This window comes from Misgurnus anguillicaudatus, unplaced genomic scaffold (assembly GCF_027580225.2).
Source record: "Misgurnus anguillicaudatus unplaced genomic scaffold, ASM2758022v2 HiC_scaffold_29, whole genome shotgun sequence".
NCBI lineage: Eukaryota > Metazoa > Chordata > Actinopteri > Cypriniformes > Cobitidae > Misgurnus > Misgurnus anguillicaudatus.
This window is the reverse complement of record NW_027395279.1, coordinates 3,875,173-3,947,261: the sequence shown is the minus strand read 5'-3', so window position 1 is coordinate 3,947,261 and position 72,089 is coordinate 3,875,173. Positions and strand designations below refer to the sequence as shown.

General features: G+C 39.7%; 4 protein-coding genes across 4 annotated transcripts in view; all 4 read left to right on the top strand.

The window, feature by feature from the left end:
- The window catches only part of LOC141362864 (cytochrome P450 2K1-like), a 21,396-nt gene extending 9,224 nt beyond the window's left edge, over positions 1-12,172 (top strand). The window contains exons 3-9 of the mRNA XM_073865124.1: positions 9,082-9,231; positions 9,308-9,468; positions 10,022-10,201; positions 10,310-10,451; positions 10,535-10,719; positions 10,887-11,028; positions 11,135-12,172. Of these exons, the coding sequence (XP_073721225.1) occupies positions 9,082-9,231; positions 9,308-9,468; positions 10,022-10,201; positions 10,310-10,451; positions 10,535-10,719; positions 10,887-11,028; positions 11,135-11,340 (1,166 nt within the window). The 3' untranslated portion in view covers positions 11,341-12,172. The remainder of the gene's footprint in view (positions 1-9,081; positions 9,232-9,307; positions 9,469-10,021; positions 10,202-10,309; positions 10,452-10,534; positions 10,720-10,886; positions 11,029-11,134) is intronic.
- Positions 12,173-19,319: 7,147 nt separating this feature from the next.
- Positions 19,320-48,348, top strand: LOC141362747 (uncharacterized). The gene is made up of 18 exons (XM_073864957.1): positions 19,320-19,683; positions 23,212-23,374; positions 31,407-31,556; positions 31,646-31,806; positions 33,789-33,968; positions 34,075-34,216; positions 34,301-34,485; positions 34,663-34,804; positions 34,911-35,083; positions 41,247-41,453; positions 42,436-42,598; positions 43,261-43,410; positions 43,499-43,659; positions 46,259-46,438; positions 46,555-46,696; positions 46,774-46,958; positions 47,135-47,276; positions 47,374-48,348. The coding sequence occupies exons 1-18, from the start codon at positions 19,486-19,488 to the stop codon at positions 47,577-47,579; spliced, it is 3,030 nt and encodes a 1,009-aa protein (XP_073721058.1). The 5' UTR covers positions 19,320-19,485; the 3' UTR covers positions 47,580-48,348.
- A 10,131-nt stretch (positions 48,349-58,479) lies between these two features.
- On the top strand, positions 58,480-66,413 carry LOC129422065 (cytochrome P450 2K1). Its single transcript, XM_055177760.2, has 9 exons — positions 58,480-59,486; positions 60,582-60,744; positions 62,391-62,540; positions 62,629-62,789; positions 65,056-65,235; positions 65,338-65,479; positions 65,575-65,759; positions 65,929-66,070; positions 66,161-66,413. The coding sequence occupies exons 1-9, from the start codon at positions 59,289-59,291 to the stop codon at positions 66,367-66,369; spliced, it is 1,530 nt and encodes a 509-aa protein (XP_055033735.2). The 5' UTR covers positions 58,480-59,288; the 3' UTR covers positions 66,370-66,413.
- Positions 66,414-69,055: 2,642 nt separating this feature from the next.
- LOC129422043 (cytochrome P450 2K1-like) overlaps positions 69,056-72,089 on the top strand; it is a 12,744-nt gene continuing 9,710 nt past the window's right edge. The window contains exon 1 of the mRNA XM_055177731.2: positions 69,056-69,281. Coding sequence (XP_055033706.2) covers positions 69,087-69,281 — 195 coding nt within the window. The 5' untranslated portion in view covers positions 69,056-69,086. The remainder of the gene's footprint in view (positions 69,282-72,089) is intronic.

The following is a 72,089-nucleotide window of genomic DNA, read 5'->3' as shown; positions in this document are numbered from 1 at the left end:
TAGAAATAAGAGGAGAAACCGGAAGTGCGAAGTTTGTTCCGGTGTTCGCTGGGAGTAAGGCAGAAGTAACTGGTGTGGCAGAGGAGACATTTCTGTTTGGACTTACAGGCTGTGGTGAAAGGAAGACGGAGATTTGGGCTGAGAACGAAGACGGGGATAAGTGCTAAACCATTTGTTTATGTGGTGTTAGTCACAATTCTATTATGTGTCTTGAAGGAACCATATATGTTCGGAGGACATAGACAATGGATCGAAGGGGAGAAATCATAGAAGGAGGAAAGTGCAGTTATTCTGGTTGGTCAATACTTTGGATAAACGGGACATCTGTTATGAGAAGCGAGGTATGCTTAAAGGAACAGTTTGACACTTTTGGAACTTCCTCTGTTGTTGTATTGCCACCAGTATTTCTGTCGATATCATCGTTATCATCGTAAGTCCAAATCTATGCACCCAAGTCAGGTATTTCTCTGTGTCATCTGAACAGAGTGGAAGACGTCTGCTGATTGAAGTATGGATTATTTCTTCTGTAATGCTAAGTTGAATAAATGTTTATTTATCACCCAGTCTGTCTGAGCCTCTGTTGTCTTGTTGAGGATCGTTGAAGAGAGGAAGGAGGAGTCCCAGGATCGTGGCCTCGACGCTTTTATGTGCTCGTCCTCTGCCCCAGCTGCTCGAATATCCAGGACTCCGAGCCCGGGCCGAGGCCTAGGCTGTGACACTGACCCTATCTCACTGTGAGTGTGTGGAGTGCGGTGGGTGAATCCTTTGAAGTGTGTGCACCTGGACAATTGCAGTCCTGTGCTGTAGTCAGTGTCTGTCAGTGGTCACATTCTAGGCCAAGGGAAGAGCCCTGTCCGAGAAGAGCTGAGTGCTGGTGTTGGACAGCCGTTTCTGATACATACACGACCGTCCAACCTTCTTCAACATTTGGTGGTGGCGCTGCAGCTGTGTAAAGTAAGGGTGGACTTCGATTATTGTGCCTGGTGTCGAAAGAGGGAGAGCTTGTATTTACCTGTTGTTGCAGGGAAGTTCACTGGCTGTCCTTGTGCATAACTATTCACATGTTGAGTGTTTCCAGATGCCAGCCTATGCTCAAACGCCCTGCTTCGCTGTCTGAAGAGAAGGAGATTTTAAGCGGTTGGCCTCCCTCCAATAGTGCGCTGCACAGTAAGAACCTCCATCTCGACCTGCACCCCACTGTGTCCCCTTCTCATTGCTACTGTCCTTGGTATGTGTGCTGGCTTAAAAACTGAAGAAACATCGCCTTGTGTTCATAAAGAGGTGTTGTATTTCCCACTGTATGTCCATTGGAGTAATACTAGTGAATGAAATTGTGTGTTCTCTGCTACCAACCTGCAGGTCAAAGAGCTAAAGGCTCTGTATCATCGTTTGACTGTTCCACTGTATGTTGAGAAGCTAAAGCCTGGGTGCCCGCTGTAAGTCTACCTGCGAGTGGAAAGCAAGAACTTTGTTGTCTTACCTACACGTCTCCTCCAGCCCCCCTGGGTATTGAAGGGCTAAAATCCTGTGTATTCACCCACTCATCTGCCTGTAAGTCAAACTCACCTGTTTACCTCCTGTACGCCCAAAGCTAAAAGCCCAGTGTACAGTACTCACCTGTATACCTCATGTATGCCCAAAGTTAAAAGCCCAGTGTACTCACCTGTATACCTCCTGTATGCCCAAAGCTATAAGCCCAGTGTACTCACCTGTATACCTAGCCTGGTCCAACCAGACTCTTGTACATTCATTTCATTTGTACAGAGAGTCTGGCCACTCTCCATTGCAAAGCGTTACTTCCGGTAAGGAGGGTCCATTGCTGAAGTTTAAAACTATTGGATCTGCCCTGAGTCACTCAGGATCTGCCAAAGCCAATCGCTAACGTGTGGTCGTGACGTATATCATGCACCGAAACCGTCCGGAAACAACAAGTCAGAATAATCAGACAAACAAAACTTAGCAAACCTGGTTCTTGCTCCGGCTTTAACTTCTGTATATTCTGCAGTTTTGCAACAACGGACCGAATAGCTTTTCTCACGTCTTTCTCCGCTGCCATTACTGAATACAACTCAAACTGAAGCACGACCTCAACGTCATCGTTCTTAGCCACCCCCATCTGTTCGCTGATTGGTCTTGCAGATTTTTGCAGGAGAAAACGAAACTCTACAGAGCAATCCCAGACGTACTGCTGAAGCGAAATGAAAATTAAGCGGAAGCACGTCGGAGGGCGGGGCCAGGCTACTGTATACCTCCTGTAGATCCCCCTTTCCCCTTCTTTTATTTAATAAAACTTGTTAAATTTTACTGCTCTTGTCTGTCTGGTCATTGGGGTGTTTTGGGACCTCCGACGTGTGACAGCATAACATGTAATGTCAAGCTGGCGCAGCTCAAGGCTAGTGCAAACATCTTGGATGACATGGGGTAAGTAAATTATTATAATTTTTTATGAAAGTGGAATATTCCTTTAAAAATTATAAAGTTAACTACTCTTCTTAGTTAATCGTATATGATTGTAATAAGACTTATGAATCTAATGCTCAGTTATCTTAAAGGAAAACACCACCGTTTTTGTAATATTTTACAATGTTCTTACCTCAACACAGATGAATTTATACATACAATTTATACATACCTATCTTTTTTCAATGCGTGCACTTTCAATCTTTGTACAGCACTTCTTTGAATGCGTTAGCATTTAGCCTAGCCCCATTCGTTTCTATGGCTCCAAAAAAAGTTTTATTTTGTGCCACCATACTTATATGTGTAACAGTCTTTAAATAGGGAAAACATGGAAGTGTTTGGTGGGTTTTAAATTCATTCCTGTTTGGATCCTAAGGAATGAATGGGACTAGGCTACATGCTAACATATTCACAACGCGCTCTAAAAAGAATAAGTGCACACATTGAAAGGTAAGAATGTGGTAAAATATTAAAAAGCGGTGGTGTTTTTGTCATGATCCTGCCGTCTTGTCCTTGTTTTATTATCACTCTTGAGGCAGGATCATGACAGGCATATGTTTTGTGTGAGAGCACTGGCTTTGTTTATTCCTAGCCATGTGCTTTGTGTCTCATCTCCTGACCCCGCCCCCTGGTTTCCTCGTTTATCATCCTATTATTGTTTGATTCATGTCACCTGTTCCCCTCTTGATTTGCTCCCTTATTTAATGCCCTTGTGTCTGCTGTTCTGTGCTTGTTCGTTTTGTAAGCTTCTAGTCATAGTATTCTCTGTAGGAACTTTGTGTTAGACAAGTGAATCATTGTTAACTGTAAATCAAGTTTATTGTTAAGTTTAGTGAAGTTATTGTTTAAGTCCTATGTCTAGTTATTATAGTCTTTTTAATGTTTTGTTAATATTGTGTAGTTGTTTGCCCCCTCGTGTGTTTTTTTCTTGTTTTGTGTCTAATAAAAGTCTGTGTTCATCCGTCACCTGCATTTGGGTTCTGTCTTTGAACAATCTTTACAGAACGAATGAGCCAGTATTGAACCCAGCAGGTAGCATTGGAAGAAAAGCTCAACAAGAAGAGACAGTGGCTTTCGTCTTTGCTGTTTCGTCTTATGGGCCGGGGTCAATTCCGGGAAAGCCGACTCTTCTGCCACAGTAGCTGAGAGTCCGGGGAGGGCCTCAGCCAAGGCCGTACCCCCACCTTCACTGTCTCCTATCCCGGAGGGTTTCGTCATCGGAGTGATGACACGGGAGGACACAGCACTCACCACTCCAGCCCCCGTAAGCTCTGTCCATTCTGTCGACCACAGAAGGAAGCGAGAGCGTAGGGTCTCAAGGGAGTCAGCATCCGAGGGGTCCCCCACAGAGCCTGGCTCGCCCTCCGCAGCACCCACCCTTCCTACCTCAGCCTCGGCGCCTCTGCCTAGGAAAAAGAAGAGGAGGAAGGGATCCTCGGCTCATCAGATGGCTCCATAATCAGCTGCAGCGCCCCCTGTCACGGCTCCACGGCAAGCTGCAGTGCCCCCTGTCCGCCTCCGCTGCTGGATGCAGTGTCCCCTGTCTTGGTCCCTGTCTCACCATCTGTGTCTGCCTCCGTGTCCATGTCATTCTTGTACTCCATTCCCTACTCAGCCAGCCCTGTTTTGTCCCATCCTGCTCCCATCTCTGCCTCCTTTGTCCCATTGAGCCTGTTCCTGTTCTTTCCCCCTGTCTCCCCTGCCGCTGTCCCGTCCCAATTTGTCCAGCCTGGAACTGTTCCTCATGTTTCTTCACCCAAACCTGTTTCCAAGTTCCCTATTAAACCTGCCCGTACTCCTCAGCCCTTGTCTGATTCCCCTGGACCTAAGACTTTTTGACCGCCCAATCCCACCATACCTGGACCTTCTATGAATTCTGTTCCCCTGCCACCCCTCCCATGTTTGTTGTTTTTATTGTCACCCCAACCCTTTTGTAATCCTTCATTGTTTACCATTGTTGTTATTTGTCATGTTTTATTGGGTTCTGTCTAGTTTCCAGTCAGTCATGTCAAGTGTCAAGTGTTCCGTCAGGATCCTGCCCTCTTGTCCTTGTTTTAATATTATTCTTGAGGCAGGATCGTGACAGGCCCATGTTTTGCGTGAGAGCACTGGCTTTGTTTGTTCCTAGTAGGGGTGGAACAATACATGTATTCGTTTCGAACCGAATCGGTACGGGGGTCACGGTTCGGTGCATGAATTTAAACGGAGAATACACGGTATGAAAATAAAAAAACTTGCAAAATAATTAATGTAATGCGGAACTACTGTTAGATCCGCGGGTTCTTTATGGACAGCTAATCTGTTGCCCCGCTTTAGCTCTGAAGCTCTGATTGGCGCCGATGCAGCCGAGCTCCGCCTATGTATGCGCTCTCTCAGAGACCGTCTACATTCTGGCACAATGCAGTTTTTTGTCAGGTTCACGGTCCAGTGAGTGAAATAGCAGCGACAGCGAGTATGGCAAATGGTGGTGAGGATCCGCCGGCCCCTTTAAGATCGCAAGTTTGGCAGTTACAATGGTACAGGCGAGAGAGTGGTGGAAAAGACGAGGACTGTGCGTCGGCGTTGTTCAGCAGTTGTTAGGTATGTGAGTGGAAATACATCTAATCAGGGCTCTCAAGTCTCACACATTCACCTTGACAAACACGCATTTCAGTCAGTTCAAATGCCACACTTTGTATTTCTCACGCTGAGATGTAGGAGATAAATTGTCCTGCTATATACAACAGGCATACGCAGGGCAGTTCTGTCGAGTTCAGCTGCTTTCAGTTTTTTAAGCGTGCTCAACTTTACGCAGCGCCATCAGCGTCAGAGTACCGCGAGAAATCTTGCGGAGGAGGCTGATTTCAAATCGCTCTCGCGTTACTCTGACGTCATCCACTTGTCGTTTCTTGCAGCGCCTCGTGAAGTCGTACACACCTATTAATTCATCCTACAAGCCTATTTTTTGTTCTTTAGTACATTTATATGAAATAAGGCCAAAAATGTAATTTAAAAATGTATTTAGATAACACTTGTAATACATTTGAACCCCTATTTGTATGAAAGATGAGTACAAGCAGGGTGCGATTTGCCGGGGGGGATGCGTGGGATTTCCCCCTTTCTGGTCAATGTATCCCTGCCTCTGCTTAATTATTTTTATCCCCGGTGGGGATAAATTTATCCCCCTCTCAAAGTGATCAGTGCTACTACACTAGTGGCGAGACGGATCACAAAACTTATCACGGATCCGTGGTTTGATTAAAGTCAATTTTGTTTTAAAATGCGCTACTTTGGCTGGCTCTGATACAGCTGCCGCGCAGCATCTCTGTATTCACCACTCTGAAGACTTGATCAATGTCCCGCCCACGGCGCTATCTGATTGGTTACAGACCAGGTTACATCTCACGAGTAATAGCCTATCAACACTTGCGAGATGGTTATGAAGCTGTGTGTCGAAAAGATGAAATGCAGCATATTCAGCCGCATATTAATAAAGCGGGAATAAAGATCACAATCTGATTATCTGTTTATGATGACAAGCAGAGTTAGTGTCCCAGTCACACCATTGAGAATGGCAGAAGTTACACACATGATAAATGCCAATGAGGCGTTTAGCGAGGCGCGGGCGCGTCCAGTTTGCGCAAATGAGGCTAAGTGACTAACACATAATGCATCTGACTTTTCTATAATTTCACTGTAAATCACTGTAAAGCATCGCGGTGTAAAGTTAATGTTATTACTTTAAAAGCAGCATTAAAACGGTTTCTACTGTAATGGTTTAAATTTGCAATCAATCCATTGTTCATATTTATGTTTAAGTTGACACTACATTGTGCCATATAGTTTTGCCATTCAAGATTTAATTATTGCGTGTTTTTTCGTTGTGCATGATCACAGTTCATATGTGTGGGGAAAAAAAAGCTATTACAGTAAAAATATTGCGTTAGGCTGCTTCATGAGTTAATAAGAAAAAAGATTTTACAATTCCTGCAAATGCAGTGATGAGTTCATGTTCTCATGATTTATTTTATGAATTAAAATGTTTTGAAATGTGCTGTGGACAGAGACGCATTATGTCAAGAATTATAAAAAATCGTCAATAAGCTCATAATTTGTGCTAAAATAGTATAAATCTTTAGTTTTAAAACTATTTTGAAAAGCTGGTTATATTTTTATGTTTTTGCGCAAGTTCAGCAGACAGTGAGGTTCGGGTTTGTTCCGATCAGAGCTCGTGAGCGGAGAGCGCATTTCTGAATATTAGAAATATTCAAATTAGAAAAATATTTTAAAAAATAATAATATTATAATGGATTTTTGTTTAGGTTGGACAATAATTACCAAATTTCTCTCTCATATTACTCTTCATAACCACTGAAAACAATCAAAAAAGTTAAAACTAGTGGTGGGTACAAAATGACTCATGACGAAATATAGTGGGTACCCACCGTCGCCGAAATCGACGCCTATGAAAACATCCCCCCCTCTGTTTTTTTCACAAATCGCACCCTGAGTACAAGATTACTTAAAGTGGTATATATTTTTGAAATACGAGATAGTATGTTAAATGCATTTCAGTTCATATTCATGACATCTCAAAATAACACTGATAAGGACACCTATGTTTTTAAGATTAGCTTAAAAAAAATGCCTTCTTCATTTTTGTTTTGCTTTTTTCCTCCATTGTACCGAAAGTGAATCGAACCGTGAAGCCTGAACCGAGGTACGAACCGAACCGGGACTTGTGTGTACCGTTCCACCCCTAGTTCCTAGCCATGTGCTTTCTGTCTTGTCTCCTGACCCCGCCCCCTCGTTTATCATCCTTTTATTGTTTGATTCATGTCACCTGTTCCCCTCTTGATTTGCTCCCTTATTTAATGCCCTTGTGTCTGCTGTCCTGTGCTTGTTCATTTTGTAAGCTTCTAGTCATAGTATTCTCTGTAGGAACTTTGTTAGGGTGTTTTCACATATACACTGTTTAGGTCGGCCCAAATGACGTGTCGCTCCGAGTACGGTGCGTTTGGGTCAGTGTGAACACAACAGCCGCACTCGGGTGCGCACTAAACGGCCGCTCCGAGACCGCTCTAAACAGGTGGTCTCGGAGCGGCTGTTGCCGAACTCTGGGGCGACCCACCTGTGGTGTGAACACTGCCGGACCTCGGGCCGAACCAAATACAGGAAGTTCTCCACATGTTTGAGCCACTGGGCTTCCGTTGTGACGTGAGCCGGGTGTTATATTGTGGGTTAACAACAAACAAGCCAATCCTGGTCCGTTGCATAGAGATTCGCTGTCTCCTTTACGTTTGAGCTGATGATTTTATAAATGCATAGCTGTCCTCCACACACAAATAGTGACATTAGGGGCTTTTTAGCAAACGGCTCCGTGAGAAAGGCTTTAATAGAACAGCTACGCAATTTCGCGTTAAAGCAAAGAAACTTCGCAAAGACGTGCATCGTTTATCTCCACATCTTGATAGCTGTGCTCTCCCTGTCAGGCTGGTTGTCGTGGAAATGTGGGGGTGGTCATGAGACGGTAAGAGCTGTCAAAGACCAATGACAGCACTGACCGTTGTCACATGGTGTACGGTGCGGCATTTCGAGTACAGCAAAAAAATATATATGTGAACACGGACCGCACTAACTGAAAAATGATACAATGTATTTTGGTGCGGTCCGAGGCCGCACCACGGTGCGCACCAACATATGTGAAAACAGCCTTAGTCAAGTTAATCATTGTTAAGTGTAACTCAAGTTTATCGTTAAGTTTAGTGAAGTTATTGTTTAATTCCTATATCTAGTAAGTATAGTCTGTTTGATGTTTTGTTAATATTGTGTAGTTGTTTGCACCCTCGTGGGTTTTTGTTTTCTTGTTTTGTGTCTAATAAAAGTCTGTTTTCATCCGCCACCTGCATCTGGGTTCTGTCCTTGAACAATCTTGATAGTTTTCCTTTAAATAAACCAGGCTTGATGACGTTTGCAGCCTGCATATTCAACCTCCGGAGGCTGCAGCCAGGGGCGCAACTACCCAGTGCCAGAGTGGTATGCAGCAACAATTTTGGCACCCCTCGGTTTTGCATATTAAGCTAGCCTTAATTTAAACCCCCATTTGGCTGCTATTAGTGATGCACCAATATAAAAAAATCTGGTCTTTTTTTATATCATCGCTTTGGCGCTGCATATAGCACATACCCTCTTTTTGCGCCACTGGCTGAACCCTTCCGATTGAGAAACGAAAACCCTCATTGTTTTGTCCCACAATTCTATGCGTGGGTGTGCGTGGGGAATGTGATTGGTCGAGCCTGATTTCGGAAAAAAATTAAATGGCCAATGGTCCAAATGTATTTCCAAGAGCTGCCTTCATGCCTCCAAAGTTTTTGCCTCATAAGGCAGCGAAGCAACAATTCAGCTGTCTAATCTTAAGGACACAGCCAATGCAAGAAAGAGGGATTAAATTATAGACTAGCTTTTGGAAACAAATTGAAAAGCAAAACAAAGCTCTAAACAAGGATTGACTCTGTATAATTTGTATAACTTGGCTGCATGTAAGTTTAATTTTTATAAAAACTCTCACAGAGAAAGATTACAGATCAAGAAACAGTATGAAAATGTCATAAACACAAATTAAGAGATTACGTTTTCCTTCAGGAATCGGCCTTACAAATGGTGATGGGTGGAAAACCATGAGAAGATTTGCTCTCTCAACTCTTCGAGACTTTGGGATGGGAAAGAAACTGAGCGAAGAGAAAATTATTCAGGAGACGCGATATCTGCGAGAAGTGTTTGAGACCTTCCAAGGTGTAACAACTACAGTGTACAGTTCATAAATGCCAAGTTTAATAACATCTGATCTTCGTTTCTGTATCTCTTGCAGGAAATCCTTTTGATACAAACCAGCCAGTAAATTATGCCGTTTCTAACATCATCTCAGCTATTGTTTATGGAAATCGGTTCGAATATGATGATCCAAAGTTTAACGAAATGGTTGACAGGGCAAACCAGTTCATCCTCATGCTGGGCTCTGCTTCCATACAGGTTCCCATTTTAAGGTTCCCAAGTTTTCCTCTAGGCAACACTTTTAGCCTTAATTAAGATGTTTGTGGTATTTATATGATCACATCTTTAAAAAATGTGCAGTGACACCTTGTGTTTCATTTATTTTCATTAAAGATGCAATGTGTAACTTTTTAGGATCTCCTGAATAATGGACCCTTTTACAGTCCACTTGATCAAATAGCCTGCGCATGCATTTTAGCAATGGAAGTGGAGTTGTTCCCCAGTGGTTCTAATGTGGGTGAACGTGATTTCATCAAGTAGGATGTGATCCTGGATCAACACCATTGTTGGTCCTGCATCATCATTAACCAATAAGATTGCAGGATTAGGATTAGAGTGTATGTTAGATTTAGGTTTAGGATTGGGTTAGAGGCTTTTAAAAATACCCCTCAAACTATTATTTCACACTAATTTAAGTGTTTAAAATGGTAAGTGTTTGAGTTAGGGGTAAATTGGGGTATCAGTCTAACTTACAAATGGTAAGAGATAGTCTGACTGTATGTTGTACTTTATCGTGTGACTCCACCTGCAGATCTATAACATGTTTCCAGTGCTTAGGCCGTGGCTGAAGACCTGGAGACTGCTAATGGAATGTTTGGAGAAATACCATGCTGAAATACAGGTGCTGGTGGATCGCTTGCGGGAGACCTTTAACCCTCTCGACTGCAGAGGATTAGTTGATGCTTTCTTCATCCAAAAACAAAGCTTAGAGGTAGAATATAATACATTTATATATCAAATGTGTAGGTTAATATACGTATGTTTAAACTTAATTCTCACCCTAAATAATAATAAAGTATGTTTTTTGTGATTTTAACAGGAATCTGGAGAAAATAATTCCCAATTTAATGATCTGAACCTGCTCATGATTGTGTCAAACCGGTTTGCTGCTGGTACTGACACCACCGGCACAACGCTACGCTGGGGTTTACTGCTCATGGCTAAATATCCTCACATACAAGGTAGCAGGTCAAACTGTTCTCTTTATATTTACAAAAGTAAGAAAAGATATGAAACGTTTTCTGTGTGATCTTCTGGGTCATAGATCGGGTTCATGAGGAAATTGACAGGGTGCTTGATGGACGTGAACCGGTTACAGAGGACAGGAAGAATTTACCTTACACAGACGCTGTGATCCATGAAATCCAGAGACTGGCGAATTTAGTGCCCTTGAACCTGCCACATCAAACCAGCTGTGATGTGAACTTCAATGGATATCTCATCAAGAAGGTCCGTCTTGCTCGTATTGTATAATATTCACACTTTACAGTCTGTTGTCTTTCTCTAGTTTATTTTAGGAAATGTGCTCGTTTTTGTTGTTTCCAGCCAAAATTAAGGCTCCAAAATCCCCAGTCTTTATCACACTAATGTTGTCTGTGTTTTCTTCTAAAATCTAGGGGACGTGTGTTCTGCCTCTGCTGACGTCTGTTTTGAGAGATGAGAGCGAGTGGGAGACACCCGACACTTTCAACCCTGGACACTTCCTCAATGAGAACGGTCAGCTGATCAAACATGATGCCTTCATGCCCTTCTCTGCAGGTAATAAACTCTACCATTCACATCAAAATCACTTTGATTTGACTTACTGTATGTTGTTTAACGATTATTACAAATTCCCTTATTGCATTCCCTTCTTTTCTCTCAGGTCGCAGGATTTGTTTAGGAGAGGGTTTGGCCAGGATGGAGCTCTTTCTGTTCTTCACTTCTCTTCTTCAATGTTTTCACTTCACTCCTCCACCTGGAGTCTCTGAAGATGAATTGGATCTCACACCAGTTGTGGGTCTCGTCTTGAATCCCTCACCACACAAACTGTGTGCAGTCAGTAGGGTAGAAAAACAAAAGGCAAAATAACTAGTTAAATATTTACCTCATAAAGATTGTAAAACATAAAGACACTTAAAGTGGTGTCCAGTTTGTAGAGGGCACACGACTGCAAAGTTTGTCAAAACGTGTTGCTCATCATGTCAAAAAATGCGTTTGGTGTGTCATGCGAACCTCCGTGCACCACACATCATGCAAAAATATGTGCCTGCTGCAGACGCTTCTAAAGGGTTTATGATAAAAGAGACAACAAGTTTGCGTTAGTGTCTTGAGAGTATTTTGTGAACCTGAGTGTCTCTTTTATCATAAACCGTTCGGCGCATGTGCAGCAGGCACGTATTTTGACAAGACTAATGAAGCACATAAGTTTACATGACGCACCAAACACATATTTTGTAATTGAGCCATTCGGAAGAGAAGTCACCGGCCGCAAAAAGAAAACATGTATCACATTATAGGACTCTTAGACTGTTATATTATCTCATTAGCTTTTACATTACACATGTATATTCTGTGCCTATACATATTCAATTATATTTTTTGTTGGAGTAAAATTATATGTGTTGTATAAATATATGTACATCATGTATGCATGTATGCATTTGACAGATACTTGTATGCAAACTGACTTACAAGGCATTTAAGCTATACATTTATCAGTATTTGAGTTCACTGGGAATCAAACCCATGACCTTCTTGTTGTTAATCCAATGATCTAGCAGTTGAGCACAGGAACATGATATTTCTGTAATGATGAAATAAAATACTCTTCTAGAGGAAATCAAATCAGCTTTGTTCGTATTTTGAAAAGAAGACTGCAAATTAGTCATGACTTTTGCTCATTTCACTACTTTTTCTTCATTATGTGTGCATAAAATAAATCAAACATCTTTAAACAGACTGATCTCACGGAAAGTTGTGTTATCCGGTAGCACTTTATTTTACAGTACGTGTCACGGATTGACTTTTTGGGGGCGGAAACAAAAATGGTGGAAGTTAGTTCCGCCCGGACGATAATCCCCAAACATCAGTCACTTCCAGGAACTCAGGGTAACCTAAATTTGGACGCTATTGGCAACAGGTGTGCCGCCGAGCGTGGCGTTCATTTATTGGGCAGTTCGACCAAGAAGAGGAGTACAAAAAGGGCATCGGAAACACAGGAAGGGAAGTTGAATTCCAGCAGATACTGCGGGTGAGACGGAGTGGTTGGGGCGATTGGAGAGAGAGAAACGGATGTGTTGTGGACATTGGCGACTCGCAAAGCAAACTGGAGGATTGGGCATATATATATATATTGAGGATTGAATATATATATACAGGTTTGCAAGTAAAGATTATTTTGAAGGAAGAGTCGTATTGATCTGTGTTGCCTCTTGGGAAGAGATCGCTTACACTGAGGAACTGTTGGAAACACGGTAACGAGGCAGGAAAAAGAATATTGTCCTTCTAGTCGTGTTCATGTGAGAAGCTGAAAGAAAGGAGAGAAGAACATCATCAACGAAATCGTGAGTACGCTGAGTTGCCCTCATGTCTGTACGTCATCATTGAATATGCAATATTAGTATTTTTCTGAGTTGTGAAACAGTGTATGCGGCCCCACCGTGGGAAGGATTGGTGGGCGAGCCGGAACCAGTTGAAGTGGGGAGGACGTTTTCTTGTCGTGGCTACGACGTTTACCCTGGGCCACTCGCTGTGTCAGCGACTCGGATCTTCCCCAGGACGAATCCCCGGTCCGAGTGTAGAGTGCTGGCCTTATGTCACTGAAGTGTGTGGAGTGCAGTGGGTGAGTCTGTCTTTGACATGTGTACACCTGAAGGTTGCAGTGTTGTGCCGTGTGTCCTGGATTCGGTGCATCCCTACTTTGAATACGTACCTGTACGGCCAAAGTGGAGATCCAGATACCTTTCTATACACGTACCTGTATGCCCAAGCTAAAAGCTACTTACCTTTGAATACGCCCCTCTACGTCCAAAGTGAAGATCCTGTCACCTTCCTGCCACGTATCTGTTAACACAGTCTCACCCCATGGCGTCAATATTTGATGACACTTGACCATGCGTCAATATGTTGACGCGGAGGGTATACCTTTCGCGTTATTTTTTGACGAACTGGGGACTTCAATACTATTATGTCCGTTGCATTCTCTTTTCCTATTTTCTTACCATTTTCGCATCGGTTTAGGGTTAGATTACGCCAAATTAAACAGTGTACGCGAAATTAAACAGTTGTCACCTGGCGTTGGGGTTAGAGTTAGGTACGTGAAATTAAACAGTTGTCACCTGGCGTTGGGGTTAGAGTTAGGTTTGGGTAGGGATGTCATTATGTAAATCTAACCCTAAACCGATGCGAAAATGGTAAGAAAATAGGAAAAGAGAATGCAACGGACGTAATAGTATTGAAGTCCCCAGTTTGTCAAAAAATGACACAAAAGGTATACCCTCCGCGTCAACATATTGACACATGGTCAAGTGTCGTCAAATATTGACGCCATGGGGTGAGACTGGGTTGTATCTGTACGCCCAAGCAAAGTTACTTACATTTGAATACGTACCTGTATTCCCAAGCTAAAACTTACTTACCTTTGAATGCGCCCCTGTACGCCCAAAGTGAAGATCCAGTTCCCTTTCTGTACACGCACCTGTACGCTCAAGCTAATAGCCACTTGCTTTGGAATACTTACCTGTATGCTCACAGCGAAGACCCATTCACCCTTCTGTATATGCATCGGGATGCCAAAGGCTAAATACTAACCACCTTTGTGTCCTAAGTGAAGTTTCAGTGGCCTTGGAACCTCCATCTGCCCATCATCTAGGCGCTCCCCGAGCTGGGCCTCCTTAAGCGGATGCCTCGACATAAGGTACTCACCTCAGCCCAACGTATTACTCACCGTGTCTCTCTCTTTGCCTTCAGGAAGGAGGAAAGGCGCCACGGGAAGTCAACCTGAAACATAGAACCCAGTGTTAGTTGGAATCAACAGTTAAAGTCACGTGAGAGAAAGGTGCAATTCCTCTGAAGACCTACCTGAGGAATTCCCGTGACGAAGTTCGAGGATTCCATGCTCAATACTCTCTGGCCCGAGAGTTTGGTTTTAGATTCCCCTTCCCCTCCCCTACCTACCTTTTAATTAAATTAAATAAAGTTGTTTTAAAGTTTACTTACGCTCTTGTGTGTCTGGTCATTGGGGTGTTCTTGGGACCCCCTTGAGGTGGAAATTAGGGAGGGGCAAGACTCACAACACCTGTGGTCCGCTCCAACCTGTGACATATGTGTACTTACCTTGTACATATATGGTAAATAAGTTGTACTTACAGACAAATGTGTGGTACTAACTTTTGAGTATCTACGTGGTAATTAAATGGTATCATTACTGTACTTACCCGTTGTCATGAATCACGAGGCGGAAAACCCAGATGCAGACGTTTAACACAAAACATTATTAACACACACTTGAGACTCACCATCCGGGATACACATCCTCGCAGCTCCCTGTCCGGGATCACACCCTCACAGCTCATTTGCTTCCGACGCCCATGACTTAGACCATACATATAGGGGTGGTTTCCCGGACAGGGATTAGCTTAAACCAGGACTTGGCCTTAGTTTAATTAGGAAATATAACTAGTTTTACCGAGCATGCTTAACTAAAAACATTGCTTCTGTGCATTTTGATGCAAAACAAAGGGCACTGATGTATTTTAAGATGTTAGTGGAAGTTGTTTCCAGTTTGGACAGCTCTTATATTTATTTTAGTCTAGGACTAGTCTAATCCCTGTCTGGGAAACCGCCCCATAGAGTTATCTCAAATGCTTTAAAATGGCAACAAAAACCCAAAGCACATGGAAGAAAACAAGCAACTACTGTTGATAAAGATTGAAGAATAGTCAAGAATGCAAAGATTCAGCCTTTCATCACCTCTAGAAAGATCAGAAATGATATGAAATTATCTGCAAGTACGTTGACAGTCAGAAGACATCTGATTGAAGCTAAGCTTTTTGCAAGAAGCCCCTGTAAAGCACCATTGTTAAAAGAAAGGCATGAGCAGAATCACATCAACACATCAACTGACGCACAGAAAAATGTCGTAACATTTTGTGGCCTGATAGGAGTAAAATTTTTCTTTTCGGGTCAAGTGGTTATTGGCATAACCTCAGGTGACTCCCAGGTACTGAATTCAAGGCACAGTACACTGTAAAGACAATTAAACATGGTGATGCCAAAATCGTGGTTTTGGGATGTTTTTTATACTACCAGGTTGGGCCTATTTATCGTATATATGGGAACATGGATCAGTTTGATTACATTTGCCGAAGAGGAAATGCTCCTAAAATGGGTGTTTCAAAAAGACACCAACCCCAAACACACAAGCAAGCGGACAAAATCTTGGTTCCAGAAAAAAAGGATTGAGGTTATGGAGTGGCCAGGTCATCCCCTGATCTCTACACCATTGAAAACTTGTTGGGTGACATTTTTTTGACGCAAAACCTAAACATTGACAAAAATGTGGATCCTGGGTGAAAAACCTGTTTCTGGGTGCCAGAAGATGGTTGACCTGATTTGATCAAATGTGCAGCCATTTAGCAGTTTCAGACAAATAACTTCTAAGTCTGGTTTCACACATTGCAATCATGAACTGCACATTTGCAGCACTAATGTTGTTTAGCGCTGATGTTGAGAGGGTTAAAGCTATCCCAAAAGAAGGGCTGAAGCAGCTGTGCTGCAATAGTTTCAGCACCAAGTTTATTCAGTATCCATGACTCGTCCAACTGTGTTGATGGCAATTGGTTACATGTTTGTGATGTAGGAAACAAAGGCGATTTCAAACCGCAACTGTCTTTAGAAAATTTGTGTTTTATAGAGAAAATAATTGCAGTGGTGTTGAAAAATGAATTTGCACATGGTTTGTCTTAATGCATATTAAAAACACCACTTGTTCACAGTGGTGGACAGTAACGAAGTAAATGTAATTCGTTACTGCACTTAAGTAGTTTTTTCGCGTATCTGTACTTTACTCAAGTACTTTTATTTTGGGAGACTTTTACTTTACTACATTTTAAAGTCAAATATCTTACTTTTTACTCCACTACATTTTAAAAAATCGGTCTTTCCTTTTTATTTATCAGTGGATAAAAAACGTAACTGGGCAAACTAAAGCTGCTAAAAAAAACTAGGATGCACACGTGATGCGTCAAACCACCAATACAGCATGCGCTTCGTTTTGAACTTATTGGTGGCCGCGCTGTTTCACATAAGCTACGCGAGTCACGCAAGTGCAGCAGCCAGCCAATGCATCGTTTGGAGAATGAAACTGCATTCAAAAACAACGGAGGAGATAACTGACCCGTCACAACAACAATGGCCGCCTTATTTACACGTGTTTTTTAAGTCATTAAATAAAAGAACGAGTCCTTCGTGTCTTCTCTGCCTGCCTTGAAACTGTGCTATTTCGTTTTAAAAGAATACTCTTTCAAATCTAAGGAAACGCGTAGAGGTAAGCCATTTTTATTCTGGTTATATTTTTAAAAAGCAATCTTAACAGTACCTTGCAGAAAACTGTTAATTGTGTTGCTAAAATATGTACGACGTTATCATGAATGAACTTTAAGCTATGCGGGCTGAAGCTATTTTTAGCCGTATAGTTAGCTGTTTCACTTAAGTTCATTGTATTTGAAGCTCAGTGCTCTGTTATTTTGAAATGACAATTAATCACTATCAACACTGTTGTAAAATATAAATGACATTTTGACTAGCCATGCAGTGTATGATGCTTAAACAGGCAGGTGGATTGGAGTGCTCCCTATTAAATGAGATTGTTATTAATATTTTCAAAAGTTTTGCTTCCAAAATATATAAATACATTTTATTATGTATTACAATATACATATGACATGCTAAAGCACATGAAACGTTTCTGAAATTATATTCTGTAAGGCTTGTTTTATTTGTCAAAGAAAGGGAGACGTTATGTATTTAATGTTTTGAAAACTATTGTGAACCTGTGCTTAAGTCAAGTTTTTATTACACTTAAACTGTTAAATTATTTAACAAATAAATCTTGAAATGAGACGTACTGCTCTCAAATCCTGTTATTTCATTTGATGCTAAAGGAAATTTTTTGTTTTTAAGGTTTTAGGCTTATGATAATTTTAATAGACATCAGTGTCTGATTTATTAATGTCCTTCTATTAATTGATTGGTTAGCCAAGAGAGTTATTTCACATAATTTGAGTTTTGTGACAAAAATGATACGGCCATAATAAATCACAGTACTTTTGTACTTAAGTACATTTTGAGGCAGATACTTTTGTACTTTTACTCAAGTAACATTTTAAGCAAGTACTTCTACTTTTACTTGAGTAATATTTTACCCTGGGTATCTTTACTTTTACTCAAGTACACGATTTGTGTAATTCGTCCACCACTGCTTGTTCACACTGTCAGTTCATATCAGATTTTGGTGCGTATCTGATTTGACAGACTCACTGTCCATATTGTGTATTACAACTGTTCAAGTCCGAACTGCGCGTCGTATAACGTTCTGCTGTGTTCTGGATTATCTGCACTGTTTCTATGGCAATAACATCACGCTGGCTGACAATCTGCAAACATAACGCCCTCCTCAGGACTGTTCCAAAGTTTGCACTTGGGTTGCGTTTACTGTACGTGACAGCATGATGTAACCAAAAAGCAATTAGAGCGGTCAGACTTCAGTGGATTTTTCGGAAATGGGATTTCAAACCATCTCTAAATGTAGCCTGAAACAGATAAGAAAAAACAGATTTCATGTGGTTTTTGGCTGTTCACACCTTCTAAATGTGTTTGGATTCCAATCGGATATGCACCAAAATCGGACTTGGACTGACATTGAGTATGTTTACATGCACAGAATAAGCGGATAACTATCAAAAATCTGCTTATTACAGAAAACTGTTTTCATGCGTTTAAATGCAAATCAATAAGCCGACTTGCAGAATTATCAGTTTTCTCGCAGGCAGTGACGTCACCACCTTTAGTACACAATAGTCGTTCAAAAAACCGACGGCATATCTGTCTTAAGCTATACTGTTGTATCTCTTCTCGTGTCTGCAGAACCTGTAAATGTAACATGAGCTGCTATTTTAACAGTTTCTCTGCCAACTGCTTTGAGCTGAGACTTTTATGCGTTACTTTGCGCTTACTTCCGCGTGTGACTTTTATCTTTCATACGCGGAGACATGCGCACATGGACAAAACCGTGAGAAAGCCGGTTAAGTTGTTTACATGCTACACGAAATCGGCATCTGAGCAAAAAAAACTACCTGTGCCGATCGGTTTTTGCTTACGCCGTTTATGGGCTTTCCCCGATTAAAGAAAACCGTTTACATGACCCCACGTGTTATCAGTTTATTAAGCATAATCGGCGTAAGACTGTGCATGTAAACGCACTCAGTGTGAACAAGGTAATAGACATATAAATAACAAAAAAACTTGATTTTAACCACATGGGAACTTTAAGAAAATACTTTTTTATTATACTGATATAAATGTATTCACAGAAGATGGGAGCGTTTTGTTTTTGAATGAGAAAAAGACAATTTCCACAGACAGCATAAAATGAAAATCAAAATTATTTTCCTGTCACTTCCTGAAGAATGATGTCATTAGGGAACTTAAGCTGTTTCACAATTTAAAATGAGCCAATTTTATATGAAGACTACCTTGTCAACTCAACACACATCATGTTTGCTTATGTTGGTTGATTTATAATCAAAATAAAAAATAATAAGATGCAACATTAGTTTCTAGTCTCTATCAGTCCTTCCAGAAAAACGCTGCGGACAAAAATCACGGCACATTTTCTTTAAAAATGCAATAGAATATGCGGGATATTTATGCAATTTTATGCGATGAAATTGCGGGAACTTGCAAAAACTGTTTTCAACTTTTGCAGTTTTTCAATGATGTTCACGTCACATAATCACGTCACTTCATAACGTTCCCATGGCAACAGGAGGCATGGCTGCGCTTGTGTGAGGTAAATGCAACATTTTTCAACTTTCTGCTAACTGCTGTTGTGTTTGTTTTGTAAATCTTTGCTGGCTCCTCCTTCTCCATGTTTTAGACCAAATCATTTCCTGGCATGAATACTGGTCTGTTCAGTCTGAAGACTCACACAGCTGGGTGTAAATCTCTTTTACTATGGCTTTAGTGGAAACACTTCTCCTGAATGTCTCCAGCACAGGAGCTTTACTCGTTGCTCTTCTGCTGCTTTTGGTTATTTATTTCTGCTTCAGGTCTCCAGAAGATGACCAAGAACCTCCAGGACCCAAACCACTGCCACTCGTGGGAAACCTGCACATTCTGGACCTTAAACAACTTCATTTGAGCCTCTGGAATGTGAGTAGACTTTTCTTTTCAATTTAATTTTCCAGATATTTCCCATTACAGTCGCAAAGAAATGCATGGGGGTCTCAAAATTGTGTAAGCCGCCCAAAAATTTAAAAAAAAATGCATTCACTTGAGTCTTGCAAGTTTAAACAGCCTAGTTGGTAGTTCATAGGTTAAGCAACACCTGTGTTACATTTATTTTGTACAACTGCTGCTTTTTCTGTCTTGGCTACAATGTAAATATTTTATACTCCCATGTGCCTTTAACGTTAAATGTCTAAAATAGCACAAATAATTTTCTTTAGCATTTTATTCCATTCTATCTTATGTTTTTAGCTGTCAATACTTGTCTTATGTTGTGTCTCAAGTGAAATGGTTTTTCAAGTATTGACAAGTATTGACAGCTAAAAACATAAGATAGAATTGAATAAAATGCTAAGGAAAATAATTTGTGCAATTTTAGCCATTTAAAGCAACACTTTGTAGTTTCCATGTAAAAATGACTTACAGCTCCCCCATGTGGTTGAAAAGCACAACAGTGCCTGGTATCAGGCACTCTTCTGCCGGCAGGGGGAGGGGCGGGGCTGTGTTTCCTACCCTCCACCGCCACTTTCAGAGTGTGCTTTTAGCAGCTAGGAGGCTGCTCAGGTTGCAGCAACAGTACAATTTATCCAGTTAAAAGTTGTTCTATCACAGAAATTATTTAAAGGTAAAAAACTACATAGTGTTGCTTTAACATTAAAGGCACACGGGAGTATGAAATATTTACATTGTAGTGCAGACAGAAAAAGCAGCAGTAGAACAAAATCCAGGTTACGCAGGGGTTGCTTAACCTATGAACTACGAACTAGGCTTTGTATCACACTTGTTTAAACTTGCAAGACTCAAGTGAATGTATATTTTTGCAATCCGTAAACCTTCCGCCCTCCACATAAGGGGCGGAACATGGGCTTACTACAAAAGGCCGGTCACTACGAGTTCCTTAACGCACAAGGCGGAACTAGAAACGTTGCGGAAGCCAGCCCCTAAGGAGGTTACACTGGGTGGTAGGGGTGGGCGGTATTACCAAAAATCCATGTCAGTGAATGAGTCATTTATATTTCACGGTATACATGTTTATCAGTTTATTTTGTTTTTGGAATATAAACATTTGCAGACATTTGCCACTCACTATAGCTTTTAACTAAATGCTCACCATAGTTTTAAAATATGGTAGAGTTAAAGCTAGTGTTCAAGTAAAAACACCAAGAAGATAACAACAGATGAAGTCTTTTTTAGACAGAATCTTGTTTTTAATTCAATTATTAATTTTATAGACTATTGAAGCTATAGTATGCATTTATTGTATTTTATATTCATGCATACAGTACATTAAAAATAGGCAATATTTAAAATGAACAGGGGTGCGTTCTCCGATAACGTTGTCTCTTAGCGCGCTACGAAGACTCTTAAGTTAAACCTTAACTACATGTATACCTTTCCTACGTGTGTTCTCCGAACTATACCTTAGGATGCTGCTTAAGGTAAACCTTCTTAAGTTCGACCTTAGCGGGTGCTGTCCATGGTGGAAGTGCTGAATAGGTTGATATCGATTAATCGACAATCAATTATTCACTTCATGTAATAGGTTTCGCTGCGTTATGAGATAGCGGCGTTCTTTATTAAATAAACATTTTAGAAATAGTTCAAGTTCAATTTATTAGGAATATCTGGTAAAAAAAAATTTTAAATTGCAAACAACTAAATTCAACCTTCTATATTTTATATCCAACCCGTGCAAAACCTGCAACTTTATTTCCAAACGTATCATGTTTAAACTGCTCCAATTCTTCCGCTATGCCTTGAAAGGATCATTTATATGAGGGGTTCCCGATAAGTGCGTTGCACAGGGGAATAAAGTGGGTTGTGCAAGTACTTGGCTGTGCATTACACTTAAAGTATATAAAACAAACTGCTGTTGTTAATTAGTTCACGCGTTTATTGTGCTTGGACACTGGATGCACAAGCAGCGCGTTAACAATGCGGATAAACCTTAATGGACGCATTTCTGGAGCCTGTCTGTCTAAATATAACATATCAAATATTATATAATAGCCTATAAATATATAGTAGGATTGCTTTAGATTTTAGCTTTGATTAGTTTTAATGTGGAAATTTTGTTGACCTTAGACTATACAAGCAGTAATCAAGTGCACAGTTTATTTTGAATGTTTATAAAAAATATGGCATGCAGTTGCCTCAAAGTTATAAAACATTAAAAAACTTCGATGCAAAGTCGAATTAACATTAATAATCATAATTATTTTTTGTAATTTTACCCGATTTATTTATGCAGCTAGAATACTAGCCGTTAGACTAAGATTTAACGGATATGAAATGCACAAATGAAATAGTAGGATTCGCTGTATAGCTGCCTGCCAGTTTCACCAACTCCATCACCCAAAATATATATTTTTAAATAGTTTCTTAATCCTGTAGCATTTAATAGTTCGCAGTTGATGTCCCTTTGGAAAACATAATTAAAAATCTAACAACCATCAATGTAATGATGTTTAATTATGTAAATGTTTTATTATTTAAATATAAAAATATTTGCCTATTTAAACACGGAGTGTATTGCATTTTTTTTTACAAATATTTAGTTATATAGACTACAATGTAAGCTTTTATGAAAGTGATGGCCCCTAGTGGAGATCATGTGGGATAAGGTATAGCTAAGAGTGCTTCAGACCAACCTTCCGAACGAACGACTTACAGAAGTGATACGTAACTAAGAACGTTTTGGAAAACACGTATTAGCGATAAGGTACAGCTTAAGGTACAACTTAAGAACGACGTAGCGTTAAGGTAGTTTCGGAGAACGCAGCCCAGATATGAATATATGCACAAACCTACAGGCAGGATAAATGCCTGTATATGAGAGACGGAGCTCTAGATATAGATATTATAAATATGACAACTGTGCTATGAGGTGATGAACATGGAGTCTGTTTTAAGGTCTTGACGCCTCTATAGGTAGGGTTAGGGAAGAGGTAACGGTTAGTGGAATTAGTTGACTTGCACCTGCAAGGATACTGATAGTTAGTAGAATATCTGTTGGGGAACCATCACAATAAAGTGTTAGTAGATATTAAACAGACAGTTTACTAATACTTTAAAGATTGGTAGTTGATAAGTAGTTGCAAAGTAACTTAAAATTAGTAAAATGTCTAAAGGGGACTATCGAAATAAAGTGTTACCCCGCTGGGTAGCGGCAAAACAGAGCTGCAAGCTGACACACAAGCCGATCTGTACTTTTTTTTTGCTTGTTTTGCATGTTTTTATATAAAAATTAAGCATGTTGTGATTGTTTTCATAAAATTATTTATAAATATTATTTGAGGATCTCTGAACAAAACGATTGAATGTACTCTGCATGAAACACGTAGCCTGCATTGTTTATAGAAAATAAACCTTTTATCAGTGCTTTTAATTTGTAATGTTATAATGTCGGGCAGGTTTGTTAACATTTTTACTGTTTTTCTTGCTCTTGTTAAGTTATCAAAGAAATATGGGTCAGTGTTCAAAATTCATCTTGGACCCAAAAAGATTGTGGTTTTGGCCGGATACAAGACGGTTAAACAAGCACTGGTGAACCAGGCTGACGAATTCGGGGAAAGAGACATAACACCCATATTCCAAGACATCAGTAAAGGACACGGTAACACATTACTTTAACCGTTTTACTATTGACTTATAGTTATTGAATATATTGCAGTTGCATGTACATTTTTATTTTCTTAATTTTAAATTGCTGTGCAATTAACAGTGTAAAAACAGCAGTAGAACTTAATCCAAATTTAAACTGTGAAAACGTAGCCTATTTAGTTAAACACATGTGCAGCGCTATGCACATTTTAATGTAATACACCCTATATATACACACAGAAAATCGGACTATTGTTAAGCAAACGTGTCAGGTTTCTTTTAAAACGATGCTTAGCTTTTTTTAAATTACATAGGCTATATTATTAATATTGTTTAAAGTGTATTAAAAAAGCTTGTGTTAATACATTCTCATTATGAATTAACTAGCTATGTATAAAGATAATTTCATAATTTTTACAATGCAATGTAAACTTTATATTAAAATTAACAAGAGCATTCGTTTTGTTACTTAAATGGATTTGAAATATGATGTGCTGAGTGCTGACTGTCACGTCAAATAGACGAGAGAGTCAAGTGAAATCTACTTAACTCTCCAGTACAGTGGTGGCTGGTGACTTCTTTTTTTGAAGCTCACGATGCGACGTTCGTCACAACATGTATGTAGCTTGTCATGTGTGTGGTTCGTCATTTCAAAATATGTGTTCTGCCATTGAGAGATCGTGTGTGCATCACGTGTCATGCCAAAATAAGTGCCTGCTGCCTTGAACTTGAACTTGAATCTCATGCGTAATCAGAGTTTACTGTTAAGGGAGTGTCTTGCGTGTGTTTAGGGAACGCGAGCGTCTCCTTTATCATAAACGGTTTTGACGCGTCTCCAGCAGGCACTTATTTTGACAAAACACGTGATGCACACAGGATCTCTCCACACGCATGACACATATTTTGGAAAAGGGAACCACACACGTGACAATCCGAACACTTATTATGAATTAGCGCATCCTCGGAAGTGCAGTCACAAGCCGCCAGTGCTCCAGACAATTGTATTTAATCTCAAATATCAAATGGTTCGTGCTCTCTATCATTAAAAACAATCACATCAAACAGCACACGCAGGGTTTGTCAATGCCACTCACAACGCGCGAGATAGGCTATGTATGTGTGCTTGTTATCAATGACGGTTACTGGCCACGAACGCGCTTAAGCGAGGGGTATGTGTGCTTGTCAATGACGGGCATTAAATCCACGGAATTCCGCGGAGTTCACATACCCACTTTTTCCGCCACTGGCTAAAGAAACGAAAACCCTCATTGTTTTGTCCCACAATTCTATGCGTGTGTGTGCATTAGGAATGTGATTGGTCGAGCCTGGTTTCGAAAAAAAATAAAATGACGTCTTTATCTGGTTATCCTCTGTACCAACCCCTTTCGATTACTCATGACTAATTCCCAGCCCAACGTGGTGTTCTGACCCTAATTCACTGTGAGTGTGTGGAGTGCAGTGGGTGAGTCTTTTTGACGTGTGTACACCTGAAGAATTGTAGTGTTGTGCTGTGTCAATGTTGTCAGCGATCACTCCCTAGGCCGGGAAGAAAGCCCTGTATTGGAGGAAGTGAACTGGTGTCGGTGGACGACCATTATATCTCTATACGCCCGACTGTGACTCCTGATCCCCTTTCCCCACCTGGTGGTGGCGTGGCAACGGTATAAAGTAAGGAATTGTTGTGAATATTGTGTGGAGTATTGAAGGAGGAAAGAACTGGCTGCTGCGTGGAAAAAACATCTGTGTTGTTTCTGTGTATGATTATACGTTTGTTGAGTGATTTCAGAGGCTCGCCCCTGTCTAGATCTCTTGTCCCGTTATTTGGAAAAGAGGAGAGGGAAGCGCTGGGCCCACTCCAGCAGTACAGCACATGGTGTGGCACCCTACCTGAACCTACCCACCGCTGTGATACCATCTGTGGACATGCTAGGCCCAACGAGCAGCAGCCTTGGCCTGTACCTCCATCTGCCCTTCTTGTTCAAAGCCAAGAGGTGTTGTATCTCTCCCCACATGTTCACTGAAGTAGTATATCATTAAAGGGATTCTGTGTGTTTGTCTAGTGCCAGTCTGCAGGTCTGAGCCAAGGGCTCTGTGTCGTTAACGTCCAAGTGTTTCCTGAGAAGTCTGTCCTAGTGAGGAAGGCTAGAAGTTCGCCCTGTGCATATACGTCTTCTACAGTCACCTAAGCCTCGAAGAGCTAAAGCTTAACGTCCAACCAACCTACGGGTCTGTGAGTTACATCCATTTCCAGCTATAAGTATTGTATACTCACCTGTACACCCAAAGCCAAGAGCCCAGTGTACCTCCCTGTATACTCACCTGTACGCCTAAAGCTAAGAGCCTATTGTACCTTCCTGTTTACTCACATGCACGCCCAATGCCAAGAGCCCAGTGGACCTCTTTGTATACTCACCTTTACACCTAAAGCCAAGAGCCTGTCTTACCTCTCCTAAATCATAATGGGAAACCGCCAGGATATTATAAAATGCGACATGAAATCTGGGTGCCTCGGAGATTTAAAGATTTTGTTAAAATCAATACGCCTTTTCGTCATATTACTTTCGTGATGCAATTGTTTCTCTTGATGGGCACACAAATATCGGGGAGTTTGTGTTCTGCTTCTAAACGTGCACAATTGGACTCACCTGGTGAAGTCGCTGTTGGCATGCCGGTGGACTCGTGGAGCCAGTACATCCTATACTCAAGAGTTTTGGATGACGGTCGAGTGAGGCGCGTGCAAAGTGAGATGCATGGACACTCTACAACTGTGTTAACAAAGCCGGGACCAGCCATCGTGCTTTGCGCTATACTTCTTTTGTGCGGGGACGTACATTCAAATCCTGGACCGAGGGTTTCGGATATCTGTCAATCAGCTGACCCTGGCATCTCAAGATCGGCGAAGTGTGCGGCTTTAACCGGAGAAGAAACTCTCGGAAATATTCTTCCAACAAACATCAGGCCTGATAGTAATACTGCCCAAATGGCAATAACATCGTTCCTGCACAGATCTTCAACAATTACCACGCAAACTGTATCTTCCATCAAACAGCAGCAGATGAAACTGTTCCAGACTGTAAATCATGCGAGTGTGCTGTGGGACGCAAAAACGAAACCGAAAGGTATGTTTGGTGGACATCTGAACATCCGGAGCATTATTTCAAAGTCTGAACAACTTGAACATTTACTGACGGATTCAAATATTGATTATTTATGCCTCACAGAGACTTGGTTAACCTCGACAACTCCGCTATCTATTTTTAATATTCCTGGATACAATGTATATAGACGAGATAGAAAAAAAGGGAAAGGGGGCGGAGTTCTGATATATGTGAAAGATAGTATTCAAAGTCAGCAAATAGTCCTCCCGGAAAATAATTTGGAATGTGTGGGGGTAAAACTAACACTATCACCCCAAATGAGCTTTGCTGTTTTTGCAGTTTATCGCCCTCCTACTGCCACAAATGAATTTTATGATTACTTAAATGTCATACTTAAACAATATGGGAAAATGGAAGTTATCCTTATGGGAGATTTTAACTTGAACTGGCAAGATAAAATGCGTATGACAAAGCTTAAAGATATTGCACAAACTTTTCAAATGACGCAGATGATTAATAAGCCCACCAGAGTAACAAAATCTTCCCAAACAATTTTAGACTTAATTTTTACAAACAAACCCGATAGAATTAAAAAGACCTATAACCTTATTACTGGGTTATCAGATCATAATCTCACGTTGGTCTCTAGAAAATTATCAAAAACACGTTTTAAAAATCTGAATTCTGTAAAGGGAAAATCAATGCCATTTATTGCTCCAAATGCCTTTATTGAAAACGATATAAAGCAAATAAACTGGCATGACACCATTGGCAGTTTGCCTTGTGAGCCAGCTTGCGCTGAATTAATATCAACCATTAAAGGCATCATATTAAAGTATACCAGGGAAAGGGGCAAGAAAACAAATAAAAAAATATAACTTACCCTGGTTAAATACAAATCTTTGGGAATTAATGAAAAAAAGGGATACTTCTCTGAAAAAGTTTTTAAAATCAAAATTAAATACTGATCATCTGATTTTTAAAAGCTTAAGAAATAAAGTTACACAACAACTTAGAAAGGCTAGGGCAAATTTTTCTCTTAATGTTATTAGTGAGGCAAAAGGAAATTCAAGAAATTTATGGAAGAGTATTGATAAATTACTGGGGAGGGAAAAATCAGCAAATAAACATTTAAAACTCAAGATGGATGGTTGTATCCAGGAAAATGATCAGATTATTGGGGAATGTTTTAACGATTATTTTATAAATTCGGTGCGAGAACTGAGTTTAAGTAAACCAATTACTCGATGTACACAACCCTTAACCTGTAATGATTCTTCTTTTTTTAAGTTTTTCTTAGTTAACACAGGAAAAGTTGAACATGCAATTTTATCACTATCAAATAGTAAAGCTAAAGATATATATGGTTGTGATACAGCTTTTTTAAAACAATACAAGACATCTATTATGATGCCTTTAACGATGATAATAAACAAGTCTTTCAGTGAAAATGTTTTTCCTAGTGTGCTTAAGCCTGCCATAGTCACCCCAGTGTATAAATCTGGGGATACTCAAGTAGTTTCTAATTACCGACCCATTAGTATTCTTCCAGCTGTATCAAAGGTTATTGAAAAAATTGTTGTAGAACAATTAACAGCATATTTGGACTCTAAGTCCCTTCTCCATCCGATGCAATTTGGCTTCAGAAAAAAACATTCTACTGAAACAGCATGTTGTTATTTCATCGAGGACATTAAATCTAGCCTAGATCAAGGAGGAGTGGTGGGAGCAGTCTTCTTAGATTTACGCAAGGCCTTTGATACAGTTAATCACGATAAACTAATACATAAATTGGCCAAATGTGATATCTCATTTAATGTTCAAAAATGTATAAAATCTTATTTGTTAGATCGAGAACAAAGTGTTCAAATAAATAGCAAATTGTCTACGTTGGCGTTCCACAGGGGTCGATTCTGGGGCCATTGTTGTTTTGCTTATATATCAATGATTTGCCTTTGGTTTGCAAGGGTGTAAATATTGTTATGTATGCTGATGACACGGTATTATATACCCATGGTAGAAATGCAACAGACGTAGCGAAAAAGCTATCAAGCGTTATGAGCAAGGTCAGTAATTGGTTACAGGATTCATGTCTTGCGTTAAATATTGAAAAAACTGTAACTATGTTTTTTTCAAACCGGTCTACACTTAAGACTTATCCAGAAGTTTTAGTAAATGGCCAATGTATTAAACATGTAGATAGATTTACATATTTAGGGGTAACTCTGGATCCAACACTTAGTTTTAAAGGACATGTTAAAAAATGATGTAATTACAAAGAACAATTCCCGCACACTATCTGCTTGCTGAAAAAAATGTATTTAATGACAGTTACGTTGCAACGTTTCGATTGTTGCCTGATGAAGATCAGTTGATCGAAACGTTGCAACGCAACTGTCATTAAATACATTTTTTTCAGCAACCTTTTGTCGTCTTATCCTACGCACCTATTGACTTCAGGTGTGCGACGCTAATTTGTTTGAAAAAATTATGTAATAAATTAAAATTTAATTTAGTAAATTTTAGATACATTAGAAACTCTCTTACCACTGAAGCATCTTGTATTTATTTAAATGCAATGATTATTCCTCACCTTACGTACTGTATTACATCATGGTCTCAGGCATGCAAATCAGTTTTAAAACCATTAGAATCTGTGTTTAAAAACTGTCTGAAGGTCCATGATAAGAAAACTCGTTCTTATCATCATTGTCAAATACTTGCTAAATATGACATACTTAGCATGAATAATTTAATAAAACACTCAAATGTGACCTTGCTTCATAAAATCATATATGGTGCTACTGCTCCTCCTTTGAAAAAGTTTGTAACACTTTGCTCTGAAAATTCAGTGCGAACAACTAGAAGTGTAACAAAGGGGGAGTGTAGCCTTCCAAAACGTAAAACCAAATTTGGGAGTTCCTCCTTCTCATGTGTGGCCACGAGACAGTGGAATACCTTTCCCACTGAATACATTTTATGTACAGATTCTCACACTTTCTCATCCATGACAAAGAGTTGGCTGTTAAATGAACAAGTTTGTACACATCGATGATATGATTAATTTGTGTGGGAGTGTATGTATGTGTGTGTGGGGGGGTATGCGTGTGTAAGGAAATGAGTGTTTAAAGTTATATTGTATGTCATTATGCTTCAAATGTTACTAAACTGTGTTTTGTTGGAGGAGGAGATAGAAAGACAAAATTTTAGTGAATGGCTTCCATATTTCTGCTGTATTTTATTGTATTACAAAATTGTCTGTTTTAATAATAACTGTCATTATTTTATTTATTACTATGTAAAAAGGTTATCCGTTATACCTGCCCAGGGACTACAGGTGAAAATTAGCAACTGTTGCTACAACCTGGCTCGAGACATGTTCTCTTGTTTTTTAAACAAGTTTAATGTTTAATTGTGCGTTGTCCCTGTTTCAAATAAATATTTTCCATTCCATTCCATTCCACGAGCCCAGTGTACCTCCCTGTATACTCACCTCTACGTCTAAAGCTAAGAGCCTATTGTACCTCCCTGTATACTCACCTGTACGCCCAAAGTCAAGAGCCCAGTGTACCTCCCTGTATACTCACCTGCACGCCCAAAGCCAAGAGCCCAGTGTAACTCTTTGTATACTCACCTGTACACCTAAAGCCAAGAGCCCAGTGTACCTCCCTGTATACTCACCTGTACACCCAAAGTCAAGAGCCCAGTGTACCTCCCTGTATACTCACTTGTACGCCTAAAGCTAAGAGCCCAGTGTACCCCCCTGTATACTCACCTGCACGCCCAAAGCCAAGAGCCCAGTGTAACTCTTTGTATACTCACCTGTACACCTAAAGCCAAGAGCCCAGTGTACCTCCCTGTATACTCACCTCTACGTCTAAAGCTAAGAGCCTATTGTACCTCCCTGTATACTCACCAGTACACCCAAAGCCAAGAGCCCAGTGTACCTCCCTGTATACTCACCTGTATGCCTAATGCTAAGAGCCTATTGTACCTCCCTGTATACTCAGCTGTACGCCCAAAGCCAAGAGCCCAGTGTTTCCCTCTGTATACTCACTTGTACGCCTAATGCTAAGAGCCCAGTGTACATCCCTGTATACTCACCTGTACGCCTAAAGCTAAGAGCCCAGTGCACCTATCTGTACATTTACCTGGATGCCCAAGGTCTACACAGAGTGTACTGATTTGTATACTTACCTGTATGTCCACAGTACCCAGCCCAGTCTACCTCCATATGCTTACCGGTGTGCCCTCTAGGTGCCTACAGCTTTGAGCCAGGAATGCACTCGTACACCTTCTGGATGCCCCAAAGCTCCTAGCTCAGTGTACTTACCTAACTACCTTCACTCTTTTTGTCCAGGAAACAAGGGTGAGTAGCTCCACCTGCAGTTCGCCTGGGAGACACAAAAAGGGGCGAAGCTGAGAATAATCACTTGTGATCACGTGTGGACATAAAGAAGAAGTTGGAAGGTTTACCTGTGAGTCCCCGTGAGAGTCGGAAGCGACTCGAAACCAACGCTCTCCTGGCCCAGAGAGCTAAATTTTAGTTATCCCTTTCCCCTCTTACCTTTTAAATTATTTAATAAAGATTGTTTCAATTTACTTGCTCGCATTTGTTTGGTCATTGGGGTGTTTTTGGGACCTCCTCGAGGTGGAAACTGAGGGAGGGGTGAGACTCACGATATTGGTGGTCCGCTCCGACCTGTGACACTAAGCTTAAAGACGCAGCCAATGCAAGAAAAAGGGATTATATTATAGACTAGCTTTTGGAAACAAATTGGAAAAGAAAAATAAAGCTCTAAACAAGGATTGACTCTGTATAATATGTATAACTTGGTTGTATGTAAGTTGAATTTTTATAAAAGCTCTCACAGAGAAAGATTACAGATCAACAAACAGTATGAATATGTCATAAACACAAATTAAGAGATGAACGTTTTCCTGCAGGAATTGCCTTTACAAATGGTGATAGGTGGAAAACCATGAGAAGATTTGCTCTTTCAACTCTTCGAGACTTTGGGATGGGAAAGAAACTGAGCGAAGAGAAAATTATTCAGGAGACGCGATATCTGCGGGAAGTGTTTGAGACCTTCCAAGGTATATCAACTACAGCATACAGTTCATTAATGCCAATTTGAGTGCTGATGTTTAATAACATCTGACCTTCGTTTCTGTATCTCTCGCAGGAAATCCTTTTGATACAAACCAGCCAGTAAATTATGTCGTTTCTAACATCATCTCAGCTATTGTTTGTGGAAATAGGTTCGAATATGAGGACCCAAAGTTTAACGAAATGGTTGACAGGGCAAACCAGATCATCCACATTAGCGGCTCTGCTGCCATACAGGTTCCCATTTTATGGTTCCCAAGTTTTCCTCTAGGTGACACTTTTAGCCTTAATTAAGATGTTTGTGGTATTTATATGATCACATCTTTAAAAATGTTCAGTAATACATTGTGTTTCATTTATTTTCATTAAACATGCAATGTGTAACTTTTTAGGATCTCCTGAATGGACCCTTTTACAGTGTTTCTAACGTGGGTGAACGTGATTTCACCAAGTAGGATGTGATTCTGGATCAACACCATTGTTGGTCCTGGATCAAATTTGTATTAACCAATAAGATTGCAGGATTAGGATTAAGGTGTATGTTAGATTTAGGATTGGGTAAGGGCTTTTAAAAATACCCCTCAAACTATTATTTCACACTAATTTAAGGGTTTAAAATGGTTAGGGTTTGAGGCTATGTCCATGCGAAGCCGGTGCATTCTCTATCCGATAATTTTTTTCCTTGCTCTAAAAAAATAGTCCGTAAACACGAAACCACTGAAACCGACTGAAAGCGGACCAATATGGGGCGCTGTAATTCTGCCACAGATATACACTATACACGGAGAAGAAGACTTTGAGCATGCGCATAACCAACGTATGATGTTGTCCATTATCGCTTGTTGGTCACCACAATTGCATAGAAGCAATAGATTTTGCTGTAATTAAGCTAGTAGGCTTTAGTAGCTTCTGTAGCATGAAACACAATCATGTAGTCCGCCATTATTGTTGTTGCTGTTACATGTGACGCTTCCGACACGTGATGTAATGACGTTTTCGCTTCACAAAATATACGGATTGGCTGTACACACGAAACCGCAAGGGTGACGATTTCAGATTTATCCACTTTAGGACCCGGTTTCAAAAAATACCGGATTCAGTCTCCCAAAATGCTGGATCCGTGTGGATGAAATGCCAATACGATAACAAATTTATATGTATACAGTGATACGCGTCTCTGTGTGGACAGCCCCTGAGTTAAGGGTAAGTTGGGGTATCTTTGATTATAACGTTTATCCAGGATCACATCTTACTTGGTGAAATCACAGCACTATGGGGCGGTTTCCCAGACAGGGATTAGATTAGTCCTAGACTAAAACATTTTAAAGAGCTGTCCAAACTGAAAACAACTTGCACTTTTATATCTTGAAATACATCAGTGCCCTTTGTTTTGCCTCAAAATGCACACAGGTAGTAATGTTTTTAGTAAGGCATGTTTGTTAAAACTAGTTATATTTCCTAATTAAACTAAGGCCTAGTCCGGGATTAAGCTAATCCTTGTTTGGGAAACCACCCCTATGTCAAATGAATTCTAACGTGTCAGCAACTCAAAAAGTTTATCAAAACGCTTTCCCAGCATCATAGGGTGTTTTCACATATAGTTCATTTTAAAAGAACCAAACCCAGTTCACTTAAAGTGAACCAGGAAAGGAACTAGCTGAATGTGACCTCAGTCCTTTTGGTGTTCACAATATAGTGGACTCAAAAGAGGACCCAGTTCTCTTTTTGGTCCTCTTCAGAACTAAAGTGATCTCAGACCTTTTCTTGTTCATATCACAACTTCAAAAGAACTCAGATCCCAGCTTTCTGTTCAGCAGTTTATTTTGATACAATGTCCAAACAACATGCAAAGCGGACCGGGACCTCATTGATTTCACATATCAAAAAGAAATCGAACCACAAAAGAACCCAAAAGCGAACCGTACTCAGACCACCTCCTGACGTGGTCTGAGTTCGGTTCACTTCTGGGTCCTTTTAAGGGGGTCTGAGATCACTTGGTTTGTTCACATATACACCCTGAACTGATCTGAGAGCGTTTGGAGGGCTCAAACGAACTAGGTGTGAAAACACCCTTAATGTCTGGTTGTTGCGTTTTGTTGCACTAATATTATAGTATATGAAAACACGGCACAGTACAGTGTTCCCTATCAGTCTAACTTACAAATGGTAAGAGATATTCTGACTGTATGTTGTACTTTGTCGTGTGGCTCCACCTGCAGATCTACAACCTGTTTCCAGTGCTTAGGCCGTGGCTGAAGACCTGGAGACTGCTTATGGAAAGTTTGGATAAATACTATGCTGAAATGCAGGTGCTGGTGGATCGCTTACGGGAGACATTTAACCCTCTCGACTGCAGAGGATTAGTTGATGCCTTCCTCATCCAAAAACAAAGCTTAGAGGTAGAATATCATGAATTTATATATCAAATGTGTGGGTTAATATACATATGTTTAAAACTAATTCTCACTCAATAATAATAAAGCGTGTTTTTTGTGATTTTAACAGAAATCTGGAGAAAATGATTCGCAATTTAATGATCTGAACCTGCTCATGACTGTGTCCAACCTGTTTGCTGCCGGTACTGACACCACCGGTACAACGCTACGCTGGGGTTTACTGCTCATGGCCAAATATCCTCAAATACAAGGTCATACTGTATTTCTTTTGTCTCTAATGAAATGTTGTAAAAGGTCTATATGAAATGTTTTCTGTGTGATCTTTTGGGTTATAGATCGTGTTCATGAGGAAATTGATAGGGTGCTTGACGGACGTGAACCAGTTACAGAGGACAGGAAGAATTTACCTTACACAGACGCTGTGATCCATGAAATCCAGAGACTGGTGAATTTAGTGCCCTTGAATCTGCCACATCAAACCAGCTGTGATGTGAACCTCAATGGATATCTCATCAAGAAGGTCCGTGCTTGCTCGTATTGTATAATATTCACACTTTACAGTCTGTTGTCCAGCTTATCTTTCACTAGTTTATTTTAAGGAAATGTACTCGTTGTTGTTGTTTCCAGCCAAAATGAAGGCTCCAAAACCCCCAGTCTTTATCACACTAATGTTGTCTGTGTTTCTTCTGAAATCTAGGGGACGTGTGTTCTGCCACTGCTGACGTCTGTTTTGAGAGATGAGAGCGAGTGGGAGACGCCCGACACTTTTAACCCTGAACACTTCCTCAATGAGAACGGTCAGCTGATCAAACGTGACGCCTTCATGCCCTTCTCTGCAGGTAATAAACTTTACTATTCACATCAAAATCAATTTGATTTGACTTACTGTATGTTGTTTAACAATTATTACAAATCCCCTTATTGCATTACCTTCTTTTTTCTCAGGTCGCAGGATTTGTTTAGGAGAGGGTTTGGCCAGGATGGAGCTCTTTCTGTTCTTCACTTCTCTTCTTCAGTGTTTTCACTTCACTCCTCCACCTGGAGTCTCTGAAGATGAATTGGATCTCACACCAGTTGTGGGTTTCGTCTTGAACCCCTCACCACACAAACTGTGTGCAGTCAGTAGGGTAGAAAACAAAAGGCAAAATAACTAGTGAAATATATACCTCATAAAGATTGTAAAACATAAAGACTCTTAAAGTGGCATCCAGTGACTTCTTTTTCGAGGGCACACGACTGCAAAGTTCGTCAAAACGTGTTGATCATCATGTCAAAATATGCGTTTGGTGCGCCATGTGAACCTATGTGAACCACACATCATGCAAAAATATGTGCCTGCTGCAGACGCTTCTAAAGTGTTTATGATAAAAGAGACACGTTTGTGTTAGTGTCTTGCAAGTATTTTGTGAACCTGAGCGCGTCTCTTTTATCATAAACCTGTTCGACATGTGTGCAGCAGGCACGTATTTTGACAAGACTCATGATGCATATAAGTTTATATGACGCATCGAACACATATTTGGAAATTGCGCAATTCAGAAGAGAAGTCACCGGCTGCCACCGGACACTTGTATAACATTATATATCACTCTTAAACTATTATATTATCTCATTGCTTTTACACTACACATGTACATTCTGTGCCTAAACATAATCAATTGTTGGTGTAAAAATGTATATGCTGTATAAATATATATAGATCATTTATGCATTTGACAGATACTTGTATGCAAACTGACTTACAGGGCATTTAAGCTATACATTTATCAGTATTTGTGTTCACTGGGAATCAAACCCATGATTTTCTTGCTGCTAACCCAATGATCTAGCAGTAGAGCACAGGAACATGATATTTCTGTAATGATTAAATAAAATACTCTTCTAGAGGAAATCAAATCAGCTTCATTCATATTTTGATAAGAAGACTGCAAATTAGTCACAGCTTTTGCTCATTTCACTACTTTTTCTTCATTATGTGTAAATAAAATAAATCAAACATCTTTAAACAGATTCACAGAAAGTCATGTTATAGTCACAAAATATTTGATGAACTTATTCGTGTCCATGGCATAAAATTCAGCTGTTTCATGCCTTGAGCACGAATGTCTTTTTCGTGTTTCACTTGCAAAAATTTCTATAAATAGTTTTTCGTGTCCGTGGCACGACTTTATTTTTAGTGTCATTTTATGTATTGTTTTCTCATTGTTTTTTTCTATTTTCTCCCCATTTTCGCTTGGGGTTTGAATCACTTTCTTTTACATTTTTAGACATCGTAACCCAACTCCAGGTGAGAATAGTTTTAAAAGCGGAAGAAAAATATGTAGAAACCAATACATAAAAGTACATCCTACCCAAATCCCATATCTAACCCCAACCCCAAGCGACAATGATTTAAAAAAAATGACATGACGAAAAAGACGTTCGTGTTCAAGGCATGAAAAAGCAGCATTTTGTGCCATGGACACAAATAAGTTCATCAAATTGTTCATGATTATAAGACTTTCCATTAGATCAAGTTATCTTTAATTATTACTAGGGCTGTCAATAGATTAAAAAAATTAATCTAGATTAATCGCATGATTTCATGAGTTAACTGCGATTAATCGCAAATTAATCGCACATTTTTATCCATTCTAAATTTACCCTAATTTAACACTTTTCAGGTTTTTAATATTCTAATCATATATACATATATAGATGCTTTATGGAAATGTATGTTAACAACAGCCTGTTTACATTTTAACAGAATCACCAGCCATTGTTTTGTATATGAATTTTCCTTTCAGAAGATTTTTCTTTCTCCATTTTTGTTTGCTGCTGCATCATTTGTGACCTATGCTGGCCAGTTGAGTCTTGATTTGTTGAAATATAACAAAATATGACAGAACTACACGTGTTTGAAGTTGAAAGAGTCAAATTACCACAAACATTTCCACATCCATACATTATATTACCACATCAATACCTTAAAATCACTGGTAAAACTAATAGATTTAGCACACACAAAGCAAAAACATCATCAATGTATGTTCAACTTTTTTTCCTTTTGTTTGATTGACATTGAGACAGACTGCTTAAAATCTAAGTGATCTAATATAATGTTATACATCAGATATTTTTACCCAACAGTTAACCAAACATTTACTTAAAACATAACATATTATAGAGCCTACCTGAGTGAATTCTTATCAAAACAGATATTTGTAAAACTGTAATTTTGTGTATATGTCTATCCGGGTCGCGCACTCGCGTGTCTGTGTGCACGCGCTTCAGATATCACTCAGTCAGCGTGAGGGGATCGCTTTTGAGTCTTGTCGCTCTTAATAACTCTTTAACATTAATCAGGTACCGAACTTTATCTCTCTTAATGACTATTTTAACATCAAGCAAGTCCTGCAGTCTATTTTCTAAGTCATGCATAAATTAAGCGAAACCAAAATGAATTGAGACGCATTTGATTTTGTATTAGATTAAGCATTAGGAGGACGGTAACGTTACACCTCTCAGACGTATAAATAAAGATCATATCAGATGTCCAACGAGCATTTAGAGCATTGGATTTGGTAGACGATTTGCTTAATGTTCTTATTTCTATGAAAACCTTTTACTCATTTAGAGAGAGTCACATTTGTCTGCGTCTCTGTTTATTCAACTATGGGCTGGACCAAGGGTCAAACAGAATATGCGCGTTGCGTTAATCTCCGTTAATAAAATTAGTGGCGTTAAAATGAATTTGCGTTAACGCGTTATTAACGCATTAATTTTGACAGCCCTAATTATTACACGGCTCTCTGGAATGCTTGATTCTGATTTGTCAGTTGAGACATTTGCAGGTTCGTTCTTTTCAAGTAATATCCGCTCCAAAGTAATAACGCATAGCCGGTACTACTTGTACGAGTAAAATCGCTCCGCGCCAATAAAGATCAATAAAGATTACTGTTTGGCGCCATCTTGTGACAAACACTGGACAACCACGACAAGACACAGACAGCTTACTGAGACTGAACTTGACAAAATAGAGCATGACAGCTACGAAGCCAACACACACAAAATTACAGAATGGGCATTAAAACTTCTCAAAGACTGGCTAAAAGAGAAAAAATGGAGACAGACAAGTATGAAGCAGAGGATCTTAATAAGGTATTACGATCATTTTATGCATCTGTGCAAAGTTTCGCGGAAGGATAACATTTTTAATTTAAAACAAATATGCCAATAAAATGTTTCAAATTCATATTCATGTCCGTTTTTTTCTTATGTGGCAAGTAGCCGTGTAATAAGCGGGATAATGTAGAGGCAGCCGGTAGTTATCGGGAAATAAGCCCCTTCAGTGTGATACAAGACCCTCCGCTTCGAGTCGGGTCCTGATCACACTGTCGGGGCTTATTTCCCGATAACTACCGGCTGCCTCTACATTATCCCTTACATAAGATGGTGCTGGTCCCTGCTGGACATTTGTTATAAAATCAAACCTGGCTTGAGAAGAGACAAGTGTGATACATAAGTAAGTATTACTTGTCAAGATGACTTTCAGTTCAGAGTAAAAAGGAAACACAACTCAAACTTTTGACCAGAATGACATACGTGCTCCTGGACCACAAAACCAGTCATAAGTCACATGGATATATTTGTAGCAAAAGCCAACAATGCATTGAATGGGTGAAAATTATCGATTTTATTTATGCCATGATGAGCAATGAGCAAAATCACATCAATACTTCATCTGGCCCGAAGAAAAATTGTGTAACATTTTGTGACCTGATGAGAGTAAAATTGTTCCTTTCGGGTCAAGTGTTATCAACAGAACCTCAGGCGACTCTCAGGTACTGAATTCAAGGCACAGTGCACTTTAAAGACAGTTGGTGCAAAAATAATTGGGATGTTTTTCATACTACCGTGTTGGGCCTATTTTTCATATACAAGGGAACATGGATCAGTTTAAATACATCAGAATACTTAAAGAGATTATGTTGCCCTTTGCCGAAGAGGAAATGCCCCTAAAATGGGTGTTTCAAAAAGACAACAACCCCAAACACACAAGCAAGAGGGCAAAATCTTGGTTCCAGACAAAAATGATTAAGGTTATGGAGTTGCCAGGTCAATCCCCTGATCTCTACCCCATTGAAAACTTGTGGGGTGACATTTTTCAATGCAAAACCTAAACATTGACAGAATGTGAATCCTGGGTTGAAATACCTGTTTCTTGGTGCCAGAAGTTGGTTGACCTGATTTGACACAGATGTGCAGCCATTCAGCAGTTTCAGACACATAACTTCTAAGTCTGGTTTCACCGAGGGGCAACCTTCCGATCTCTCTAATGAAGCCAACACGGAAGTGACTTAAACTGCAATTCATCGACTTTCCGCTTGAGGCTGGCTTCAAAAGGGAGTCAATTCCCATAGACTTCCATGTTAAAAATGGCCAACTTTACAGTAGAAAATAATATGTTTACAGCCTGGTACAAAAAGTGTTTTTGGCCTATATAGCTAATTTTGCCCTTCATGACAACTGTGAGGGGGTGAATTTTTTTGTAACTCACCCGTTTAGATTATATTAAGCCTTAAACTTCTGCATAATTAAGGGCGTGGCCGCTTGAGTGTCGGTTGAACAGCCACTGCTGTCACTAGACTCGCGCTAGGCGGGCGTGGTTTCACCTCAGCTTCACCCATGTCCTGCCTCTTTACCCATTTTCGGTTTTCCGCGAGTAATTCGCGGGGACGCGCGGCCAAGATGGCGACGGCAGGCAACGCCTACTTTAAGCTTCAAAAGCGATCTTCACAAACCAATGGGTGACGTCATGGACACTACGTCCATATTTTTTTACGGTCTATGGGTTTCACACATTGCAATTGTAAACTGCACATTTGCAGCACTAATGTTGTTTAGCGCTGATGTTAACAGGTTAAAGCATTCACAATGCACTGGTGAGTATCACAAAAGTAGGGCTGAAGCAGCTGTGCTGCAATAGTTTCAGCTGCAAGTTTATTCAGCATCCATGACTTATCCAACTGTGTTGATTGGTTACATGTTTGTGATATAGGAAACAAAGGCGATTTCAAACCGCAACTAGTGGTGGTCCGCTCCAACCTGTGACAATGACATATTGAAAAGAATAGGATGAAAGGGGATTTTAAGGATATACTAAATAAATGAGAAAATATACACATAAAAGAGAATGAGAAATAAAGTGCCTTCTGTTCTTCAATTCTCTCCTTCATTGTTTTCGCTTCACTCCTCCTCCTGGAGTATCTGAAGATGAATTTGATTTTGCTCCAGCTGTGGGCTTCACACTGAATTCATCACCACACAAACTGCCAATAGACTCCAAACTATGATTTCAAACAAGAAGACTGTAACCCGGTCTTGAACATTGGGGGAGGCCGCAAAACATTCAGGGCTATTTGTATGTGTACTAAAAATATCAAGTTTCAGTAATCAATAATCAGTATTTATTGTGGTTAAAGCAAATATTCTTATTATTCTTAGTCTTATTGTAATTTTTGTATGTCTATAATAAATCAAACTACAGCTTGCCATTTTGAAGCATTTATACTGGAATTTATTCACACTGAACGGAAGTTTTGGAGTGAAGAATTAATTTATTTTCTCACAAAAACGATGTCACTTCCTTAAGAATGATGTCATTAGGGAACTTAAGCTGTTTCACAATTTAAAAATGAGCCAATTTTATATGAAAACGACCTTGTCAACTCAACACACATCATGTTTGCTTATGTTGGTTGATTTATAATCAAAATAAAAATAATAAGATGCGTGCAAAAATCCTTGATCATGCAGCACGTTTTCTTAAAAAATGCAATGGAATGCGGGATATTTATGCGATGAAATTGCGGGAACTTGCAAAAACTAAGATACATATACATTGATACATATGATTTTTGCTACGAAAATATGGGGATTGTGAAATTATGCAAGCCCCACATATTTTGCCCACGGAAATCTGCAATTTATGCTGCGAAAGTGCGCCATATTTTAAAAAATGTGTCCCCCGTTTAATATGCAGACTTTGGCTGATTATGCGTTCAATCATGTGATCACATAATCACGTTTTTTTCTGGAGGGACTGCTCTATCTTTAAATAAAACTCTAAAACATAGATTTTTTTTGTGGTCACTCTGGACTGACTGACACACTACTGCTGTTGTGTTTTTGTTGTAAATCTTTCCTGGCTCCTCCTTCTCAATGTTTTAGACCAAACCATTTCCTGACCTGAAAACTGGTCTATTCAGTCTAAAGACTCACTACAGCTGTGTGTAAATCTCTTTAACTATGGCTTTAGTGGAAACACTTCTCCTGAATGTCTCTAGCACAGGAGCTTTACTCGCTGCTCTTCTGCTGCTTTTGGTTATTTATTTCTGCTTCAGGTCTCCAGAAGATGACCAAGAACCTCCAGGACCCAAACCACTGCCACTCGTGGGAAACCTGCACATTCTGGACCTTAAACAACTTCATGTGAGCCTCTTGAATGTAAGTAGACTTTTCTTTTCAATTTAATTTTCCAGATATTTCCCATTACAGTCGCAATGAAATGCATGGGGGTCTCAAAATTGTGTAAGCCGCCCAAAAATTCCAAAAAAATGCATTCACTTGAGTCTTGCAAGTTTAAACAAGTGTGATACAAAGCCTAGTTCGTAGTTCATAGGTTAAGCAACACCTGCGTAACCTGGATTTTGTACTACTGCTGATTTTTCTTGCACTACAATGTAAATATTTTATATGTTTTTAGCTGTCAATACTTGTGTCTCACAACATGGGTGGGTATAAGTGAAATGGTTTTTCAAGTACTGACAGCTAAAAACATTATGAATGCATGAATGCATTTTTTTGCAATCCGTAAACCTTCCGCCCTCCACATAAGGGGCGGAACCTGGGCTTACTACAAAAGGCCGGTCACTACGAGTTCCTTAACTCACCGTAGTGAACTAGTCAAACTGGGACCAAACTAGCCTGGGCGGAACTAGAAACGCTGCGGAAGCCACCCCCTAAGGAGGTTACACTGGGTGGTACTGTAGGGGTGGGCGGTATTAACAAAAATCCATTTCATGTAATGAGTCATTTTATTTGACGGTATACATGTTTATCAGTTTATATTGTTTTTGGAATTTAAACATTTGCAGACATTTGCCACTCACTATAGCTTTTAACTAAATGCTCACCACAGTTCTAAAATATGGTTAAAGCTACATAACAACAGATTAAGTCTTTACAGAGATAATCTTGTTTTTAATTAAATTATAAATTTCATAGACTATTGAAGCTATAGTATGCATTCATTGTATTTTGTATTTATGCATACAGTACATTAAAAATAGGCAATATGTAAAATGAACAGGTATGAACCCTGCATTGTTTATAGAAAATACATCTTTTATCAGTGCTTTTAATTTGTAATGTTATATTGTCGGACAGGTTTGTTAACATTTTTACTGTTTTTCTTGCTCTTGTTAAGTTATCCAAGAAATATGGGTCAGTGTTCAAAGTTCATCTTGGACCCAAAAAGATTGTGGTTTTGGCCGGATACAAGACGGTTAAACAAGCACTGGTGAACCAGGCTGACGAATTCGGGGAAAGAGACATAACACCTATATTCCATGACATCAATAAAGGATACGGTAACACATCACTTTAACCGTTTTACTAGTGACTATAAGTTCATATATAGCTATATATATTGCTTGTTTTTTTGTTAGTCTGTACTTTGTAATTTGAGAAAAATATTTCAATGTTATATAAAGGTTGCCTTCAGAGGCAGCATTTTAATGTATGAAGGCATCAAGGCATGTCCGAATCCAATTTATTTACTTCTTGTTTCCTTGTTTTCCTTTAAATAAACCAGGCTTGATAACGTATGCAGCCTGCATATTCAACCTCCGGAGGCTGCAGCCTTCCGATTGAGAAAAAAAAACCCTCATTGTTTTGTTTCTATGCGTGTGTGTGTGCGTGTGTGGGGAATGAGATTGGTCGAGCCTGAGTTCGAAAAAAATAAAGTGGCCAATGGTCCGAATGTGTTTCCCAGAGCTGCCTTCATGCCTCCGAAGTCATTGCCTCATGAGGCAGCGAGGCAACAAGTCAGCTGCCTAAGCTTTAGAACGCACCCAATGCAAGAAAGAGGGATTCAATTATAAACAAATTGGAAAAGAAAAACAAAGCTCTAAACAAGGATTGACTCTGTATAATTTGTATAACTTGGTTGTAAGCTCTCACAGAGAAAGATTACAGATCAACAAACAGAAAATGTCATAAACACAAATTAAGAGATGACATTTTCCTGCAGGAATCGGCTTTACGAATGGTGATAGGTGGAAAACCATGAGAAGATTTGCTCTCTCAACTCTTCGAGACTTTGGAATGGGAAAGAAACTGAGCGAAGAGAAAATTATTCAGGAGACGCGATATCTGCGAGAAGTGTTTGAGACCTTCAAAGGTATATCAACTACAATGTACAGTTCCTAATATGAATTTGAGTGCTAATGTTTAACAAAATCTGATCTTTGTTTCTGTATCTCTTGCAGGAAATCCTTTTGATACAACCCAGCCAGTAAATTATGCGGTTTCTAACATCATTTCAGCTATTGTGTATGGAAATCGGTTTGAATATGATGACCCAAAGTTTAACGAAATGGTTGACAGGGCAAACCAGTTCATCCTCATGACCGGCTCTGCTTCCATACAGGTTCCCATTTTATGGTTCCCAAGTTTTCCTTTAGGCGACACTTTTAGCCTTAATTAAGATGTTTGTGGTATTTATATGATCACATCTTTAAAAATGTGCAGTAATACACTGTGTTTCATTTATTTTCATTAAAGATGCAATGTGTAACTTTTTAGGATCTCCTGAATAATGGACCCTTTTACAGTGGTTCTAACATGGGTGAACGTGATTTCACCAAGTAGAATGTGATCCTGGATCAACATTTTCATTAACCAATAAGATTGCAGGATTATGGTTAGGGTGTATGTTAGATTTAGGTTTAGGATTGGGTTAGAGGCTTTTAAAAATACCCCTCAAACTATTACTTCACACTAATTTAACACTGTGGGGTCGACTGCGGCGTGGGCGCCGCAAACTCTTTATTTTCAATCACTCCGCAAAGAGACTTAGATAACTGATTTTGGACATACAGATATGATTTATACATCATTTAAAACGTTAAAGTTTTTTTCTGTCCACTCCCAATAAAAACAGATTGTTGTGCTTTTCGCAAAATTAAGAAAATAAACATGATGCGCGTATTGTTCTCTCTCCCTCAGTGAAGTCATTTCAAAAACGTGTCGGAAAATTAACTGTAACTTCACAAATACATGTCATAGAAACAAAAGATAAACATCTACATAATGCTTGAAATGTCAGCTTTTAAATGATGTAAGTGAGATCAAAAACAGATATTGTCATTCGGTGTAAACTGTATGAAAAGTAGGAGAGGGACCGTCTCTCTAATGTTACTTGATTATCTGTAATGAGATGAGATCGCCACACCCCTGCGCCATTGAAGTGAATGAGCAGAGACATCCATATGCATGACTCGTGTCTCCTGCAGTCAATGGATAAGCAATCCAGTCCACAACCCAGTCTCTCCATTCCTTGTTGTTTCATCCGATTGCACCAAAACATGGCATCTAAATCCTTATTTACTTGCATATGTGTGTCAATATCTCCAGACGCTAGTGTTTCTTTGTTCTTCCGTCAAACATTTCACGTGAGGGTTCCGCACATACACAAACACACGAGTCAGGAAACTCAACACGTTTTTTGGTATTCTTATAAAATACGCGATTGCAAATAGTACAATCCTTATTTACTTGCGTATGTGTGTCACTATCTCCAGACGCGAGTGCTTTCTTTGTCTTCTGTCAAACAGTTCACGCGATGGGAAACGCACATAAACAAACACACGAGTCAGGAAACTCAACTCGCTTTTTGGTATTCTTAAAAAATACGCGATTGCAAACAGTACAATCCTTACTTAGTTGCGTCTAAGCGTATATCTCCGCACAGCACGTTTATTAAACACAGGATCACTCGCATATGCACACATACTGCTTTCATGATCAACACGTGAGGTAATGACGGCGGCTGTAAACAAACATTGATAAGTTTATCACGCTTGTCCCATGTTGTGTTTGTACTATAATGATTACAAAAACACAAATAAGAGTCCAAACAACGATAGGCAGTTGTTCTTTTGAGCTTTTTACTGCACAAAAGTAAACCTCTCACTGGCCAACCAAACACAAACGCTGTGTTCACTTTACGATGGCCAAACAGTACCTTTACCATGATTAGGCTACTATGGTTTTTAAAAGGTAACTTATACTTGTGAAATAAATATAATATCAATAGAAATATATGTGTGTGTGTGCGTGCGTGCGTGCGTGCGTGCGTGTGTGTATTTACATTATATTGAAAAGTAAACCATATCATGGTTTTACTACAGAGAAAGTTACATTCCTGTTGAACATCCCCACAAGGCTCATTATGTGGCTCATTATTCAACTCTTTTGTCTCTCACCTGTCAATCACTGATTATTCAGGAGCTTTCCCGCCTCCACGCATACAGCCTTTCCCAAGCAAAAGTGTCTTAGAAATTGTAAATCAATATCTTGCTTTATGTGAATGAGTAGGCCGAATGATTTTCACATCATTTTGAAGAAAAAACTCTAGACTACTAGATCCTGTTTTGAAAAGTCTTGGGAAAACATGTTTAGAATTAGTTTTGTGGACTTAAAAATTTTGCTTTTTCAAAAACCACGCATAAACATTTTTCTCTCAAAAATACAAACATGTACATACATGTTGATTATATGATATTGTAGCCCAGTTTGTGATGAACACAGTGTTATGAGACTTTTGCCATTAATATGTTTTTAAGCAACTGAAAAAAGCACAAATGTCAATGCATGTCAAAACTTCCCCAGAGCCCTAAAAACCCCTTAGACCCCAGAGGGTTAAGGGTTTAAAAATGGTTAGGGTTTGAGTTAAGGGTAAGTTGGGGTATCTTTGATTAAAACGTTGATCCAGGATCACATCTTACTTGGTGAAATCACGACACTATGCCAAATGAATTCTAACATGTCAGCAACTCAGAAAGTTTATCAAAACGGTTTCCCAGCATCATAATGTCTGGTTGTTGCGTTTGGTTGCACTAATATAATATACTAATATATGTATATGAAAACACGGCACAGTACAGTGTTCCCTATCAGTCTAACTTACAAATATTAAGAGATAGTCTGACTGTATGTTGTACTTTGTCGTGTGGCTCCACCTGCAGATTTACAACATGTTTCCAGTGCTTGGGCCATGGCTGAAGACCTGGAGACTCCTAATGGAAAGTTTGGAAAGCAACCATGCTGAAATGCAGATGCTGGTGGATCGCTTACGGGAGACCTTTAACCCTCTCGACTGCAGAGGATTAGTTGATGCCTTCCTCATCCAAAAACAAAGCTTAGAGGTAGAATATCATGAATTTATATATCAAATGTGTGGGTTAATATACGTATGTTTTAAACTAATTCTCACCCTAAATATGCCGCATGTTAATAAAGCATGTTTTTGTGATTTTAACAGAAATCTGGAGAAAATGATTCACAATTTAATGATCTGAACCTGCTCATGACTGTGTCCAACCTGTTTGGTGCCGGAACTGACACCACCGGCACAACGCTACGCTGGAGTTTACTGCTCATGGCCAAATATCCTCACATACAAGGTCATAACTGTTCTCTTTATATTTACAAAAGTAAGAAAAGATATGAAACATTTTCTGTGTGATCTTGTGTGTCATAGATCGGGTTCATGAGGAAATTGACAGGGTGCTTGATGGACGTGAACCGGTTACAGAGGACAGGAAGAATTTACCTTACACAGACGCCGTGATCCATGAAATCCAGAGACTGGCGAATTTAGTGCCCTTGAATCTGCCACATCAAACCAGCTGTGATGTGAACCTCAATGGATATCTCATCAAGAAGGTCCGTCTTGCTCGTATTGTATAATATTCACACTTTACAGTCTGTTGTCCAGCTTATCTTTCACTAGTTTATTTTAAGGAAATGTGCTCGTTGTTGTTGTTTCCAGCCAAAATTAAGGCTCCAAAACCCCCAGTCTTTATCACACTAATGTTGTCTGTGTTTTTTGTGAAATCTAGGGGACGTGTGTTCTTCCACTGCTGACGTCTGTTTTGAGAGATGAGAGCGAGTGGGAGACGCCCGACACTTTCAACCCTGAACACTTCCTCAATGAGAACGGTCAGCTGATCAAACGTGACGCCTTCATGCCCTTCTCTGCAGGTAATAAACTCTACTATTCACATCAAAATCAATTTGATTTGACTTACTGTATGTTGTTTAACAATTATTACAAACACATTCCCTTCTTTTCTCTCAGGACGCAGGATTTGTTTAGGAGAGGGTTTGGCCAGGATGGAGCTCTTTCTGTTTTTCACTTCTCTTCTTCAGTGTTTTCACTTCACTGCTCCACCTGGAGTCTCTGAAGATGAATTGGATCTCACACCAGTTGTGGGTCTCGTCTTGAACCCCTCACCACACAAACTGTGTGCAGTCAGTAGGGTAGAAAAACAAAAGACAAAATAACTAGTTAAAGATATCCCTTACGAAAATTAACCATGGTTTTACTACAGTTGAGACCAAAAAACCATGGTTACTGTAGTAAAACTATGGTTTTGCTCATAGTAATCAATTGACCAAAAAACCATGGTTACTACAATTTTACCACAATAAAACCATGGTTAATTTTCGTAAGGGATACCTCATAAAGATTGTAAAACATAAAGAGTCTTAAAGTGGCATCTAGTGACTTCTTTTTCGACTGCAAAGTTCGTCAAAACGTGTTGATCATCATGTCAAAATATGCGTTTGGTGCGTTATGTGAACCTATGTGCACCACACATCATGCAAATATATGGGCCTGCTGCAGACGCTTCTAAAGGGTTTATGATAAAAGAGACACGTATGCATTAGTGTCTTGTGAGTATTTTGTGAACCTGAGCATCTTTTTTACCATAAACCCGTGCGAGGCATGTGCAGCAGACACGTATTTTGACAAGACTCATGATGCACATTAGTTTACGTGACACACCAAACACATATTTTGAAATTGCGCCCTTTGGAAGAGAAGTCACCGGCCGCCACTGGACACTTGTATCACATTATAGGACTCTTAGACTATTATATTATCTCATTAGCTTTTATATTACACACGTACATTCTGTGCCTAAACATATTCAATTGTATTTTTTGTTGGAGTAAAAATATATATGCTGTATAAATATATGTAGATCATGTATGCATTTGACAGATACTTGGGTAGCACTTTATTTTACAATACGTGTACTTACCTTGTACATATATGGTAAATAAGATGTACTTACCGACAAATGTGTGGTACTTACTTTTAGGTATCTACATGGTAATTAACTGGTATCATTACTGTACTTACCAGTGGTACATACTTGGTAGTTATTATGTAACTCAGGATAAGTACTGAGTAATAACAGATACATACTTATAGTGTAGGTATACTGTAACTAAAGAGAAACATTACTGTACTTACAAATAAATGTACAATATAAGTATTTAGTATTTACAGGCAAGTTAGGGTTAATGACAGGTATTTATAGTGTACATATATGAAAACTAATATCAAACATTTCTGTACTTACAAATTATATATACACAATAAGTGTGAACTAGTGAATATACCCAGTAGTTAATGCGTATGATAGCCAATGGTTGGGTTTGCCTCACAGTGACATGTATATGATGCTATATCTTAAGTGTTAGGTCCTATGTAATAACTGTGTAAAAAGCAACACTTTATTTTACAGTCCTGTTTCCATGCAGTTACCATGAACGTACCAGTGAATGTACCCAGTAGTTAAGTACAGTAATATTTCTCATTAGTTACAGTATACCTACACTATAAGTATGTATCTGTTATTACCCAGTACTTACCTAGAGTTACATAATAACTACCAAGTATGTACTACTGGTAAGTACAGTAATGATACCAATTAATTACCATGTCGGGAAGTACAACTTATTTACCATATATGTACAAGGTAAGTACACGTACTGTAAAATAAAGTGCACCCGATACGTTTATGCAAACTGACTTACAGGGCATTTAAGCTATACATTTATCAGTATTTTTGTTCACTGGGGTTCAAACCCATGACCTTCTCGCTGCTAACCCAATGCTCTTCAAGTTGAGCACAGGAACATGATATTTCTGCAATGATTAAATAAAATACTCTTCTAGAGGAAATTAAATCGGCTTCATTTGTATTTTGATAAGAAGACTGCAAATTAGTCACAGCTTTTGCTCATTTCACTTCTTTTTCTTCATTATGTGTGTGTTTAACATCTTTAAACAGACTGATATCATGAAAAGTTGTGTTATAGTCACGGAAAATGTGATTCATTTATTCATGTCCATGGCACGAAATACAGCTTTTTGTGCCTTGAGCACGAATAGCTTTTTCGTGTCACTCACACAAATTTCTATAAATATTTTTTTTTGTGTCCGTGGCACGACTTTCGTGTCATTTTATGTATTGATTTCTCATTGGTTTATTTTCTTACCATTGTCGCTTGTGTCACGACAGGGTTGGAGAGACAGGACGCAAACGCAAGGTTCAAAATTAAATAACATTTAATAATAAAAACACGAGGGCAGACATGGTGAAGGCAGGAACACAGGAACATTAACACAGGAACAGACAGGGTATCAATGACAATGATCCAGCAGTGAGCAAACAGAAGACAGAGGTATATATACACACAGACTAAATGACAAACAGGTGTGATGAGGCAGGTAATTAATCAATGAATGTCCAGGTGATAACAATCGGAACAGAGACAAGACATGACACGGATTAACCGTGACATTACCCTCCCCTCTACGAGTGGCTACCAGACACTCACATAAAACACAACAAAAACAAAGTCTGGTAGCGAGAGTCCAAGGGAGGGGTGGAGGGCTTGGGGACCCTGGCGAAGCCGGCAGCCGCCGGAATGAGACCAACAGGACGGTTGGCCGGACTGCGCCAGGAGAACCGGAGCGATCGCTCCGAGAACCGAGGCAGACGAATTACCCCCCTCCTGGGAATCGTCGACGATCAGATGCCCCCGGAAATCATCTCCCATCCCCTCGCGGAAACGGAGACCCTCGGTAGCCACCCCGGGGAAATGATCGGGCGTGGTCCGTTCCGGATCCCCCTGCGAGCAGGATGGTGGTCCTCCGAGGGACCGTCGACGACGACTCAACCGTTGGGGGACCGCCTGGGCCGATCCTCCTCCCGCAGGCCCGCAGGAGCGAGCGATCGCTCACGGTGGTCCCCAAGAGACATCAGGGCTGATGGGGAATGAACCCCGATGTCACTACTGGGGGAGCCGCCCTCCGTGAACCTGCTGCGTCCAGTTTTGGCTGGATCATTCTGTCACGACAGGGTTGGAGAGACAGGACGCAAACGCAAGGTTCAAAATTAAATAACATTTAATAATAAAAACACGAGGGCAGACATGGTGAAGGCAGGAACACAGGAACATTAACACAGGAACAGACAGGGTATCAATGACAATGATCCAGCAGTGAGCAAACAGAAGACAGAGGTATATATACACACAGACTAAATGACAAACAGGTGTGATGAGGCAGGTAATTAATCAATGAATGTCCAGGTGATAACAATCGGAACAGAGACAAGACATGACACGGATTAACCGTGACAGCTTGGGGTTGGGGTTGGAATAACTTTCTGTTACATTTTTAGACATCCTAACCCAACTCCAGGCAAGAATAGTTTTAAAAGCAGAAGAAAACATGTAGAAACCAATACATAAAAGTATATCCTTCCCAAATCCCAAATCTAACTCCAAGCGACAATGATTTCGTGCCACGGATACGAAAAACTATTTATAGGAATTTGTGAAGTGACACGAAAAAGACATTCTTGCTCAAGGTATAAAAAAACAGCTGAATTTTGTGCTATAGACACGAATAAGTTCATCAAATTGTTCATGATTATAAGACTTTCCATGAGATCAAGTTGTCTTTAAATGAGATAGTGCTGGTACATGCTGGACATTTGTTACAAAATCAAACCTGCCATGAGAAAAGACACATGTAAGTAATACTTGTAAAGATGACTTTCAGTTCAGAGTAAAAAGGAAACAAAACTCAAACTTTTGACCAGAGTGACATACGTGACCCTGGACCACAAAACCAGTCATAAGTTACATGGATATATTTGTAGCAATAGCCAACAACGCATTGTATGGGTCAAAATTATCCATTTTTATTTATGCCAAAACTCATTAGGATATGAAATAAAGATCACCTGACATTGATATGAAACTTTAGTCCCCGCCTCCACTTAGACATAGATATACAGTTATGTTCAAAATAATAGCAGTGCTATATCAGTAACATGCTAAACCACTGTTATTCGTAGTAGTAATATTTCTGCATTGGATGTGGTTACTTACAGATGTAGTAGTGTAATAGAAAAACAATAGACCCATTTGTAATGATATCCACACTACTTGTTATGAGTTATAGAATCATTTACTGAAAGTGGCATGATTAAAATAATAGCAGTGTGAAGTTTAATTGGAAAATTTGTTCATTCTGTGAAAAAAAAACATCTCTTTTTAGTCCTTATTTAGGAAAATGGAAGCAAAATTTTCACCCATTGTTATAAAACATATCTGCTGCTGAATTTCTAAGTAAAATGGACCATTCCATCATTGCTCAGAGGAACAACGTAATTTGATTAAAAAGTTGATTTGAGAGGGGAAAATGTATAAAGTAAAGAAATGCGGCAAAGTTTAGGATGCTCACCTTAAATGATCTCAAATGCTTTAAAATGGCAACAAAAACCCAAAGCATATGGAAGAAAACAAGCAACTACGGTTAATACAGATTAGGAATGCAAAGATTCAGCCTTTCATCACCTCTAGAAAGATTAAAGATGATCTGTAAGTACTGTGACAGTCAGAAGACATCTGATTGAAGCTAAGCTGTTTGCAAGAAGCCCCTGTAAAGCAACGCAAGGCAAAATCACATCAACATATCAACTATAGCTCTCAGGTACTGAATTCAAGGCACAGTACACTTTAAAGACAGTTAGTGGTGCAAAAATCATGGTATCGGGATGTTTTTCATATTACCGTGTTGGGCCTATTTATCGTATACAAGGGAACATGGATCAGTTTAGATCAAAATGAAACTACGCGGAGATCAGCCGCTTTAGTTTTATCAATTAAAGGCTAAAAATAGCACTGTACACCATGTGTTCGCGCCAGAAGTCAGAAAAGATGTAAAACATTGTGTTTAGTACCTCAGATTAGATAAATGGGTCAGAGAGTAGGTGGTCTCTTGTGGCTGTTTGAACACATTCAAACACATGTGCATTTACGCTACAAAAGCAATCCGATTGAAAGTGTTTTTGACTACCCCTGAATGTGGTTGAAAGTGGTCGAAAGTGGACGAGCTCAAAACGTTCTGATCACCGTTTACACCTGGCATTAACGTTGTCTACTTCTGATTGTAAGGGTGGATTCACTACAGTGGTTTAATCTGTAGGAACGCCGAAATGACTGAGAAATATTAACAGCAAGATGGTGTAAAACTGTGTATTTCTTGTCAATTATCACCCTTCTGCAAACTTATACCAATGACAAAAATAGGTGCAGTTTTGATAGCAAAATATGTGGGAGAGCATTGCTAGCATTGCAATATGTTTCATTTAAAGGGGCCGTGAATTGGTCGATTTTATTGCTTTATGACGTTGATTGATGTCTACTTATGCATTTCGCGTTGTTTTTACATTCAAAAACATCAAAATAAATTAGTAATACGCTATTTTGTAACATGGATTAGTGGCTGTCTTGAGAAATGGTTCGTTTGAAGGGGCGGGCCGCATTGAAGACCTGAACGTAAACACCCACCGCTATGATTGGACAGCTTCATTCCCCGTCATTACATGTAGGGAAATGTTTTAAAAACATTAATGTGATAAAAATAGCAGCCGAACACAAATATGTTTGAGACACAAAAGATTCTGGGTGCTAAACATGATACACATAAATGACAATACGTATATTAAAGTAGAAACAAAACTCGACGTGACTAAATTACCGTATAAAACACAGTAAGCGTGCATCCGAATCTAAACTGCGGCTAATAAATCCTTATCAATAACTTTGTATATTTCTATTGTGCTTGTGAGGTCGCTTTTACATTGACGTAATGTTAAATACCACAGTTATATGATAAAAAATAAGCTTTGTTGAGTGTTTGACCTTTCAAACGGAACTTGCCTAAATTACCGTATACAACACAGTAAACGGGCATCAGAATCTAAACTGCGGTTGATAAATCCTTCCTTATAACTAACTTTGTATATTTCTACCTTTAAATTACAGTCGTATTGTTAAGTGTTGTACCTTTATTAATCGTTTAATGTTTTTAGTAAATTAAAACAGTCAACAAACGTATTTAGACACGGATGTTACAACAGGACACATTAAGCAATCTCTTTTAACAAAGCAATAGTGAAACGCAGTAACTTAAATAAAGTAAAATGTCTTACTGTGAATTATACTGCTGTGTCATTGTTGTCAGATCCAATATAAGTGGTGCTTCTGACTGAGTCTCTCTGCAAATCCAGCATCGACTTCTTTACAAATGAATCCATGTCCACAACGTTAACAAACGCTCCCCACACGAGCTGGAACTTCTTCAAAAGCAAACTTTATCCAAGCATATTGCTAATGTTAAGTTCCAAGCCTCCGAATTGAAGTATTTAGCTTCTGTGTTGTTCCCATGTGTAATGGTTTTGTTCTGTGTTTACTTGTGTTCTGTGTATTTTTGTATTTTGGACTTTTATTTTGATACCCTGCTCTGTTCTGACTTTTATTTTGATATTCATCATGCCATGTCACAGTTCACACTTCCTGTCTGTCTGTATATAAGTCACTTCCTATTCACCTGTTCCTGGCTGAATATTACAATAGTAAGCCAGCCTGTTACCTGTCTGTACCTGTTTACCTGCATCCTGTTTATCTGTAACCTGTTAATCTGTATCTGTTCCTGTTTTTGACCTGTGCCTGTACTTGGATTTTGATTGTTATTCTGCCTGCCCTGAACCCTAGCCTGTATTTGGATTTATGCTTTGGATTTGCCCTATTGGATTTGTTTGCTGGCCCTTTTTGGGATTTTACATAATAAACACCTTCTGCACATGGATTCACCTTTTCTCTGCTTTCTTTAAAGCACCACGTTACAGAATATTCAGCCATAACCCGGATCCAGCGAAGGTTAGTAACTTCCCACCAGCAACATGAAACCTGTTTTTGCCCTGTTAGCACTCCGTCAGAACCACCGGCCCATTGAGGAATATGTAAGTGACTTTTTGGAATTGAGTAACCAAGTACATTTTGATGAAGACACTTTAAAACCCGTTTTCTACAATGCTCTGGACGAATGGTTGCGTTTATGTATGCCCCATGATATGTCTGCCTGGTCCCTGGAACATTATATTGACTTTGCGTTGTTGTTGTGTGGTTCTCCGTTCACTGTGGGTGTGGTGGATGATGAACCAGGGAATATTCACCACACACCTAGCCATGTTCTGCCCGTTCTGCCCAAACCTGTTAAAATCATGCCTGTTCCCAAAATGGCCGCCACCATGCTTGCTCCCAAAATGGCCGCCATCCTGCCTGTCCCTAAAATGGCCGCCACCCTGCCTGTTCCCAAAATGGCCGCCATCCTGCCTGTCTCTGCACCTGTACCTGTTTTTGAGAAAACCACCACCATTCCGGCACCTGAGCTTCAGAGAGCTATCATCACCACCACACCTGCACTCATGAGGGCTATTATTCACCCAGCACCTGACATCAAGATGGCCGCCCTGCCTGAATCGATTACTGCTGAGGTATGTCTCATTAACTCAGTACTACCTGAATTTGCCATAGCCCTGTGGTGCGTCTGGTCTGCCTTCTGCTCTGTTGTTCCCGAGGTTCCTCAAGACCCTGAATCTGATCTGCCCGACTCATCTGATCTGCCCGTCTCATCTGATCTGCCCGTCTCATCTGATCTGCCCGTCTCATCTGATCTGCCCGACTCATCTGATCTGCCCGACTCATCTGATCTGCCCGACTCATCTGATCTGCCCGACTCATCTGATCTGCCCGACTCATCTGATCTGCCCGACTCATCTGATCTGCCCGACTCATCTGATCTGCCCGACTCATCTGATCTGCCCGACTCATCTGATCTGCCCGACTCACCTGATCTGCCCGACTCACCTGATCTGCCCGACTCACCTGATCTGCCCGATTCACCTGATCTGCCCGATTCACCTGATCCGCCCGACTCCGCTGATTCTTCTGATTCATCTAATCCATCTGATTCATCTGATTCGTCTGTCCTGCCCGACTCATCTGATTCGTCTGTCCTGCCCGACTCATCTGATTCGTCTGTCCTGCCCGACTCATCTGATTCGTCTGTCCTGCCCGACTCATCTGATTCGTCTGTCCTGCCCGACTCATCTGATTCGTCTGTCCTGCCCGATTCACCTGATTCGTCTGTCCTGCCCGATTCACCTGTCTTGTCTGATTCACCTGGCTCAACTGACTATTCTGATTCATCTGGTCCACCACCTGGGACATCGCCACCCTGGGCTTTGGGAGCTTTCCCAAGTTTTTTTTGGGGGGGGGTAGTACCCGGACACAGGGAGGAGGCAGAGGACACCAAGGCGGAGGCCGAAGTGTGCTCGGACCCTTCCTCTCCCTGTGTTCCAGGTTTATTCCTGCCCCATGATATAGCTCCAAGCCTGCCCCATGACCCAGGTCCAAGCCTGCCCCATGACCCAGGTCCAAGCCTGCCCCATGACCCAGGTCCAAGCCTGCCCCATGACCCAGGTCCAAGCCTGCCCCATGACCCAGGTCCAAGCCTGCCCCATGACCCAGGTCCTAGCCTGCCCCATGACCCAGGTCCTAGCCTGCCCCATGACCCAGGTCCTAGCCTGCCCCATGACCCAGGTCCTAGCCTGCCCCATGACCCAGGTCCTAGCCTGCCCCATGACCCAGGTCCTAGCCTGCCCCATGACCCAGGTCCTAGCCTGCCCCATGACCCAGGTCCTAGCCTGCCCCATGACCCAGGTCCTAGCCTGCCCCATGACCCAGGTCCTAGCCTGCCCCATGACCCAGGTCCTAGCCTGCCCCATGACCCAGGTCCTAGCCTGCCCCATGACCCAGGCCCGCATCTGCCCCATGACCCAGGCCCGCATCTGCCTCATGTTCCTGGACCATACTGGCCATATGACCCAGGACCTCTCCTGAACTGCCCTGCCTTCGCCAAGAGGTCCTGGCCCGCCCGCCCACCCTCTATTGGACTGTATGTTTTGTTTGTTGGGCTCCGGGAGTCGCCCTTTAGAGGGGGGGTTCTGTAATGGTTTTGTTCTGTGTTTACTTGTGTTCTGTGTATTTTTGTATTTTGGACTTTTATTTTGATACCCTGCTCTGTTCTGACTTTTATTTTGATATTCATCATGCCATGTCACAGTTCACACTTCCTGTCTGTCTGTATATAAGTCACTTCCTGTTCACCTGTTCCTGGCTGAATATTACAATAGTAAGCCAGCCTGTTACCTGTCTGTACCTGTTTACCTGCATCCTGTTTATCTGTAACCTGTTAATCTGTATCTGTTCCTGTTTTTGACCTGTGCCTGTACTTGGATTTTGATTGTTATTCTGCCTGCCCTGAACCCTAGCCTGTATTTGGATTTATGCTTTGGATTTGCCCTATTGGATTTGTTTGCTGGCCCTTTTTGGGATTTTACATAATAAACACCTTCTGCACATGGATTCACCTTTTCTCTGCTTTCTTTAAAGCACCACGTTACACCATGGTTGTTCCCACGCGGTTGTGAAAATGCGTTTCCATGGTATCATAACAGATCACCGCGTCAAAATAAAAGTCTCTCAGAAAAAATGTATTTAAAAAGTCATTTTGGTTAAATTTGTCAATCTTTAAAGACATGTTTACTTACTGAGACACACGTGTCACGCGAAGCTGTGGGCGGGGCTACAAAAGTAGACTTGTCCTTTTGGTTATGGGGAGGTGTTTCAATTCTACTTTGACGTCATAGATTTCCGAATTTTAGACTGGAGTTTTTAGCTGGCTTGGTGCCAAAGACGGTTATATTTCAGTAGCACGGACGTTTTCAGTTCTGAAACTTGCAGGATGTTCATTTAAGTATGATGACCTCTTATATAACAAATTATCAAGTTAAAATTGAGTTTTTGATTCACCGCTCCTTTAAATATTAGCCTTTAATCAAAACTAAACAACAGATTTGTAAATGAAAAGGTTTAATAACAGTACTGACTTACAAAGTGACAATTAAAATGGTTACTCTATAAATGCATGAAATGGTATATAATACATGTGCAATTAAATGTTTCCAATGTATGTGAGATATTACCTGATAATATAGAGAACAGAGAAAGAAAGAAAGTTTAGAAGAAAGAATCACTATTGAGAACTGGAATCGTGGCCTAATGGCTTAAACCCAAGAAGTCAGGTGAAAGCAGAGGGCGGAAAGCAAAAGGCAAAAAGCCCAGAGCTCATGAAAACTGTGACGTTCATCCTCTATCCCTTGACCATTTGACTAAACCTGATACATTCAAACTGGCCAATCAGAAGATCACATTTAACCCCCACTGTTTTGGATAAACAGCTGAGACAATGGTCTTTGATCATCATTAGTAAACACAGGAATGCAGATGGTACAGGACGAATATGGGGGTTGTGACAAGTTGTGACAAAGTAATTCATTCCTACATTTTTTATCTTACAATGTCACTTCCTAAAGGATGATGTCATTACAGGGGTGGCTATGTTAGTTGATGAGATATTGAAAAGAATAGGATGAAATTGGATTTTAAGGATATACTAAATAAATGAGAAAATAGACATGGAGTACTTTCTAATAAAATGCCTTCTATTCTTCAATTCTCTCCTTCGTTTTTAATTTTTTTTTCCGCTTCACTCCTCATTGTGACTCCATCTGTGGATGAATTGGATTTTGCTCCAGCTGTGGGCTTCACACTGAATCCATCATCACACAAACTGCAAATAGACTCAAAACTTTGAATTCAAGGAGGTGGAACTGAATACTGCCAAACAAGAAAACCATAACCCGATCTTGAACATTGGGGGAGCCGGCAAAACATTCAGGGCTATTTGTTTGTGTACTAAAAATATCAAGTTTCAGTAATCAATAATCAGTATTTATTGTGGTAACAGCAAATATTCTTATTATTCTTAGTGTTGTAATTTTGTATGTCAATAATAAATTAAACTAAACTACTACACTAATTTCTAGTCTCTGTCTTTAAATAAAACTATGAACCATAGGTTTATCCTCATTCAAATCATTTTGTGGTCACTGTGGACCAGTGTTGGGTGTAACTAGTTACTAAGTAATTAGTTACTGTAATTTAATTACTTTTCCTATGAAAAAGTAAAGTAAGGGATTACTCTTATTTTTCTTGTAATCTAATTACAGTTACTTCTGATGTAACCAACTGTGTATGGTCTGTAAAACAATTATGTATACTTAAACACAATAGTGGATTTAACATGGTTTTAGTTTACAATTCTCACTATTAACTGGTTGATTATTATTATTAGCATTAATATTAATGAGATGATGGCTGTATATTAATACTTATTAGCACATATTAATGCCTGATTCTGCAAAACCTTATTCTACATCTTTAACCCTCCCCATTTCTACCAATACTTAAATTAACAACTTCTTTAGTATTAATAAGCAGTAGTTGGATATTGAGGCAAAAGTAGTTAATAATTAGTTAGAGAGAATTGGACCCTAAAGCGGGACCAGAATAATTGATGTACTTTAATATATTATTTCTTCGAGCCGTTTCAAGCCTATCCTTGTATCATATACTAAATAGGATTTAGAAAGTAATTAGTAATAAGTAATTAAATACTTTTTGGAGAGAGTAATTTGTAAAGTAATCTAATTACATGATTGAAGATGTAATTAGTAACTAGTAATTAATTACTTTTTTTGAGTAACTTACCCAACACTGCTGTGGACTGACCAACACAATACTGCTGTTGTGTTTGTGTTGCAAATCTTTCCTGGCTCCTCCCTCATGTTGTAGACCAAGTCATATAGTGGCCTGAATACTCATCTGTTCAGTTTGAAGACTCACTACAGCTGTGTGTAAATCTCTTTTGTTATGGCTTTAGTGGAAACACTTCTCCTGAATGTCTCCACCACAGGAGCTTTACTCGCTGCTCTTCTGCTGCTTTTGGTTATTTATTTCTGCTTCAGGTCTCCAGAAGATGACCAAGAACCTCCAGGACCCAAACCACTGCCACTCGTGGGAAACCTGCACATTCTGGACCTTAAACAACTTCATTTGAGCCTCTTGAATGTAAGTATACTTTTCTTTTCAATTTAATATTCCAGATATTTCCCATTACAGTCGCAATGAAATGCATGGGGGTCTCAAAATTGTGTAAACCTACCAAAAATGGCAAAAAATGCATTCGCTCGAGTCTTGCAAGTTTAAAGAAGCGTGATAGCCTAGTTCATAGGTTAAGCAACACCCACGTAACCTGTATTTTGTACTACTGCTGCTTCTTCTGTCTGCACTACAATGTAAATATTTCATACTCCCATGTGCCTTTAATGTTAAATGTCTAAAATTGCACAAATTCTTTTCCTTAGCATTTTGTTCCATCCTATCTTATGTTTTAGCTGTCAATACTTGTCTTATGTTGTGTCTCATAACATGGGTATAAGTGAAATGGTTTTTCTGTCCTCTGTATGTTCTGTACATATAGCAGAATTGACACTAAAGCTTGCTTTGACTTAAGAGGGGGCAGGGATCATGTTTGAAAGACTACAAAGAGTTTTGCTGCTTTTGTCTGAATGGTGGCGTCAAACTGGGGGTAAAACCAGTACTGATTAACAGGCCCCCCAAAGGAAGAGAGGGCCCTTGAAAATTCTAGAACATATTATGGGGGTGGGGCATGGGTCCCCATCAGGACTGCCAATGCATAGGGCCCGAGTTTTTGTGCAAAGCCCCTGCACATGGTATATTCATACAGAAAGAAATAAAAATGTCTCTGTTATGGATGTAACCCTTGTTTCCCAGAAGTAGTGGAAGAGTACCAAACTTTTCTCATAGTATTTATGGCAGTAATTTAGCTCCATAATGACACCACTGTTTAGCGCTAAAACGCAGCTGCAAGCCAACACACGAGCCGATCTGTACTTTTATTTTTGCTTGTTTTGCATGTTTTCATATAAAAATTGAGCATGTTGTGATTGTTTTCATGAAATTATTTATATATATTATTTGAGGATCTCTGATCACAACAAAACTATGGAATGCACTCTGCATGAAACACATAGCCTGCATTGTTTATAGAAAATAAATCTGTTATCAGTGCTTTTAATTTGTAATGTTATAATGTCGGACAGGTTTGTTAACATTTATACTGTTTTCCTTGCTCTTATTAAGTTATCAAAGAAATATGGCTCAGTGTTCAAAGTTCATCTTGGACCCAAAAAGATTGTGGTTTTGGCCGGATACAAGATGGTTAAACAAGCACTGGTGAACCAGGCTGACGAATTCGGGGAAAGAGACATAACACCCATATTCCAAGACATCAATAAAGGACACGGTAACACATCACTTTAACCGTTTTACTATTGACTATTAGTTCTAAAATGTATTTATTTATTTATAGTTGTTGTTTTTTTTTGTTGGTCTGTACTTTGTAATTTGAGAAAAATAATTAATTTTATATAAAGGTTGCTTTAAGAGGCAGCATTTCAATGTATGAAGGCATCAAGGCACGTCCGAATCCAATGTTTTGTTTACTTCCTGTCTCCTGAGATACCGTTCGTTTCTCAAATTGACTGCAGCCTCTGGAGGTCGCATTTGTAGGCTGCATAGATCATAAAGACTGCCTTATTTAAGAATATTAAAGGATTACTCCACTTCTGATAATTCTGATCCTGATAATTTACTCACCCCCATGTCATGCAAGACGTTTGTCTTTCTTTGTTCAGTCAAGAAGAAATTCAGTTTTTTGAGGATTTTTCTACATATAGTGGACTTTGGTGGACCTCAACAGTTTACCGTTTCAACGCAGCTTCAAAGGGGTCTAAATGATCCCAACCAAGGCATCAGGGTCTTATCTACGAAACAATTTTTGTAGATTTAAACTTCTTTTAAAGTACTTTTAAACTTTTAACTGAGCATTAGATTTGTAAGTCATAAGCATATTACAATCATTTAAGATTAACTAAGAAAGGTAGTTAACTTTATAATTTTTAAAGGAATATTTCACTTTCAAAAAAATATAATTTACTTATAGATGTTTGCACTAGCCTTGAGCTGCGCCAGCATGACCTTACAGATTATGTTATCACATGGAAAGGTCACGCATTACATAGGTGACACATGCACACTTGCAGACCATTACAAAAAAAAACTGATGAAAATAATTAGTATCATTCCACATACAACAACGTCTCAACTTTCAGTGCACTTTTAATCTTTGTACAGCGCTTCTTGAATGTGTTAGCATTTAGCCTAGCCCCATTCATTCCTATGGCTCCAAACTAAAGTTTTATTTTGTGCCACCACCATACTTACTTGTGTAACTATTGATGTAACAGTCTTTAAATAGGAAAAACATGGAAGTGTTTGGTGGCTTCGAAATTTATCACTGTTTGGATCCTAAGGAATGAATGGGGCTAGGCTAAATGCTAACATTTTCACGACGCACTGTACAAAGATGAAGTGCACGCATTGAATAAACATAAGTATGTATTCATTCGTCTAAGTTAAGGTAAGAACATAATTTAGAAAACTGTGGCGTTTTCTTTTAAATGAACCAGGTTTGATGACGTTTGTCACCTGCATAAGCAACCTCGGGAGGCTGCAGCCTTCCCATTGAGAAACGAAAACCCTCATTGTTTTGTCCCACAATTGTATGCGTGTGTGTGCATGGGGAATGTGATTGGTGTGATGAGGCAGTGTGATGAATCATTGTGATGAGGCAGCGAGGCAACAACTCAGCTGCCTAAGCTTTAGGACGCAGCCAATGCAAGAAATAGGGATGTAAGTATGGACTACCTTTTGGAAACAAATAGGAAAAGAAAATCAAAGCTCTAAAGAAGGATTAACTCTGTATGATTTGTATAACTTGGTTGTATGTAAGTTGAATTTTTATAAAAGCTCTCACAGAGAAAGATTACAGATCAACAAACAGTATGAAAATGTCATAAACACAAATTAAGAGACAACATTTTCCTGCAGGAATCGCCTTTACAAATGGTAATAGGTGGAAAATCATGAGAAGATTTGCTCTCTCAACTCTTCGAGACTTTGGAATGGGAAAGAAACTAAGCGAAGAGAAAATCATTCAAGAGACGCGATATCTGCGGGAAGTGTTTGAGACCTTCCAAGGTATAACAACTAAAGTGTACAGTTCATAAATTTGAATTCCGTGCTGATGTTTAACAAAATCTGATCTTCGTTTCTGTATCTCTTGCAGGAAATCCTTTTGATACAACCCAGCCAGTAAATTATGCCGTTTCCAACATCATCTCGGCTATTGTTTATGGAAATCGTTTTGAATATGAAGACCCAACGTTTCAAGAAATGGTTGACGTAGGAAACCATGTCTTTCACATGATGGGCTCTTCTGCCATACAGGTTCCCATTTTAAAGTCTTTCTCTAGGCGATGCTTTTAGCCTTTGTAGACGGGTTCAGTTTGTTTAGAAAATAAAGATGGTTTGTGGTATTTATATTTCATAAACAAGGGCGATAGTATCCACTGGGATATTCTCTGCTTAGGGGCAGCTTTCCCTTTCTGCTGACCACCGAAACAGACAAGGAGCTGCTCTGAGGTCCTAAAGCTTTGTGTTCTTTCAATGTATAACTGCAGTGCGCGTACAGCACAGGTCAAACACCGCCATGGCTGGGGCTGCCTCCTCCAAAAGCAGCGTTTGCAGGTTAACCACCTAATCTCTGAAAGAAGTGGTGGGAACCTTGGACACGTAGCTGGGCCTGGGTTTCAGTGTTACGCTGGATTCCAAACTGAAGGCAGGAATCGTTGACCAAAAATGCATGGAGGGCCCCTATCTTCTTAACGGAGGCCAATGTGAGGAGAGTTAAAGTTTTCATTGTAAGAACCTTAATACTCACAGTATACAGAGGCGCAAAGGGAATGTCCTGGAGGACTTTCAGCACCACGGACAGGTCCCAAGGAGAAATAGAGGGAGGGTGCAGAGGATTCAGTCTCCATGCACCTCTTAAAAACTTAATGGACAAGTCATGCTGACCCAATGATCGGGGGCGTGGTGTGCGGATATCACAGCAATGTCTACTTAAATAGTGGATTGTGACAGTATGTTCTCTAAACGATGCTGGGGATATATCATCACGATGGTGATAGGGCCAAAATGTGCCCCCTCCTTGAGAAAGAAGGTCCTTTCTCAGGGGAATCTCCCAGGGAGGGGTTGTTGCAAAGAGCATGAGTTCTGGTAACCATATTCTGGTGGTCCAATACAACGCAACTACTATGATGCGTTCCTCGTCCTCCTTGACTTTGCACAGTGTCTGTGTGAAAAGGCTTACTGTGGAAAACGCATATTTGAACAGACACCACAGCCAGCTGTTTGCCAGTGCATCCACACGAGCGTTCCCTCAGTTAATAAAGAAAACTGCGAAAATGGGTTGTCTCTGGAAAAGCAAACATATTTTTCTGTGCTCTGTCCAAACGTTTCCAGATCAGCTGAAGCGTCTGGGGTGGAGTTGCCATTCGCCGGGCGCACTGCTCGTGAGAGCGCGTTTGCCACTGTATTGAGTGACCCCTGAAAGTGAATGACACAAAGAGACCTCAGATGAGGAGATGACAGGCGAGATGCGACAGTGACAAGAGCCTAAACCGCCTCGGCAATTGCAGTGTTGTCGATGCAAACTAATACATCTTTGCCTCATAACTCGTTGCTGAAACGGACGAGAGCAAGATATACAGCTCACAACTCGAGGCAATTTATATAAAAGTTCAACTGGGGTGACGTCCAGACCCACTAGGCTGCAAGCCCGCTGTACGTGGCCCCCCGGCCGTCCGTAGCTCCTGTTTTCCTCTAGACAACTGGAGAAGGAAGTGAAATTCTTTTTTTTTGTGCTTTTGTGGGTGCTGGCTAAAAAGCCGACGGAACAGAAATTAACAAAAAACAAGGATTTCTGGCCCTCCTGGGGGGGTGCCTTTACCATCCCCCGAAGAGCGATCCCCTCCATTTCCATTTCTCTTAGCATGCTGAACGGATGACAAAGTTGCACATGGACAGAATGTCATCTTTAAAAAGAAGCACCCGACCGTGACACGAGAGAACGCCTGTCTTTGTAAAGACGCAAGTTTAAACTCGTGCTAGTCTTTTAGGGAAATTTCTTTTTAGATGTTGTGCTGAGCTGCTGAAGCATGCAGGGGAGAGGCAACCCACCCATTCAACTCAAAAGGAGTAAAATAAAGAGGTAGAAGTTTCAACTGCGAGTCTCCGCTGTGGTGCCGTCTGTCCAACCAACTTTAGACATACAGAGTTTCCAGGGCAGGTGAAGAGAGCTTCTCAGGTGTAGATTACTGCTGGCTTTCGAAGCGAAAAAAGCTGATTTGGAACTGCAACTTCCTCTCATGAAATATTTACGTGGCGTGGTGGGCAGTTCATTGGCGCTTTAATAGCTTCTCGAAGTAGACTGGTCCCATGAAGCGTGTTCCCAATTTGTTGGTCACAATGTAGCGTGGTAGGGATAACTGGAAGGAAACTAAAACGCTTCTTACCTTTTTTGGTCTTTGTAGTTGGGTGTAATTCGCAATCTCGACGCTAAATGCCGCTAAAACACATTACACATTTTAAACAAATTCTGTATGTCTAAACAATTCTGTTATTGTACTTTATCGTGTGGCTCGACTTGCAGATCTACAACTTGTTTCCAGTGCTGGGGCCGTGGCTGAAGACTAGGAGACTGCTAATAGAAAGTGCGGAGAGTACCCTGGCTAAAATGCAGATGCTGGTGGATCGCTTACGGGAGACCTTTAACCCTCTCGACTGTAGAGGATTCGTTGATGCCTTCTTCATCCAAAAACAAAGCTTAGAGGTAGAATATCATAAATTTATATATCAAATGTGTGGGTTAAACTAAAGTACATATGTTGAACACTGATTCTGCCCCTAAATATGTTTTTTTGGCCTTCAACAGGAATCTGGAGAAAATGATTCACAATATAATGATCTGAACCTGCTCATGACTGTGTCCAACCTGTTTGTTGCCGGTACTGACACCACCAGCACAACGCTACGCTGGGGTTTACTGCTCATGGCCAAATATCCTCACATACAAGGTAATAACTGTTCTCTGTATATTTACAAAAGTGAGGAAAGATGTATGTTTTGTATAACATGTCTCATAGTTATGAAACATTTTCTGTGGTCATAGATCGGGTTCATGAGGAAATTGACAGGGTGCTTGACGGACGTGAACCGGTTACAGAGGACAGGAAGAATTTACCTTACACAGACGCTGTGATCCATGAAATTCAGAGACTGGCTAATATAGGGCCCTTGAGTTTGCCACATAAAACCAGCTGTGATGTGAACTTCAATGGATATCTCATCAAGAAGGTCCGTCTTATTCGTATTGTATATTATTCAGACTTTATAGTGTGTTGTCCAGCTTAACTTATCTGTCAGTAGTTTATCTTAAAAAAAATTGTTGTTTTTTTAGGCCAAAATTAGGGGTCCAAAAAAACCAATATTTAGCATGTTGTCTGTGGTTTCTTCTGAAATCTAGGGGACGTGTGTTCTGCCACTGCAGACGTCTGTTTTGAGAGATGAGAGCGAGTGGGAGACGCCCGACACTTTCAACCCTGAACACTTCCTCAATGAGAACGGTCAGCTGATCAAACGTGACGCCTTCATGCCCTTCTCTGCAGGTAATAAACTTTACTATTCACATCAAAGTCAATTTGACTTCTTATGTTGTTCAACAATTATTACAAACACATTCCCTTCTTTTTTCTCAGGACGCAGGATGTGTTTAGGAGAGGGTTTGGCCAGGATGCAGCTCTTTCTGTTCTTCACTTCTCTTCTTCAGTGTTTTCACTTCACTCCTCCACCTGGAGTCTCTGAAGATGAATTGGATCTCACACCAGTTGTGGGCTTAACACTAATTCCATTACCACACAAACTGTGTGCAGTCAGTAGGGCAGAAAAACACAACCTCAAGTTATAAATCCCAAGGCAGAATAACTAGTTAACAGTGGCTGCTGGTGCTAAAAAAATGGGGGGGGGGATGCATACAAACTTGAAATTAAACTGTAGTAATGCAGGTCTGTAAATAGCCATTTATCATGTGATAAATATAATTACTGCTTAGATAAAATGCTGAAAATGTTACTGTTGAAGTCAACTTCATGAAATAAATTTACTATGAATGTGTAAATCTGAGTATAATGTGGGTTTATTATCAGTAATGAACTAATTATGGTAATCATTCACACACAAACACACACATGCACACACACACAAACCAGAGTTTGCGTCACATAAAGCAGATTAATAAATATTTTTTTCTCGCAGTGACAGACAGCTGAGGCGATATTACAGACAAACTTTGTGCTGAACAGGCAAATATGAACAAATCAAATCACAAAATACTATGCGATTAAAATATCAACAGGCGTGTAAAAATCTGAATTGAATTAAACACTGACTGTGTATCTGAAACCATCTTGTGTAATAAATGCATGAAGGCAGAAAAATGCAGACTCTTGTCAACTAGATGACGCAGTTTTACTTTTGTTTTGGAGATTGATCGCGTGCTCTTACATTACACTTCGGTTAATGCGATCTGACACACACTCGTACACACACACACAGTACACTTGTCTAATCACAGACCACATTGCAACAAAGTTGACCAAGCCACGGAAAATACCGGATTATTTAAGCATCATGTCCACGCAAAGGCAGCTCAAATGCGGCACAAAAATTCGCCCAGTATATCACGCAGACTTATAAACAGCAAACAGGGAAATAATAAAAAGCATTTGACTTACATAACATCCAGCTAACGTTAGCCAACTCCGTTTGTCATAAGTCCTGGAAAAGCATGTAAACTCAACCACGATCACTTCTGCTCAATCTGGTCCAAGCTCCCTTATCCTTTATTTATTCTTCAACTAAAGAATAAAGGGTGTAAAGGGTGATTTAGTAAGGATAAAATCATATTTCCTTTATCTCAAAGTATTTCACTTGCTTTCACTGATCAGTATCTAGCAGTTACATGGCAATCTGCAACGCGGCTGAGACTCTGAAAACGATCCAATCACATGAGGTCAAAGGCATAAAAAACAACATTTATTCACTTAGAACATAAGTGGGAGGGTTTGGGGCACACAGTCCTGCGCCCCAGGGCGGATCCGAAACCAGCCAATCAGAGCTCAACCTCAGGTCACATGTATTTACCCTTTTTACTGACCTACATAGACACTCATTAGGGGTGCGCCCCAGACACACAAACATGACACACACAAAACGAACTCAGTTTTGACTTCTTTTTTTATTTTATTTTTTATAAATGATAACATGACTAACAGTGAAATGGTATAACTAAATGATTTTATTTTGTATTAATTTGCATTATATATTTAACTTTTTTGTAACATGTTAAAGTAGCTTTCTTCTCTGGCCAACTTTGGGGGGCGGCGCCCCCTAGTGATCAGCCGCCACTGCTAGTTAAATATATACCTCATGATTGTAAAACATAAAGACTCTTATATTATTTTACTTATGAGATTATATTATCTCATTCATGTAATGTACATTCTGTGCCTAAACATATTCAACTACATTTCAAGTTGATGTAAAATAATATATATATAGACCAGCTAAAACCAGCTTGACATGCTGGTTTTAGCTGTTTTTTTAGCAGGGAACGTGCATTGTCGTCTCGTTTATAGGTGCATATTACTAAAGCTCTCACATTTTATGGCAAATCACTGTAGAAACCAGTTCATTTCTAGGGGTTGTGCTTGTATGCAAACTGACTTACAGGGCATTTAAGCTATCCATTTATCAGTAGGCCTATTTGTGTTCACTGGGGATCAAACCCATGATTTTCTTGCTGCTAACCCAATGATTTACAAGTTGAGCACAGGAACATGATATTCCTGCAATGATTAAATAAAATATTGTTCCAGAGGAAATCAAATCAGCTTCATTCATATTTTGATAAGAAGACTGCAAATTGGTCACAGCTTTTGCTCATTTCACTACAGTTTCTTCATTAGGTGTGTATAAAATAAATCAAACCTGATTGAAATGAAATGGTGCTGGCCCCTGCTTGATATTTTTTACAAACTCAAACCTGGCATGAGAAAAAAGACAACAATGTGATAAACATTAACACTTTTAGTTCACTGTAAAACATTTGACCAGAATCACATATGTGACCCTGGATCACAAAACCAGTCATAAGCCGCACAAGTATATTTGTAGCAATTTGCATATTAATGATAAACTAAAATAAAATTTGCCATTTTGATGTATTCATACTGGAATACTGAATGGAAGTTTTGGAGTAAAAAAATTAGTTTCAATTAATTGGAAATGAGCCAATTCTTCAATGAAAACTACTTTGTCAACTCAGCAGCACACATCATATTTGCTTATGTTGGTTGATTCACAATAAAATAAATAATAATAAGATACAACATTAGAGTTTCCAGTATATCTCTTTAAATAATACTGTAAACCATAATGCATAGGTTGTCATCCAAATACTTTTTTGGCCACTGTGGACCGACTGACACACTACTGCAGTTGTGTTTGTGTTGCAAATCTTTCCTGGCTCCTCCCTCATGTTGTAGACCAAATCATTTCCAGGGCATGAATACTCATCTGTTTAGTCTGAAGACTCACAGCAGCTGTGTGTTAATCTCTTTTGCTATGGCTTTAGTGGAAACACTCCTGAATGTCTCCAGCACAGGAGCTTTACTCGCTGCTCTTCTGCTGCTTTTGGTTATTTATTTCTGCTTCAGGTCTCCAGAAGATGACCAAGAACCTCCAGGACCCAAACCACTGCCACTCGTGGGAAACCTGCACCTTTTGGACCTTAAACAACTTCATGTGTGCCTCTGGAATGTGAGTAGACTTTTAGATTTGTCAAATTAATTTTCCAAATGTTTCCCATTACAGTCCCAGTAGAATGCCTCAATTGTGTCCTTTCGGATTTTTATTGAAACTAAAGAACAAAAATAGTTTTTTATGCATTTACTTAAGTCTTGCAAGTTTTAACAAGCGTGATATTGCATATTTGGATGAATATTGATTCATTTTTATATGTTTACTTTAAATTTGTGCAGAAAGAAGTAATATTTAATCCGTTTTTATTCCAAATACTGGCAATGTTTACATGAACAACATTTTCTTGAATTTAATACGATTGAAGGTTGCGACACTATAGTTTACATGCACCCTAAACACTGCAAACAAATCTGATTAAAATGTACAGCGCGTGATGTATTGTATGTTTCTGTGACGAGAATTATGTGAGACGTAAATATGAGGTAATTATAAGATGGGAACTTGAGAACAATTGTTCTACGACTGTGCACAAGGTGTGCATCCGATTAAGAAAATACTATGATTCACACGTTTACATGCATACTTTTCTCCTGATGATCAGATCACAGATTGGAGTACACCACCCCCCTCAATACAATCCAAATTTGCATCCGATTGACCTCAGTTGTATTGATAAAGGTGTTTACATGAAGGCTTTTCAATAGGATTGAGCCATCAATACGATTACAAACAGATTATTTGGTTACATGTAAACGTACCTACTGCGGGGGCTAACAGTTATTCACACTGTCTGTTTCATTCATATGTAAGGCTGAAGGGGGCTGTAGGGCCAGACAGTCTGTCATGTTTCGATGGTGTGCTAAGCTAACATACAAGCTGTTCTGTACGTAGGCAAGGCAAGGCAAGGCAAGGCAAGTTTATTTGTATAGCACATTTCATACACAGAGGTCATTCAAAGTGCTTTACATAGAAATGAGAAAACAAAAAATCAAATATACATGAATTTTAAATATCAATTAAAAGAACATAAATGTGATTTTAATAAAAACTGTTTAAATGTATGAAAAAGAATAAAACAGGAATACAAGTATAACACTTTTAAAAATAAAAATAAGAATAAAAACAAGAGAAATAAAAATAATTAAAATAGTGCATATAAAATATAGTGCAATCAGTTCGGACGCAGCATAGTGCTCATTCAGTAAATGCATAGCTAAACAGATGTGTTTTGAGTCTGGATTTGAATGTGACTACTGTTGGAGCACATCTGATCTCTTCTGGAAGCTGGTTCCAGCTGCGACTGGCATAATAGCTAAAAGCTGACTCTCCTTGCTTTGAGTGAACCCTTGGTATTTCTAGCTGATGTGATCCTAATGATCTGAGTGACCTGTTGGGTTTATATTCAATGAGCATATCAACAATGTTTTGAGGTCCTAATCCACTGAGTGATTTATATACCATTAATAATACTTTAAAATCAATCCTAAATGTAACTGGTAGCCAGTGTAGCGACCTGAGGACTGGTGTGATATGTTCATATTTTCTGGTTCTGCTCAGAATCCTGGCAGCAGCGTTCTGAATGAGCTGGAGCTGTCTAATGGTCTTTTTGGGAAGGCCAGTGAGGAGGCCATTACAATAATCCACCCTGCTGGTGATAAAAGCATGCACAAGTTTCTCTAAGTCTTGTCTGGAAACAAAGCATCTAATTCTTGCGATATTTTTGAGATGATAATATGCTGATTTAGTTATTGCTTTGACATGACTACTGAAACTAAGGTCAGACTCCAGAATCACACCAAGATTCCTGACTTGATTTTTAGTTGTTTGACCCCTAGTGTCAAGGTATGCATTCACCTTGAGAACTTCATCTTTGTTTCCAAACGCAATGACTTCAGTTTTCTCTTTGTTTAACTGAAGAAAGTTTTGGCACATCCAACTGTTAACTTCATCAATGCATTTGCACAGGGAGTCAATGGGGCTATAGTCGTTAGGGGATAGAGCTAAGTAGATCTGAGTGTCATCTGCATAACTGTGATAGGCAATTTGGTTCTCTCTCATTATTTGGCTTAGTGGGAGCATATACAGGTTGAACAGGAGTGGCGCTAGAATTGAGCCTTGCGGGACTCCGCATGTCATGGATGTCCACTCAGATTTATGGCCACCTATACTTACATAATAACCTCTCCCTTCTAAGTATGACCTGAACCATTTTAGGACCATCCCAGAAAGCCCGACCCAGTTTTCCAGCCTGTCAAGAAGTATGTTGTGATCGACAGTGTCAAAAGCAGCACTGAGGTCGAGTAGCACCAGCACTGATAGTTTGCCTGTGTCTGTATTGAGGCGAATATCATTTATTATCTTTATGAGCGCTGTCTCTGTACTGTGATGTGGTCTGAAACCAGATTGAAAAATGTCAAAGTAACCATTAGAAATTAAGAATTTGTTCAGCTGATTGAAAACAACTTTTTCAATGATCTTGCCTATGAAAGGAAGATTTCAGATTGGTCTGTAGTTGCTCAATACAGTGTTATCTAGGTTGCTCTTTTTCAGGAGGGGCTTAACAACTGCAGTTTTAAGGGACTTTGGAAAAGTCCCAGAGATAAGTGATGAATTTACCACTTCTAGGAGATCTGGTTCTAAACAGTTAAAGACACTTTTGAAAAAAGATGTTGGGATTGTGTCATCGATTGCACTCTTAACTTTAGAATTAAAGGAATCAAGGAGAAAATCAACAGAGTCTGCAGATATGCTTGGTGTTAAAGATATAGCCTTCATAAATAGCACACTGGTGTTCTCATTTAAGCATCTCTTTTTGACAGACACAGATTTAGTTTCAATAGTAGGAGAGATTAATATATCAAAGAA

What these genes read in the sequence shown, in the direction of transcription:
- LOC141362747 (XM_073864957.1), top strand. Translation starts at nt 19,486, where the DNA reads ATGGCTTTAGTGGAAACACTTCTCCTGAATGTCTCCAGCACAGGAGCT. An exon ending in CCGGCTCTGCTTCCATACAG is followed by an intron (nt 43,660 to 46,258) that starts GTTCCCATTTTA and finishes CTCCACCTGCAG; the next exon opens with ATTTACAACATGTTTCCAGT. An exon ending in ATGGATATCTCATCAAGAAG is followed by an intron (nt 46,959 to 47,134) that starts GTCCGTCTTGCT and finishes TGTGAAATCTAG; the next exon opens with GGGACGTGTGTTCTTCCACT.
- LOC129422065 (XM_055177760.2), top strand. Translation starts at nt 59,289, where the DNA reads ATGGCTTTAGTGGAAACACTTCTCCTGAATGTCTCCACCACAGGAGCT. An exon ending in AGTGTTTGAGACCTTCCAAG is followed by an intron (nt 62,541 to 62,628) that starts GTATAACAACTA and finishes TATCTCTTGCAG; the next exon opens with GAAATCCTTTTGATACAACC. An exon ending in TCCAAAAACAAAGCTTAGAG is followed by an intron (nt 65,236 to 65,337) that starts GTAGAATATCAT and finishes GGCCTTCAACAG; the next exon opens with GAATCTGGAGAAAATGATTC.